Source organism: Anser cygnoides, chromosome 1, assembly GCF_040182565.1.
Source record: "Anser cygnoides isolate HZ-2024a breed goose chromosome 1, Taihu_goose_T2T_genome, whole genome shotgun sequence".
In the NCBI taxonomy this organism is placed as follows: Eukaryota; Metazoa; Chordata; class Aves; order Anseriformes; family Anatidae; genus Anser; species Anser cygnoides.
This window is the reverse complement of record NC_089873.1, coordinates 41,292,915-41,364,803: the sequence shown is the minus strand read 5'-3', so window position 1 is coordinate 41,364,803 and position 71,889 is coordinate 41,292,915. Positions and strand designations below refer to the sequence as shown.

Here is a 71,889-nt window from a genome sequence, read left to right as displayed (position 1 = left end):
CAGAGGGCAAGCACCAGTACCAGGGGGTGCTTTTCCTCGTGAGAGCACATCCCTGCTGAGAGGGAGGGCCACAGTGCTGTAAAACACCAGTCTCTCCTTCCTGCAGCTGGGCTTAAACAAGAGAGAAAGCCTAAGCCTGTGTTTGTCTTTCTGTCTTGGCACCTCCTCGAAGTTTTTTGGTAGCACCCACTGAGTGCTCAGCACTCAAAAAATACACGGTTATAACGTGCAATTGAAGTCAAACCTAGGTTGATAATTTTCTTTGTTTACAGCTGGATCACAGTATTATTAGGTGACTTCGCTCATTCACTCATCTCACTTACAGGTGATGTCCTCATCACCTGCCAAGTTTCCTGTCAGCACTGTTGCTGTGTCTGTATGTAAGAGCATACGTTAATCTTGTATGGGGAAACAACTATGAGGGAAAGAAGAACACTATTTCCATTTCTTGATTCTCAGACAACAGTTGTCTTGTAGCAACTTTCACTATCAGACTTTGTAGGAAAACAAAACAAAACCAAAAAGAACATTTTCCTTTTTTTTTTTTTTCAGATTTCCTTCTTCACAAACTTCCTCACTAGGAAAGAAATAGATTTTAACTATCCTGGGTGAGGTTCTCAGGTGGAGTTTGTAATCAGGACACAGAATCCCTTCTGTGGACAGATGGATGCATTTAGGGAACCCAGACTGTCCTCATGTCAGGACACTGTTAGTACAGGGATGAAATTTCTGAAATTATTGAATTGTCATACGTGTGTAATTCAAGAAACATTTGAACAAAAAATAGTTATGTAGGGATCATTTATAAACCAGTTAATCTTTGGAAGTCTCTCACATCTCACATACTCTGTGCTCAGGATAAAGTCTAATCCAAGTAAATGAAGGTGAAACTACCATAATTTCTTCAAATTAGGCCACAGATATTAACTAATTAGTTAACATGCTGGGTCAAATTCTAGGGTCTTTAAGCCCTATGGAATTTGGAAAGAGCTTTAGCAAAATTTAGTGATGTGCTAACCACACAAAGAACAAGGCTCTCTCCTTGTAAATTTGCCAGTAACATTTTCTCAGATAACTGGGGTTTAGGCAGAAGAAGGAACAGGAACCACCCAAGTATCATTGTAGGATCACCAGCTGAAAACTGCAATCTGGAAAGCTCTTAAAACGCTAACTGGTCTTACTGGTGCCTAAAATTGAAGGGTTCCTGATGGAGTGCCAGCATGGAAGTGTGCCAGTGGAGGCATGTCCCCAGCCAGCTGGACCCAGGACCTGTCCAGCCGTACTGGCAGGATCCTGTCTTAGAGCTGTTGGGGTTTCTCATGGCCTTGTGTAACTCCAGCTGATGTGGTCCCTGGCGGGAACTGTCCTGAGCTGCTGGCTTTACTGACATTCAACCTAGGTACTGCTCCACCTAGGTATTCGTTAAAGATCATGCTTGCTGATTAGGCTTAAGATGTCTGTGAGTCAATCGAACACCTTAAAATTACAGAATATACTGGACTTCTTGTGAAGCTCACTGTGCCAATTTAAAATTGATGCTGCTTCTCTTTATGCCTGGATTTCTCAGCCATGCTCTATTCCATCAGTGAGTGCGTGTGGCATGCATTTACTCCTGACTGGCAAGGTGTAGGCTGCATGGTGCAAACATTTGTGGTGACATATTTGAAACTTGCTTTTTATAAATATTCCCTACAAGTTTCATAAAACATGAGTGTCTAGCGAACATCCCTGTCAGAAAGCAAATTCAGTAAATGTTCAGGGAAGAGGGGAGGAAGAAGACACAATAACAGCAGAAGTGAATTCAGCTGCTAGCATGAGTGAACACTGATAAACATTTAGTGTTTTAATTATTAGCCTGGCTTTTACTCTCTCTTTTGGAGAGGTGACTGGAATTCAATGCATATCAGCAGATGGGGTTAACTAGCTCTGTAGGCAGAAGACAACATCACCTTCTTGCAACTTAGGCTATCATGCTGTGAACAGTCAGGGTCCAATTTCTCAGGCTGGTAGACAAGTCAATATGCACATCTGCTATTGAGTGAGCTTCTAAAATGCCGTGGTAGGCTCAGTGTCTGAATCCTCTTGGATTCAGTGGGAGAAAAATCATAAGTTCATAAGAGGACTTGGGTACCTGTGGCTGTCCTCACGAGAGCACTGTCTTCCTTATGTTCTGTACACAGTGGTTTTGTTTTGTTTTGTTTTTTAGTTTTTGTCCCGTCTCATTAACTTTCCAGCCCAGTCTGCCCAACAGCCTTGCTTCACAGTAAGGGATGGAAGGAGTGTTTTCCCCAGTGCCTCTCTCCACCTACAGCATAGTCTCTAGGGTTGCAATCGGGATCCTTCACATTCAATATGGACTTGGGGGAGGGAGTCAGACTTGTGGAGTGTAGCATCTCACTTCCCTGGTGAGTATTTCAACCTCCAAGGCCAAAAGCTAGGCATTGTCAAATCTTTTGGCAATGTTTCCCAAGTTATCATTTACTAGTTTTATTAGTTATTTTATTGTATATTTACTTATTTCTTTGTTTATAATTAATAGACAAAATATGTTGTAGAAACTCTATTGGGAACATTGCTGTAAATTAGCTAATTGTACTATTAGGTTACCCTCCCCTTTGTCTTTCTAGGATTCTTTTAGCTCACCCTGGGTTCAACAGGCCTGTTGTTGTGGTCTCTGTTTACAGGAGCTGGACCACTTAGCATCCTCTTGGGTAGCTACACAGTGGCTTCTTAGGATCCTGCCTTGAGGTGCTAAACTCTTCTTCTAGGTCATGTGCGAGTATCTGCTCTTAACCTTAGTTTGTGGACTGCCCTCTCAGAGCTCGATGTTTCCTTACCAGGCACAAGAATACAACATTAAGACTCTTTGTGAGTCTGTAAGGAGTCTTACGAACTGAAACTTCATGGAAAATCTCACCAGGCTTTCCCATAAGTCTTTAATTACCTAGCTCCATCTATTCCTTGGGTACAGGAATGGCTTTATTCACCCATATATCTTCTTTAAGCTCTGTGACACAAGTGCTTAACACAATGCAGCTTCCTAAGTCAACAAGACAAAGTATTTCATGCTGCTCTATCATTTGTGGAGGATGGCTCTTGGCAAACAGGATAGCTAGTGTGTGTATATACATAGGGTGTGCTTTGGCAGTCCTCATCCTCCATCTTTCCTTGGTACTTGGAAATAAGGTATTTACACATTTTAAAATTTTTATTTCTGACTCATATTAGTCAGACCATCCAAAGAAAACATATGTACTCTCTACTGTGATTTTTTAAGGCACTGCTTTTTTCTTTCCATTGCCATCATTTTTCCTGTTCAGATGACTGTTTTTATAAAAAATGGATCAGAGGCACAACTGATCAAATGAAAAACTGTTCAAAATGAGACAGTTTGGTTCATTAGTTAGCCATTTCCTAGCAGAGTTTTAGTATCACAAACACTAGTCAGCCAGTGGCGGAACAGCTGGTGGTGTAACTTAATGCATGTAATTACACTCTACATAGATTGTGGTGCCATTTTTTTTTCTTTCAGACAGGTTTCTATTCAAGACTGAAGGCATGTCATAACTGATCAGATTTTAATCCTTCTGCAGTGTGGCCTCATAAGCAGATTGTTAGTATACATTTATTACTACATCCAAGAATGCTTCATAAAATCAGTTCTGGTATTAATTATTTAGGTAACTCGCTAGAAATGAATCTTCAGGGGATGATGAATAATATTAATGCAGTCATTAGTTCTGATTGATTTCTTCTCAGCTGACAAAAATGAACTTTAATTGTTAGAAGCCGCAGGCAATGCCAGGGCACTGCGACTGTTCCCAAAACAGCTAATTTAAAGTGAGTGCTCAGCGATGGGTGTTTAGGTCCGTACCTGGCCTTATTCTGTGCTGCTGTAGCTCTTTCAGAGAGAGTGAAAAGGAAGGGTTTATGGACTTTATTGTACCTGGGTTAGAGTGGTGGTTTGCTTACCTGTGGCCCTCATTTCCCTCACAAAACCGGAGCTGTGTAAATGCCTTGATAGCTGCATGTGCTAATGAGGATGGAGGTAGAGAAATGGCTCCATTTGGGCTTTCCATCTTAAAGGCTTCCCTCAGACAAAGTGCAGAGAGTTACTGAGGTGAGGGAACTGCCACTCTGAAGCCTGGTGATGGGGAAGGAGGAGCACGGTGCCCTTTCTTGGGGGCAAGGTTAGCATTTACATTGCAGGTGCCATTTACGCACGAGCAGAGCGCAGAACAGACCTTTAAGAAAGGTGATGCAGAGGAGGGAGCTCTCGGCGGTGTGGATCTGGCTGGAAGTAGCTTTGCATCTTCCCCAGCTATCTTCAGGGGCAGAAAGCCAGCCTGATGTTTTTCCCTGGGTACCCTGTGTCGAACAGGGGCTCTCCCTGGCTGGACCCAGGCCATGCAGGAGACATGCCTTTCTGTGACACTGCTGGCCTTCAGACATTGCTCCATGGCAGCAAATTCAGCCTTTCCTTGCCTCCTCACCTTGACTTCGTAGCTCTAAGGACAGACGTTGTCCCCTCATCCAGCTGTTGTCTTTGCTGCAAGGTTCGTGTCACCTCTGCTGTCCTGATGAGGATTTACCAGGGGAAACAGCTGAGGGAGTTACAGCAGCTCCTCCCCACCTCCATTAACAAAGCCAGTGTTAATTGGCATCCTGTCTTTGCTGATGAGTGATGGTCACCTAGCTGTGCACCTCGAGGGTTACACCTGCTTCTCCTACAGGCACCAGGCTCTGACAATAGATGGTCACAGTACAGGAGCACACAGTAACAGTTTCTGTGAATACAAGTTTGAAAAAAAAAAATCTTAAAAATCTACAACAGAGTGGATTACCACCCCCCACCCCCCCAATGCTATGTTTTAGGATTTTAGGTCAAAGCTTAATTAAATCCTGTGGCCTGTGTACATAGATGAATTTAGATTATGATATTTTTTCCTTCTGGCCACACTCTCTGTGGGTGAAATGCACAACTCCTTAACTATATAGCGTTTCCAGAAAAGTCCTATTATTTTTTTCTTGTAAACAGAACCAGAGGAAGATGGCTTTTGATTTATACACAAATCAATACTGCCTTCTGATTGAACCCTGCGCTGCGCTGCTGTAATTATATTCATGGATTTTGTGTAGGTGTAAGACAGGAAGCAATTATGGGCCGCAGCCATGAAAGGATATAAAAGAAATCTCACTCTTCCCTAGAACTATAACATCAACGGCACTCTCTGTCTAACGTCAGCCCCTTTCACATGACTTCTGCTAAGTGCACTGTTGTTTAGCTGAGGAAGAAGTAATAACAGATAGCTGTGAGAGCAGTAACTGAATAACATCCGCATGAATTTAGGGCGCTGCAGTGTTTTGAACTTTGTCTTCCTTAAAAAGCCAGTGCTTTTAATTTGTACCGGAGCAGGTCACGGGTTTTAGCTCAAGTATTTTCTTTTCTATTTACCCCGAAGTTAATCAAGGGTGTAATTTATTCCTCAGGGATTCACCATGGGACCTTCGGAGGAGCATCGTTCCCTTTCGGTTCCCAAGTGGAAAACAGGAGAAGAGACACCTGGCATAGGCAGGCGGATGGCACCAGGCACCCAGCTGCAGAGGGTCTGGGCACACTCCGGGGAGTTTTCACCAGTGCCAAAGTCAGGTCCTGGTGTCACAGGACCAGGGCTCACCCCTTACTGTGGCCCTGGCGTGGATCAGCCCTGCTGACTGGTCACAGCCCTGGCCTGAGCTGTGCCAGGGGAGAAAACACCCCAAACATCAGTGAGCGATCCCACCGGGCCTGGGGGCTCTCGGAGTTCACTGAACTGGTTTGCCCCTTCTCTTGCTTAGCAAGTTGCTTTTACAGAGGAATTGTATCACGGGCCTTGTATCACATCACACTTGTTATATCATCGGCTGGAGAGCTTCTATTTATGGCGTCTATTGCTTCCAGCTCTTAGAGGGCCACTTCCAGCCAGCTTTAAAGCCAATGTGCCTGAAGTGGGATTTTTTTTTTTTTTAATGATAGTAATTAACCTTTGAATTGCCAGCTTCACCTTTGCTTATTCCTTTCCGACAGGGAGTTATCTGCACGCGAAATGCCTGTCTTTGTAGGAAATGGGAACCTGCTGATCCGTGTATTTGCACTTACTGCTTAGCTCATTCGGGATGAAAGGCCAGGAATATGATGACACTGTAGGATGTGTTGTCCTTTCCCTTTCCCTTTCCCTTTCCCTTTCCCTTTCCCTTTCCCTTTCCCTTTCCCTTTCCCTTTCCCTTTCCCTTTCCCTTTCCCTTTCCCTTTCCCTTTCCCTTCTTTCCCATTTGGTCTCAGATTGTTCCATTATAAACCCAATTCCACATTTAGGTGCCAAAGCAGATTGTCAACATTTTTATCATAATAATAGCTATGATGTTCACGGACATGACTGAAAGAACACCGTTCAAAAGCTGTTGATATATTTGGGGCTTACATAAGGGTTCAGCAGGTTAACTTTCCCCCCTTTGATAAAGTAATAGCTGGGAGGGGAGGGCTGATCTCTGTAGCAGGCAGCTTCACATCTTCTCCAGAGATCCTATATCCATCGGATGTCCCCAGGGGACAGATTTAACCTATTCTAAAGTCAATGGGTGGCGGCTGGGGCCTCAGGGGTCCTGAGCACTGCAGCTGCTCCCCGCTGGTGTGCCCCATAGTACAAGCACGTCCAGCTCAGATGTGTCCCTGTGATGACACCGCTGTTAAATTTTCGGTGCCCGTGATACGGGACACAGGCTGAGCACGCAGCTGGGTGTGCGGGCTGAACGGACTGCAGCCAACACCTGAGCTGGCACTGGGCTTCCTGAAACAAGTTAACAGGATGGATTTTTTCTGAGGACAGACAGATCGAAATGGGGAGTTGGTACTGAGTTGGTGCTGAGTTGGTGCTCGGCATCGCACAGCTGGTCGAGGTGTGCTGGCAGTGTGCTGCGAGGCCAAGACCCAAGGGGCTGCGGTCTGCAGGTCTTGGAAGCCTCGGAGGAGCTGTGCTGGCCTTGGGGAAGCTCAGCCATGCACAGTGGTAAGGTGCAGGTCCCCTCAGCCTCTCAGCGGATTCACGGCGGCTGGGCTGATTCCCGCTGCTGAGATAAATAAAGGGCAGCTGAATGCAGATCCATCAGGCTGCCCTGTAACAAAACACCCTGAACCTGCGCTGCTCTCGCTTGACTCAGCCGCAGCGCAGGCAGTGGCTGTGAGCAGATGCTGAGGGACACTTCACGTTGCTGTGCTTCCAAAATAGCCAGTCTTGTTTTTACTACAGAGCAGGCAGCAACATATTAAAAAAAAAAAAAAAGTATAAATAAATACACAAGGAGATGGGATGCCGCTCTGTGAGAGCTAATCCGCCCTCTCCCCTCCTTCGGCTAGCTGAGCTGCTTGCCTTTTTTATTTTGGATTTACACCACTGGTGGGAATGCACATTCCTCATGATTTCAAACAGCTGGATTCTGTATCCAAGGGCTCCGGCTCCCAAGACCAATCCAGATTTATGCAAAGTTTACACAAACACGAACACAAATAAATAAGCGGGAAGTCTGGGAATCACACCCCAACCTCCTGATCCCTCCTCATTGGAAGGGGTTTTGTTGCTCTCGTGTTTCAGGGTAACCCTCAATTAACTCATGAAAGGCCGGAGAGGCATGAATACAGCAGTGTTTGCTTTCTGGGAAGGATCCCAGCAGCTGGACTCTCCTTGGCGGGACACCACGCGGCGCTTTGGAAAGAGCCCCCGGCATCAGGATCCAAAGGGGGCCGGGCAGGAGCGCGAGGGTGTAAGATGCACATCAACACAGAGGGACACATCGGCTGGTGAGAGCATGGCCTCCAAACTGGGGCTTTGCTGGTGGGTTTTTCCTTTCTGTCTTTTCTGCTTTTTTTTGGGAGGGGTTAGGGGGAAGAACATATTTCTCCCCCTCACTCTTCATGTTTGCCTTTCGTCATTCATTGCAATCTCAAGCTTCCTGTATTTGGGTAAATAATGTTATCATCTGTTTCCAGAAATGGTTTGGGACAAATTCTTCTTGGAAGTCCTTCCCACGCAGTTATATTTCGGTGTCCTTTATTTCCCAGGCAGGCAGTGAGACCTCATGGCTAGGCTATATCAGTTTCTCTTCCCCACCCATCAGCTGTCTACTGTGTTGAGATAGGACCACCTGATGCAATACGCTGTAACAGAAAAATAATTGTCAGCAGCGTTTTCTGTGCCGCAGTCAGGAGGATGTGCATTTCCACTGACAAAGCAGGCTTTGAAAATTCAAAACAAAAGCTAAAATAAAGATTTCTGAACCGGCAGCAATGACTAGTTCCTGAGGAAAAACAGAGCTTTATTAGCATAAAAGCCCTCCGATGGATTTGTGAGCTGTCTCTCTGAGATATACGGGCAGTCACTCACATGCCAAGAGCCTGACAATTTTGCATTCCGCTGCCTGAGAAACCATAACTCACTTTAGCTGTTTCGCTGTGAGGAGAGGCTGCTGTCTGCAGAGGGCAAGCCTCCTCCCTCCCATCTAAAGCCAAGTGTATTGCAGAAGGCTGGCTTGCCCTCTGGAAGGCCTCGCTGACCAGAGGAAGAGCCTAAAACCCAGCCTGAAAGTCATAAGCGCGGTAAGGAAGATCACCGTGAATCAAACAGATGATTCACCTGGCCTCGGCCTGCTGCGGCAGCCCCGGTAGCGAGGCCGACTGCCTCCCCCGGGCAGACCGTGGCACGAGGGATGGAGCCAGCTCACCCGCTTTTGCAATAAGGAAGATAACCATCTCCTCGGCCGGGGCAAATGCGAAACTGTCTCGTGGCAGAGGCCAAAGAGGAGCTTCTTGTCATGGTCACGAGCAGTGGTCCGCCCGTCCACGGACCTCTCCCACCCCAGCGGTATCCCCACCCTCCCAGACATCACTCTCACTGCTTTATCCTCGCCAGCTCCTCTCCACACAGCTGATCATAACAATGCCTAGGAGGCTGTTTTTGCTGTTCCAGTAGTAGTAATTTTTCCTTGAGGAGACGTTAAATGAGTCACCGGAGGGAAAGAGAGCATGTTGCTCCATGTCTGAGCCAGATGCGTCAGGTTCCTTGAAACTAGGGACTGTGAGCAGTTATTTGGTGAAGCAGAACACCAGGTTTACAGCCCCATCGTTTTTCCATTTGTTCATAGCAGAAAAGCTTTATAATGCAAGCATGAGGTGATTAAATATTTTAGCTTCATTAGCTTAGCTGGGCTGTGAGGGAGGTCCAAGAACAAATAAATGTTAAAAACATTTTTCTCTCACTTTCTTTGTTGGGTGTTGCCTTCTTACAGACAGGAGGAGAATGGCTAAGGGCTTTGGCTTTGCGGTGGTGAATAACAGACACGGGCTGTGGACGAGAAACACTCCCTGGTTGAGAGTGCAGGGGTTTGAGATGGCACGCTTCACACTTTTACTCCTCTGAGGACCGTGAAGAGTTGTGTGTGGAGAGGTGGCCTCAGCTCTTCTGGCTGCAAGCATCCATGGAAGCTCCTGTTAAATGTGAACTCCATAATATGTCGTTAATAACCATAATGATCACAATTACAGATGATCTTAGGTTCTGTGTCTGCACAACTTGCTGGTACCTTGAGGATGGCTAAAATACTTGGACTGCATGAGTGAGGCACACCTTGGAAGGCCAGAGCGTGGGGTGGCATGGCACAGAGAGGGAGGAGAGCCTTCAAGAGGGGTAAAATGTTATTGGAAAAAAAAAAAAACATTTTTGGTTGGTTTTGCTAATAAAATAAACTGAAAGGTGAGTGGAAGAATCATTGAGCTGATGCTCTGAATACAGCATAGGAAGGGCCCTTGACCTTGCTCATGGCAGGGTGTTTTAGCACGGAAAGGCACAGCTGTGCTGTACAGAAGCATGTTTCTCAGCCAGCAAGACAGAGGAGAATGAGGAAGGCCTGAAGAAAGATCTCTGCCAACTCAAATCTACTGCTTATGAGGTTCATACCTTAACTGGCCATGTTTCAGGCCTCCAGTAAAAGTGTCCCACTGGTCCCATCTGGATGGCAGGCTCCGGTTCTGCAGCTACGCCCTCCCAAGGTGCTTCACCCACAAGCTGTGCAAGACACGTGGGAATAAGTGCAAACAAAAGTAACTTGTTCTTTTTTTTCTCTTTCCTGCCTGTTTTCAATTTTGATTGGATGGCAGCACTTAGAGAAAACAACTCTGTCTCTGGGAGGGATGCTAAGCTTCAGAACAGGGCATAAAAACAGCTGATATTTTAAGACAGATGATTAAAATAGACATCTGCGGGACTAGAAGACTACAGCTGCTTAATGCAGCTTTGAGAGTTGAATCAGCAGATTCAGGTACAGACGCTGCCCCAGTGTATTTCAATTCTCCCTGTCATATTGATGCCTACACAGTAACGTACACTGAGATGGTATATTGGGGATCACATTGCAAATTACACTGCTGATCACAGGATACCTGCTGCTGCTTTCAGATATAGTGTGTGGGGTCAGGAGCCTGGTGTCGTGTGCCGGCATCTGTCATGGTTTTCATGTGTCAGAGGAGCCACAGACATCCAGTGCATCTCAGAGTGCCTTCTTTCTGCCCTCTCCGGCCCACCACGAAGGAGGCACCTAATCTGGCGGGGAGGAAGAGTCTAAATCCTCCTAAAAGATATTTTTCAACACAGAAGGAATGCAAAGATTTGAAACCAGTTGGGAAATGTTAAGGGTCAGAAGCACAGGAGGGGGTGTTGCTAGCCAGGATGGATCCTTTCCTGTTTTGAGAAGGGGATTTGTGCACCACGAAAGAAGATCGGACTCCTCGGTAGCACTCAGGACTAACTTCAGCATCCAGAAATGCATCCGCAGAGCACCAGCTCCCATGGATTGCCTCATGTCTCTTGGCAGAACAGAGGATAATTATTTCTCTTTCCTTCAGAAAGCTGTGGTGGATTCATACCGTGGGTTCCCTGGAAACACTTGCACTGGGGAAGAGGCGTTACGCAGCGCAGGAGCACTGTGCTTCAGCCCTTTGAAGCTGGCTCTTTGTTTTGCGCTGGCAGGCTGCAGTGGCAGGTGAAAGGGGTACTTCATGCACTGTAATGTGAATTCCTAGCTCGTTGCTTTGCAGCTTTATCAAAGCTGGCAATACCCCCACCTCCTCAGTCCATCATTGGGGAGGAAGTCTCTCCATTGAGAGCCTCATGCTTTGACCTGCATTGTGCGAGGGTAAATTACGGTCCCATAAAGACCCATCTTGATAAGCTGGCTCAAAGAAGCCATGTCTGTGCTTTGTAAACCATGATGATTAGCTTTCCTTTTAAAGTGGAACCAAGTCCCTGGGGTTTGTCCTGGCCAAAATGGGTTGTTATTCAATACACTGGAAAGTGATTGTCCCGTAATTAAAGTAATTTCAAGGTGTACAGTTACTGACCTCATCCTGGACACTTGAAGGTGGAATTGCCTGCCTGCAGGCTGCCTGAAGCCTGCTGAATTATTGGAGCTGCCTTTCAACTCTGAAGCATGCAAACCCGTCTGCTGTCTACAGCAGCACGAATTTGTGCTGTCCCATTGCATTGTCAGTGCTGGGCAAAACTTCCTACCTGGATCCTGCCAAGCGGGGCTGTTTCAGCCTCTTCCCCCAACCCTTTTGTTTTAGCTGGCTTCAGATTTTCACTAAATAGCAACACATTCATTTAATGAATAAGGAAAGGTGGTAAGAGCTGCAGTTGGTGTGAGTGTACCTGCTTCAGGACTGTTCACTGGGCAGCTAGAGGTGGCTGCATCTCCTATAGGACAGCCGAACCACTTGTAAACCTCCCACTGAAGGTGCCACTTGCAGCTCAGCTGTCTGGTGTTGCACACTGTCTTGGCTGTGGGTTTGAAAAGATGGAAGGGCACAAGGGCATGGGGTACACCAGGAAGGGCACACGAGCATAGGGTTCGCCTGGAAAGGCACGTGAGCATGAGGTAGACCAGGAAGGGCACACAAGAATGGGGTGCACCAGGAAGGACACAAGGGCATGGGGTGCACCAGGAAGAGCACACAAGCATGGGGTGCACCAGGAAGGGCCTGGGCACAGCAGTGGGGTCTCAGCAGAAGCCCTTGCCTGGGGGCTGCGGTGCCTGCCCACTCCCTGCAGGGGTGTTCTCCATAGCATTAACCTGAGAGACGTGTCCCTGCAGACATACTCCATGCGCAGCCTGCCTTTTTTTGCCATGCCCTGGAGTCAGCCTCTTCCCATCTGTCTGTTGCCTTTTAAAGGTTAATATTTGATATTTGGTCTCGAGCATTCACTTTCATTGTTGTATTTTTGAACTCCTGCCCTCAGTGCAGGTTTTCTGTTAGAGCTTCAGCTATGTGGGCTTCAAGGCACCGTTGAACTTTACTGTAACAAATTCCTGCTTTTTTCCTCCCTTTTTACTTAGGAACTCTTGTTTTTAACCCAGTGAGTATTAACTAGGAATCTTAATATAATGTGTCTATTTCTGTAAACAATTTTGAACAAAAGGGAATGCTATCCAATGTTCTAGTTTTGTAAGAGGATAGATTTCTAAATATTTACTAAATTAGCAAACTGGCCAATAAAGAGAAAACTTCTCAAGAGAGACAGACTGGCAGCGATATCAACTAATGTTAAGTGTTTTGCTGGAGTAAATGCTCTCACATGTCTTTGAGGATAGCTAGCAACAGGATCTGAGAAAGGCAACACTGACATCAGATGTACCCCAGTTTATATCACTTACTGCCAAAAACGCCAACTGGTCCAGAGTCAGAGCGAGGATTACACTTCTGCAGAATTGCCTGGTTGGACCTTGCTGCAAAGCACTCGATAGACGCTGGCTGAAGCTAGTTCTTGCCTCTGGAAAGCACTGCCTGAGTCCCCCTGCTCTGCTGGCAGCTGGCTGGCGATGCTGAGCCAGGATGGCAAAGGAAGCCACCGGGCAGTGCGGGAGGTCGCCCAGCCCTGGCTGATGGTGCCCTGCAGTCTCCATCACATCAGTGTCCTTTCTCTGAAATCCTTATGTTTTCTTAGCTTACAACCTTATACACATGAGATTTTGTGTAAAACTGAAAAGGGAGTGAGCTTGTGCTAACCAAGCAGTATAAGAAAAGCCTGGGAGATATGAAAAATGAAATAACGATAAATCAGGCCTGGAACAAAAGCCAGTTTTACAGCGGTCCAAAGGGAAACATGGTTACATGATTTTACCAAGCTGGTGCAATTATTCAGCTTCATGGATGGAAACTCCAGAGGAAAGCTAATACCACCCACATACAGACTATCCACTCCCTTCCTTCCCAGTGATTCCCCAAAGGGAAAATCCAGCCTGCCCTCATCCCAGGGCTGCACAGTGAGAACCAAGACTGCAGGCCGTGGCTCATGACATGAATTAGCTCATAGAATTATAGAATCATAGAACACCCCGAGTTGGAAGGGACCCAAAGGGATCATGGAGTCCAACTCCTGGGTCCCCAGAGGACCCAAAAAATCAGACCTTATTGGCCAAATGCTGCTTGAACTCCAGCAGGCTCAGTGCCGTGACCACTGCCCTGGGCAGCCTGTCCCAGTGCCCGACCACCCTCTGGGTGCAGAACCTTTCCCTAACACCCAGCCTGACCCTCCCCTGTCCCAGCTCCATGCCGTTCCCTCGGGTCCTGTCGCTGTCCCCAGAGAGCAGAGCTCAGCGCCTGCCCCTCCGCTCCCCTCGTGAGGGAGCTGCAGGCCGCCATGAGGCCTCCCCTCAGCCTGCTCTGCTCTGGGCTCAGCAAACCAAGGGACCTCAGCTGCTCCTCATACATCTTCCCCTCTAGACCCTTCTCCATCTTTGTAGCCCTCCTTTGGACACTCTCCAACAGTTTTATGTCCTTCTCATGTTGTGGCACCCAAACCGCACACAGTGCTGGAGGTGAGGCCGCCCAGCGCAGAGCAGAGCGGGACAATCCCTTCCCTCGCCCGGCTGGCAGTGCTGGGCCTGATGCACCCCAGGGTGCGGGTGGCCCTCCTGGCTGCCAGGGCACGCTGCTGGCTCGTGTTCAGCTTGCTGTCGACCAGAACCCCCAGACCCCTTTCTGTGGGGCTGCCCTCCAGCCTCTCACCCCCCAGTCTGTACATGTAGCCAGGGTTGTGCCATCCCAGATGCAGAATCCAGCACTTTCTCTTGTTAAACTTCATGTAGTTGGTGATTGCCCAGACATCTAATTTGTCAAGTTCTATCTGCAAGGCCTCACCACCCTCTATGGAGTCAACAGCTCCACCCCATTTGGTATCATCCACAGACTTAATCAAAAAACCTTCAGGTCCTACATCCAAATCATTCATGAAAACATTGGAGAGGACTGGTCCTAAAATGGAGCCTTGGGTATCCTCATTAGTGACAAGTCCCGACGTAGCCCCATTTACAAGAACACTTTGGACCTGACCTGTCAGCCAGTTGTTCACCCATCTTACTATCCTTTTATCTAACTGTATTCTGGTCATTTTGTCCAGAAGGATACTGTGAGCGACTGTGTGCTGCTCCTGGACATTTCTTGGTTTGTTATACTGCTGCATCATGGCAGGGGAAGAAGGAGCTCACTCCTTCTGACTGATTCAGAAGAGTCCTGACCTTGGGGCTTATTCCTGGAGAAGAAAAAAATTCAGTGGGAACTTCCGAACCCTGAAGTCCGCTCTGTGTCTGCCTACTCCCACCACTGGACATTAGTTTTATGATAAAAATACCAGACAACATTATGACGTATTAGGGAAAATCTGACTATGATATGCCACTTGCAGAACATCCACCATTAGCAGTCATTCTGCTATATTTAATAAAAAAAACAATAAAAATCCATGAGCAAAATCTTGCTTTGCAAAAAGTCCTTAGTGCTGTAAGATTAATTCGTGTTTCCTGAAACTCTTTGCCCAGCTTGGGGAAAATTAATTCGTGCCAGGATCTTGCAATAGATTGAACTGTGAAATTTTGCAAAGCTGCTCAGCACCTCAGATGTAGCACAGCTCCTGTCCCTCCCTGGCGCTAGGCTGCCTGGAGGCCACCACATGGGTTATAAGACCTGGTTCCTTGGCTTGATCGGTAATGGCTGCTGGCTTTGGAGACCCAGATTGCTTGGTTTTGGCCAGTGATGTTGGTGAAGTTATTGCAGTAGCAGAGCTGAAGGGACATGCAGTTTACAGCACAGCTGTTAGCAAACAATCCAATCAAGGTCTGCAATGACCATCTCTACAGGGAGGGGATATTTCATTTCCTTTCTCACCATCTTTTTCCACCTCGTCAGGTGGCTTTGGCCACAGCTGTGCTTGGAAAATATAGGAAAATAGAGCTATGTGGTTAATCTGGATTAATATATTCCCTAGAGAAATCACCAATGAAAAATCTAGCCTCCTCAGCCCAAGCTATGTTAGTTAGCCCTCACCCAGCCCTGGCATATCCTGAGCCTGCAGAGACAACCTCTGTGTTTGCATTTCTGAGGCTCGTTTTGCTTCTGAGCAGTTCCCCCTACCTCAGTGAAGTCAATCCTGAAGTCATAGTCCCAAGCACTTTTGGTATTCCCCCTTTGGTTTTATCACTCCTTTCTCTTCCAGGAGCTCAGTTTAATCAGCAACCTAAAAGGAACTGCACTGGGGATTATCTCACTGACTAATCAACAGCAATCCACATGTCAGAGTCCTGACAGACAGACAGACAGGCAGACAGACAGACTCCCCTTCTGGGAACGGCCCCTGCTCTCGCACAGGCTGAGTGGCAGCTCTTCCCTTCCCAGCGAAGGCAGAGGCTGCCAGCACAACGCAGTCATCAGGCAGCGCTTCCAGCAGATAGGGTGCCGTGGGGAGGAAAATTAAATATTGCTTGCCTCTGCCTTTGCGCAGCTGCTGTTTTCTGGGATGTGTTGACTTAGGAAAGTCTTTCTTTGTGTAGTCCTCTTTCAGATGTTGCTTAAGTGCAAATATGGGCTGTTAGTTCAAATTTAGTAACAATCAGGATTGATGGAAAATCTCATACTAGGATGCGACAAAGAAATTCAATTACATACATACACTTGATTTCTATGCTAATAAGACTTACAGTAGTGCTAAAGAAACTGCATTCTTGACTACAGTGGCAGCTGGGTTTTGTCACTGAATACTGTGTTGGCAGCATACTAATGACTCATTTCTGACTGCCGACAGCTTATCGAGTGACTTTGTACAGTGATTTAAAGCCTGGTGCCAAGCTCGCAGGAGTCATTGCGCCCAGCCTGGGACCCGTTTGAAGTCAGCAGGAATTACACTGGGGTGTGCTATAGGGGCAGGTTTTGCTCTAGCAAACATTCCAGTTACCTTCGGCAAGCCTGGGATCAGGCAGATAGCCTGAATTTGTTTTCTCACTTGAGAAACAGGTGATACAAATTGACTACATTGGTGTTTGCAGTTGCGTTGCAAACGGCACTTCTTCTTTTTTCCTAAGGAGGAAAGGGGAAGTTGAGGGCAGTTAATTGGTTTTGTTAAGTTACAACCAGTCAGGTATGGCTGTAATTCACAGTAAACTTATCTTTCTCCCAAGAAAACATGAGGAAGGTGAGCACAGTGTCCTACCCATCCTAGAATGGCCATTTCATGCAGCATCTGAGGGGCCTGTGGGCGAGGTACAGAGGTGGTGAGCCAGCAGCAGTCCTATTAGTACCTTCCTCCTGCTCACAGGGAGTCAGCAAATGTACCCGAACCCAGGACAAGGCACTCCAGTGCCTGCCATTTAGTGGGGCTCGTCCCTCTGACCCCTCCCTGGGGCAGAAGCCTGGTGACTTCTCTGTGCTCTGACCACGTGCAATTAATAACTGCAGTTATATTCCTTGTGCAGCTCTTCTAAGGGGAAGAAAAATCCAGACATAAATGCCTGTGAGGCGGTGGGCGGTGGGCTACTCATGTTCTCTTGCTGTTTGAAAAGGGATAGATAGATGGCTTGGATTTGGGGCCCCAAAGATTTAGAATCGGATGATAATGTTTTGTTTTGTTTTGTTGCACCATAACATGGATATGCTGTTTCTCAAGGACTCTACAAAAAACTCCAAAGTATGCTTATTTCCCATGGGTATATATGTACACAGAAGTAATTTGTTCAGGACTTGGACTGAGATAATTTTCTTTTCCTTTTTTCTCATGGCACATTGCAGGCTTACTGCTAACTGTGGCATCCAGCTCTCACCTCCTGTAAATACGGCAGCCTGGTGGCTCCTAGACCTGAACTGATTCACAACAGTGGACAGCCCAGTTGGCTGGAGCCTCTGAAGCACACACACTGCCTCGTTATCAGGGTTTGGTCTGCATTAATTAGCTAGTGTGCTGGGTCTGGATCTCGCCTGCGTGTTGCACAGTGAAGGTAAAGAGTGTTTTGCTGCAGGAGGTAGAGGCATGGTGGCACCAGGGATTCCCAAGGTGTCCATGAAATAACACAAGGTTTTGAGGGTACGGGTGTGTTGTGAACGCTTCCTACTCTCTGGTGGGATCCGAGAAAGCTCTCGCTCAGCACCAGGAGCGAAGCCCTCTAGCACGGGGCAATATCACCGGGTCCAGTGCAGATCAAAGCTGTGCCGGGAGCCTGGTCGCCATCTGCTTCCGCCGGGTTGCGGCATCAGCTGCCCCGCAGACAGCGCCGGCACCGGCCCCCGGGCTGCTGGGGGCAAACGGGCCCTTTGTTTCCCAGAGCAAATAGCTTTATCTCGGGGAAACGACGCCTCACACAGCTATTCGAACCGACAGGAAGCCTGTGGTTTTGACTATGGTATTGAAATGAGCATTCTGGCTGTTTTTCCAGATGCTCAATACATTAATGAAATCCCTGAGTTGAATTTTTTTTGAAGAAATTTTCAGATTCATCCTGTTCCACTATATCTACATGCTTGTAATTATAGGCACTTACATTGCTATGTATATATATACACATCCAATTACATTGTTTCATATATGTATATTCATATATGCACTTCTACTTATTCACACTTACAGATGGACGTGCAGTATTTATTCCCATACATTAAAGCTAGTCACATAGTAAATTCGTCAGTGCAGAACAGCCCTGCAGGTTCATAATTCACTACAACAAAGGAAACAAAGGGGAAGGGAGAAGGTAAAAGGAAGACAAAAAAAAAAAAAAAAGGAATGTCTGCGTGAAGTTTATTGTCCTTGAGAGAAGGAGCTGGAGCTGCAAGGGTTACTCAGGCAGGAGCGGGGCTTTGGCTCAGAGGAGATAACCAAGCTGAGACAGGCGGGAGCTGACTGGAGATGTCTGGGGGCGAGATGAGTACTGCGCTACGGCAAGGATAGTGCCGCCCGCGCAGAGGTACTGCACCTACCTACCCAAAGGGCATGTGCATCACAGCCAGGCTGGCACGCCATCACGGACACGTTACCTGCACGTGCTGTGCCCTTGTCACCCTCGCCAAGACAGGCTGCTGCCCCTCGTCTCTGAACACCAGTGTGCCTCCTCAAAGGGCCCCAGGCAAGCAGGAAAAACATCTCGTGTGTTGGAGAGGGGGAATTTCCAAAGCATGTTTTTTTCTCCAAGCCACCCCTGCAGAACGGTGGCTTTGCACCTGCCCCAGCTCCGGGCACAGGCTAAAAGCTGCAGCTGGACCCACCAAAGTCAGGGTGAGGCAGGACAGAGGTATTGGTGATTTGTATAGCTTATAGAGCGCTGAGCACTGTCAAGTAAAACTAAACACAGAAAATGGAAGCAAAATCTCTATTAAAAAAAAAAAAAGCTAACAATTTTCTAGTGCATCATTTTGCATTTTGACTTCATTATATTTAAATCTAATTTTCCTTTAACCTGAGTCAAAATTGTTGTGGGTCAACTACAGCCTCAGAAAGTAAGTTCTGGTGCCCATTTGCAGTATCCTTATATCTCAGTAGACTATGAAATGCCTTCTTTTCTGGTGTTTCTCTGCAGAAAGCCCTGCAGATGATTACAGTCCATCAGCCATTGCTCATCCTTCTCCAAAACCTCTAGAGATCAGTCACGTCACCTACACACCTGTATTCCTAAAAAAAAACACAGTGAAATCACAGCTTGTCAGTCTGACCATCAGTGTTTTAGGATGAGGTTGGTAATATATTTACTCAATACTTCTGTTACGGACCTCTGCTGTAAATTGCTGATGACTGTGCCAAATACCCATCAGACACAAAATTTTTCTTACTGGGTGTCTGTCTGAAGCTGACTTTTTTATTTTTAATTTACTGCCAAAGTAGTGCTACAGTTCTCAAGAGTGGAGCCAGAGATTAATGTGCCTGCATTAAAACCTCCTGGCAGAATTGTGTACCTGTGCATGTGAAGCACACAGAAACCCACCACCGGCCTCACCGACATCCCTGGGGTGCCATGCTGATGTCTGGCACTTTCAGGGTGTTTTTCCTGCTGCCAGACGCCAGCAGAAGTCAGGTTAGGGCTGGCACAGGATGCATTGCCCCAGCTCCATGTCCAAGTGAGAGGACGTCGAGCACAGGCTGCTGCCAGCTCTCCCCTCAGCTGGAGCAGCAGAGCTTCGTGCATTTGATCTCCTGACTGCCCCCGGAAGGTGTCCCTGGAACAAAATACAGCACAATTTGTGGCTTGGGTGGGCTGGATTCCTGGGTTTTGACCCCAGAAAATTGCTTGCAGTTACATTAAAAGAATGTCAGGTTTGCAGAGCCTGGACAGCCTTACTGCAGCCCCCCAGGGCTCTCTGACAGAGCCTTTAATTACACGGTCACGCAGTGCTTCCCCCCACGACTCCTGTCTCTGTCAGGGCTCGGGATGGCTGGTGCTTTTCTAATGAGCAGCTGTTCAATATTTGGTTTTCTCCTCCTTTCCCAGCATGTGGTTCTAGGGACATTATTCAAGCCCTGCTATGAATACAGAATTATTCATTTCTTTGTAAGCTTTTTCTGCATTGCTCTTCGCTTAATACCCCTGTGCTTCGCCAATGTAATTCAGCCAGACTCAGGTGAAGCAGGGAGAGGAGAAACAAAGAGTAAGGCAAACAAAAACCCTTCCTCTAATGCGTGAGGGGGCTTAATTTCAGACGCGTGCCTGCTAAAGTAAACACGCAAACACATCTAGGCTTTTAGTTGTTTACCTGATTCTGGCTCTGTGGGGGACAGCAGGCAGCGGGGTGCAGGTGCTGGTGGCAGGAGAGCTGCACACATCGCTGGGTAAGCAGCGGCTGTGCAGACCCTGCCATTCCCCAGGGGCAGGATGCCTGCTGGTCTGCAAGGGTATGACAAGGGGTTCCCAACCCTTTTACCTGCCCTCTTCCCCCTTGTAAAACTGGCATGTTTTAGCCAATTCCAGAGCTTCACAAAAGCGAGAAGGATGGCAATGTGACAGCTGTAAGGCATTCTGTAATTTGTGGCTGCTCTTGCAGCACATGCTAATAAAGTCAATGGTATTTTAAGTTGTATGCTGGGAGCAGTTGGATTAGGCTGTTCAAAACAAGCTGCTTAACCTAATCTACTCTTTGTCATAGAGCTTTAAATTAACAAGTTCTCGCAGTTAGCAAAACTGAATGGGAAGTGCTTTAATTTTGCTTTGGCCAGGACCCAAGAACAGGAGAACTGTTTGGGGGGTGGAGTTGTGCAGAGCAATACTGACTGATTCCAGGTGGCTGCTGTGCAAATTGAGCTCCTGAAGGTAGACCAAATCAACAGCAGTAGCTGGCAATTGCTTAATGTGATTATGACTTAGGTTGAAGTTTTCAGAGGGTCTTCAAACAAATCAAACCTCTCAGTTCAAGCAAGTTTGCAGCAAGGGGCTGGGAGGCATCCACAGGTCACCCACTTGGTTTTTGTGGGTAAGATTTGCCTTCAAGAATTCCAGGTTCCAGAGGTCAGAGGGAAAGCCTGGAGCAAGGAAGACATACTGTTCATGTAGAGGACCAGGTAGGGAACATTGACACCAGCTGGACACACACACAAGACCATGGGACCTAGTGGGATGCACCCACGGGTGCTGAGGGAGCTGCCAATGTCATTGTGAGGCCACTCTCAATCATCTCTGAAGGACCACAGCAAGTGGGGGCGGTTGCTGAGGACTGGAAGAATGCAAATGCCTGACCTGCCTTCAAGAAGGGCAAGAGGCAAGATCTGGAGAGCTATGTGCCAGTCAGTCCCACCTTGACCCCTGGGAAGGTGGTGGAGCAGGTCGTTCTGGGAATCATCTCCAAATGGGTGGAGGACAAGAAGGTGACTGGGAGCAATGAGCATGGGTTTATGGAGAGAAGATCATGCCCGACCAACCTGGTAGCCTTCAGTGAAATGACAGGATCAGGGGATGGGGGGACAGCAGGGTATCCGTTATCTTAAATTTAGCAAGGCTTTCAATACTGTCTCCCATAATATCCTCACAGACAATTTGATAAAGTACAGGCTGCGTGAAAGGACAGCGATGAGGGGATGGGACTAGACAATCTCCAGAGAACCCTTCCAGCCTCAGCTAATCTGCGGTTCTGAAATGGATGCAAGCTTTGGTAGCCCATCGTAAGAGGAGTCATCATATTTCCTTTTCAATAGGCATCTTATAAAACGTGTTCCAACCTTTCAGAGTGCCTCCAGGGTAGTTGGAGGAGTCGCCACAGAAGTCAGTAAATTTTGCTTTGAGATAAGACTTTCACCCTCCATAGAAATAACGATAACACCTGAAGTGAAAGATAAGGATGGATAACACCTTCAGTTAACAGCGGAGCAGCCTTCTCCCCTGACCAAGCCTAGCAGCTGCCTTCCAGGCGGCAGCACCTGGGGCTGTTATCCCCTCTGACAAGCCACGGGGGTGTCCGCACGACAGCACCCTCCAGCCAGCTCCCGTGGGGGCACACAGCTGCCTGTAGCCCCGTGCTTCTTGATGAACGTGGGAACTGGGTCAGCCCTCACGTCTCTCCACGTGCCGTGCAGCAGTCTAGGTGTGCTCAGGTGAGACGGAGGTGTTTGTCTGGCTCACGGGGGGTCTGTAGGGCTTCTTGATGCTGGGGCAAGAAAGTGGCCAGCGCATGTCCATCCGCAACGTGGGCTGCCTGGCTGGGGAAGCCTCTCACCCAAGGGGTCATCCCCAGGGGTTGAATCTTATGATCCACAAAGCATAGGTGAGATTAGGAAATTGCCGAAGAGGAATGGAAACCCCAGCTGGAGCTGAGAGCCGAAGGTCTGACCGGATATCTGCACCCCAGCAGGCTCTTGGCTTCTCTCCCCAGCTGTGATAGAAAGAGAAATGTGAGCGGGAGCTTCGTGGGATGGTGGTTACTATGGCTACCCCCACACCGTCCATCCAGGCATCCATCTGCTTGGCTCCCGGGGATGGAAAAGATACACTGCTGCTTTTGAAAGCCGATGGTAATCTATCCTCGCCGGCTGGACGGGGATGATATCCTCCTCTGAGATCAATTTTGCCTGGCATTTTTTAAGCTATGAAAACCGTTCTAACAGCAAAGTCACGTTGACAAAGGGAGTGTTGTTTCCCTCCAATAACTGCCTTATTGTTACCGAAGAAGGGGTACGATGATAATGGAGAGGTACCAGCAGGTCCCCAGCACTCTGCAACCCCCACTGTCTTCAGTGGGGATTTAACCCTTCGGGTTTGCTCGGGAGACTGCTGACCCTTGCCAACACGCAGTGGTGCTGGTTTAAGAAATTCATAGAGTGCAGGGAAGGGAAGCTGGACACGCAGAAGCCCCTGTCTCTGGTTGTTCCTGAGCCTCTTGGGTGGCTATGCACAGAAAATCTGGGATAGGCACATACATCTTGTGAAGTAGGATGGGTTTCTTTCTGCCATAAGGTACTTGCTTCTCTAAATAGGTTTGCTAGCAAGTGGGACCCATGTTTAATTAAAAAATAAAAATAAAAAAAATATATTTTTGCTTCAATGATGTTCGGATAGAGTTTACACGCCCTTCTGTTCCAGTTACCCTCTGTGTGAAGGCAGTCTTTCTTTTAGAGACTAGTCTGGGACGAAAAATATTCTGCCAAATGTTCATTTTCTCGCTCTTGGGCAGTTTCTTAGCCCTCAGCATTCATTATGACTGTGACTGTCCAATTAACTCTTTTATATGGATATTCGTCTTTGGAAAAATTATGCAAACGCAGAATTCCTGGAGGATAAAACACAGCTGACATCTCTGGACTCTACGGGGGCTATATTGCCCTAGTCAGGTAAATTTGAGCTGAAATACAATGCAGGTTTACTACATGCATGCTCTATATGTCCTTTTGAATGGTGTGTCTCAAGTGCAGCCCTCAGTTTTGTTTCCCTCACGGAGTGTCACTGACCCGACCTGCCATGAGTTCTCTGTTACCTCTGTTATCTGTGTCACACGGAAGAAGGAATCGTGTGACAAGTCAGTAATTTGTCTTATCATTCTTCTTCCTGGGAGCTCTGTCTAAGCCCTCTGTCCCCCAGAAAGCTGAAGCCTGTTACACCAGCAAGGCAGGCTTTCCAGCCCTGACTGATAAAGGTATAGACTACGGGAATTAAAACTGATTTTCACCAGAAAGGGTTTGTTACAAAGTCAAGTAGAATATAATGTGGTGACAGCAAACAGCGATCTGCGTCCTGGGCATAAATGTGTGTGTTTGCCTATGTAGATTTAAATATACAGATTTATTTATGTTTGTCAGCATAAATCTATTAAAAAAAAACAGCTCCCTTGCCTGACCTTTGGTGTAGCAGATGCTGGGCTGCAGGCAGTATTGCCCTTCTGAGGGAGGGCGGATTTGAGTTCCTGATCCAGCAGCCTTAGTCTGATTGCTTGGGGGTGCTGAAGGGCAAGATGAGTGGTGTGCCCTTCCTGCAGCCTGTTCTTCATTTTCTGACTTGCCTCTTGACTTGCTCAGTTTATATAAGGGGTTAGAATACATGAACAGTATTTTCAGATGTCTGATTTTTGACTCGGAAAATTGTTGGTTTCAGCTTCTCTGCCAGATGGCTGAGGAGAGAGCAGTCTCTGCTTTGTGCTAAATGTTTGTGTGAGGATCTGAGGAAGCAGAGTCCAATTAGCATAAAAAGCCATTGCGGTCTCCCAAAATCTCGTAATGGGAAGTCACTGAAACAGAATGAGCAATCACCTGCCTAAAATAAAATTAATTGCAGCTATAAATCAGAACAACTCAGTGAATGATACCTAGCTCAGTCTGCAAGCCTCAGAAGTGACTGGCCATCAAGGGTGACAGAGATCAAGTGCTAGTCTGGCTCTGATGTTAGGCATCTTGACTCCATCATCCATACGGGAAAGATTATGGTGCACCTTCAAGAAATCGACCACCTACCATGAGTCCGCCTCGTCTTACTCTTTTAGTCTGGAAGATGTAAAATCTGTTCCTCTGTATCTGTTCCAGATTAACTCTCAATAGCACCAGTCCTATAGCTTTGTCTCCTTCCTCCTCCCAAAAAGTGATGACCATTGCCAGTCTTCCTCCGAACACTTGCACTAACACACACACACCGGAGCCTAAAGCTTTACCACGAGCATTTCAATGGAGACACTGTTCTAGGGTTATCCCATGGGGAATATATTTCTGCTGACCTTTAGCATATCTCACAAGCTGTCCTGGGTTTTGCGAAACTATGAAGGGAATGTGCTATGCACAGAGCAATTTGAAACAATGCAGTTGTCTCCTTTTTAAAGACAGGAAGTGAAAATGCAACATCAACTCCCCTGCAATCATCAGTGAAGGTACGGATCGCGTAACGGCATCGGCTGGAATTCAACCACAGTTAAAGAAAACATAGCCACGCACTAGAAAAAAAATGCCGACAAATTTCCAGTGACACCAGTAAGTAACGCTGGGAGCGTCAGACCGGCTGGAAGGAGACATGGAGCGAAACAAGGGAGCAGGGGATGGGCCCTCCTCTGGTGGGAGCGTGCTATCTGCTGCCGGGGAGACAGCCACACAGTCCTTGTGCTCCCTGTTGGGATCACGGCTGGAACATGCACTGGTAAGAAAAATCCCCGGCCTGAGGGACTCTTTTAAAAGCCAGGAGAAACACAGTTGCTGAGAAGGATTACCAACTCTTTGCTTTTAGCTTGGGCCCCCGGGACACGGGCTAAACAACTTGCCCAAGGTAATGCAGGAGTCTGGAGGAAAGCCCAGCAACCCACATCCATAATGCCGTAACCCTTTCCTTCCTGCTGGGACGTGCCTGCTGTGCATCCTTCAGGCCAGGGCTGGCACCCCGGCCGCTGCAGCCAGCTGCTCGGTGAGCACCCTGCCCTGCAAGGTCAATAGGCACAGGACGGTGTGACGATGGAGGGAGTGGTAACGGGACTGAACCGCGTTTGTTTGGTTTTTGTAATTAACACTCATTTATCTGGGAAATTACTCTTGGGATTTACAGTATTCGGTAAATGTGAGCTGTTGGGAAAATGGGCAGTAAACTTAGCTGTAATCCTCAAGAAAAAAAAATAAATCCAAAGAACAGTTAGCAGCCTCTCCACGGCATTGCAGGATATTGTATCCACAGTGTTGCCATCTTCTACTGTGCCAGACAAATTTCTCCATTGTTTCTCTTTCACTTTAGCTGGTGTAATTTGGTGTAATGTATAGAGGTCTGCAACGCTGTAGAGTCACAGCTGCCTGGAAAACTTGAAAAAAGAAAGGGCTATAAATTCTTTAAAGGAGGAAGAATCCATCTCTACCTTCAGAAGCGTAACTTACTGGTTCTCTCTGCGGGAGCCATACTTCACTGCTTTCAGCTCTCATCATGTCAGGTATAGGTCTGGGTCACTCCTTGGCTTTGGTTACCTTTTCTTAAAGAGTGTTGAAACCTTCCGAAACTCAGAAGGGACGTGTTGATGCTTGTATAAAAATCAGATCTAACTTTGCATCTTAGAAATAAATCCAGAAATGTCTACAATTTTTAGTCTGCTAACCTGTCCTCTTTTGAGGGGAGACAAAAAAGAAATTGAATATCCCTTTGCCTTTTGGTATTTGTCTCCGAAAAAACAAAATCGATAAGAAAAACACAAGACAAAACCTTTAGGAGAACAACAACAATAACAACAAACACACGTACACACACATATATATTGCTTCATTTCATAAGATGTTGGAAAGCTCTGGACACCCAAAAGCTGCAGTTTGTAAGAGGAGTCCAAGGTAGCACATTGTATCAAGCACATAGTCTTTGGGTGTGAATTCATCACTTAACTCCCCAGTATTCCCCCTCTAGCATATGATTTATGTCCATCCACATCACTCTGAAATTTGGCATAGTGTTTCCTTTCCTCCTGTGCAAGTTTTACTTTCTTCCTTTATAAATATCGCCTTCTGATTTCCAAAATCAGCTCTAAAATAGACTGTGGCCCCTGTTTTTAAGCACTTCAAGGTCAGATTTTAATCCCCTTGGAAGCGAGACATCTGTTCATGTGTAAGCAGCCACACCTGGCATCTTCAAGCTGCCTCATGCCCAGCCCTCAGTGGGGTTCTCAGATCGTCTTCTCCCTGACCTCTCTCATATTCCAGGCCTGATTTTTTTTTCTTATTAAAAAAAAAAGAAAAAAAAAAAGAAAAAGAAAATGACATTCTCAGAGCATACCTACCATATTGGGCCTCACAGGGAAGACAGCTAGGAATGAGACTGGCTATGTCTTGGCAGCTTTGCCCAATATACCAGTTAGAGCACTGTACTAGAACCTGTGAAGCCTCGGTAGCCCTGGTATTCTGTCCTGTTTGAAGCACAGGTCACCATCCTGTTGGCATTCAGCCCTACACAGGGCTTCAGTGTAATTTTGGGGTGAATTGTCCTGAATATTGCTGATTGGGTCTATTTTATTTTGACTGATTCACTGCATCATTGACTCTACCTTTCTCTTTTAAGTCTCAGCCAAGCCCCCACATCACTGGGGTGAGGGATGCTGCTCTGGGCTTTCTCTGCAAAGAACTGATGAAGCTTAATCACATATTTCCAGAAGTGTCACCTCTTCTCTTAGCCTCTGGCAACCTGCCTGGCTTGACTGGCTTCTACAAATCTCACTCATAGGTATTTCAGCCTTCCTGTGTGTTGTTGAGGAATATCTCACAGCTCAGGGCTTCGAGGATGCCTGCCATGTGGCCAGATGTTTTGAAATTAGGAAGTGCTGAAAGTGGAAACACTTAAAAATCCCCCATTGAGTCCTGCTTCTGGAATTTCATTGCTTTTGATAAATGTCCCTGTTGATCAGTATCGTATTGGCTCCTTTTTCCGTGTCCCACTGGAAGTGGCATCTTGTCTCCAAAACCCCATAGTGTATCAGACCATATGTACAATCTGTAACACGAGGAAACTCTGAATTAGCCTTCTCAGGCGATGAGCTTATGTGCTGAAGTACAATGAACATGGAACGCTGTTTGCTTGAATAGCTGCTAAAGTTATTAATAGTCTCAAAAAACATCCTGGAAATTCTTTTCAGTCCATTCTTAGTACTCGTTGACCTCAAACTGGCAAGCACATGAAAAAATGTTGGGAGGGGAAGCACGGATTAATACAAGAAAATAGAAACCACATGGTGGAGGGAGGGAAGATCAACAAGGCAGTATTACTGAAACAGAGGACTCCTTCTCACTCCTCATCCCACCTCTTGTCCTCCTCAGCATTTTTGATCAGGCATTTCTCTTTTATTAACATTTTTTCTTCTTTCTTATTCCTGTGAAAGGGTGACTCTATCCCCTTAGCTTGTCTTTCTCCAAATAGCAACCCAGAAGAGATGACATTTTTACTATTATCAATTATTGCTGCTTTTACTTAAAAGGAAGGCCTGTGCAGGGGGTTGTGTTAGAGACCTTGAAGAGCTCCAGGAGCTGTAGTTTTACTGTGTTTGTGCAGCCACTGACAGCTTCCTTCAGGTTTCTTTGTAGCCTTACTTAAAAAAAAAAACCAAAAAACTCTTTTCTCAAATACGTAGTACCAAAACATTCAGGAGCTGCAGAGCAGCTTGGCTACACCATGTCTGAGGGACTTCATTTTCTCTGTATCTCTTTGTACTGGACAGCTGCTGATACCTTCTATGTGGTTGTGCTTACATTTTTACAAGCATATTTACAAGCTGTATTTCAGCCCATGGTCCTTAGACTCTTGAGGATCTGCAGACCACTGCCAAAAGGCTCAAGAACAGTTATTCTGGAAGGCAAATCTGTATGTTATACAGCAGTATGCCTGTATAGGTTCTCCTTTGAAAAAGAACACTGAAAAAATTTTGGAGGCCCACACACTGGAAACCATTGGGCTGGATATTCTATATGCTAGAGATACTGTAAATTGCTGAACGCCCTCCCTCAGCTCTCATTGTCATTTTGAGCCACTAGCTATCTGGGGAAGTCTTTAGGGCTGTAGTGCACTTACATACCTGTTCAGGCAGAATGATCTGATCCTTTGTGCTGTTCTTACATCTCTCATCCCCAATATTTTTCTCTACCAGTAGGTTTGGGGGGTACTTAGGGGCATCCTGATATCTTGAAGGACCAGTCCTGAATAGAGAAACATTGCATCTAAATCCATCGGAAGACTTTGCAGTGTTGTTTTACATTATGAAAGCTGCAAATTTTACCATAATTGAATAGCAATAATGATAGCTTAACTAATAAAGATGGGATTTCAAAACACATTTTTCTTTCACAGCTCAGCCTATAATTCTTAAATGGCTTGCTGCCAAATCTTTGAAAGCCAAGGATTATTATTTGTCAGCTATTAGAAATTGTGTGTTAAAAGTCTAATCTCCTGTGTTTTGTGCTGTGTGTACTACAGTGCTAACAGTGCTACAGAAATATTGCTTTGGAGGCTTCTCATATATTGTATAACTGCTGGGAATTTGTTGGCCCTGAACATAAAGCAGCTATGAATAACTATCTCAAAATGCATTTAGAATACATTTTTCTGGCTGTGCAGTGAGAGGCAGGTATAGCCCTTATGGAAGTGGAAGGATGAGCAGCTGAGCTGCTACTATCACGTTATATGAAACCCTAAGGTACAGCCCATACCAGGTAGTGATAAAACTCCCCCTTCCCCTGTGCCATCCTCATTTCCTCTCAACACTGCTGTCTTTTATTAGTGCATGGATCCAACTACTGTTAGTAATTTCCTACTACTACTTTGGAGGTGCATCTTTAAACAAAGGACGGAGCTCTGATACTGACCTCAGTTTATCGCAATAGTTTCCTTGCTTGCTATTAGATTTGCAAGTCAGTTGATACAGCAGCCTTGTAATGGCAGTTTTAATGCTGCTCTTTGTTCTTCACATATTTCAATAATTACTTAGCTGATAGTGTTGCTTAACAGAAGTATGACTCTTACAGTCGAGAGTCACCTTTTATCCTGTGTTATACCCCTTCAGAGAAACACAACAAACACACCCTGCCACCTCTTCCACCTTGTCTTCAGCATATAGTCATGCATCTGTCACTACTATGATCACTTTTGTTACAAATCTATAGCAGTATGTAGTTAGTGTATTTTTACATACTCCTGACTTACAGGGAAGCTTTGTCATCATGGTATTGTTTGTTTCGTCATGTGGCCAAAAGATGAACCTCCTGGGGTGTTAACTGGTCAGTACTGGCAGACTGGTCTTTCTGGAAAAATATTGCTTTGAGCTAACTTAAAACAAAGCAATGAAATAGAATAGTTGAGGGAAAATGTAACCTGTCAGGTTAGTTTCATGATACTTTTCCACAATCCTGCTTACACACAATACTTACACACAATTCCACAATACTGCTTACACTGTCTTAAACATGTGATAATAAGACGTTTTCTTGTCTTCTGGTGACCTCATATTTTAATAGAAAGTCTCAAATATGGTCCTCATAATAGATTCTTGATCGTTCTTATACTTTCTAATATATCAAGCAGTAAAAATAAACTGGTTCAGACTTGAGGCAATCTCAAGAGCACTCAGTGGTTGAATATGAAGAGGATAATATGGTCTCACATCTATCTCCTTTCCCTGAATTTAAAGCAAAGGAATTGTACCCTGTACCCTGTGGTTAGCTTGGTTCCCCAGCTGAAGAACAAATATAATGGGAAAAAAGAACTACCCAGCACTGTTAGATATTGGGACAGACTAGATATTAGCACTTGTTTCATCCTGTGTGAATTACGCACACTTCTGAAGTGAGCACAAGCAACAAGTACACAGGATGTGACAGAAAAACTCACAGATCCTTTTCTAAGGATTGGTTTTATTTTCAAGGAAACTCACATTACTGATCTTAGCTTGTACTAGCAATGCTAGTATAACACATTTTTCTCTTTTTTCCTACTTAGGATAAATCAAACACCTCTACTCAGGATCAATTTTCCTTTTTAAAGAGAATTAGCTGCTCTCCAGTGCCACTGATACAGTCATGGAACTTTTGCTGACATTGTGGGCAGAGATCTTAAGAAAAATCACCCCAAAAGTCACCACTGGAGAAAAGTGGAGATGGAAAGGGAATGTCTGACTGTATGTGGGTTCTGCATTACTGTAGATGGTATGACTTCATTTGTTCTGATCTTCCCCTGAACAATGGTGGTAGGTGTTATGTTTGGCATCACCAGGCAGTTTAATGCAAAAACAGTTGAAGGTAGTGGGTCACCAATCCTTTGCCTTGCTTTACTTTGGATATGGATACTTGTCCTATTTCTAAGTAGGTAGTTAGCAGCTTACAATGCTGAGGTTCTTTTTTAACTTGTAAAAATAAACAGTATTTGTCAATGACTTGTGATCCTGATGGGCTTTCTCATGGTTAGGCTCCCCACAGAAGGACAATAAATGATTGCAGCAGGAGTTTTATACACACAGCAGAATTTTATAAACATGTTAGTTGTCTAGGCATGGCTAAAAGATGCTCTGGATTCCTTCATTATGAAGTTCAAAACTGATGTCTGTAAAGGTCATGGACCTGTTGGCTAATTGAGATCTAGATGTCACAGTGATATAACTAGCCTGGAAAGAAAGCTGTTAAAGAAAGATGTGCTAAAGGGCCCATCCACATCATTTTTTATGCTGTAAAAAGTTGGAAGGATGTATCAGATGCCATCAATTTAATGAAATGTTTACAAGCAATTATCAGTTGCATCCATTTATTTAGACTGCTTGCTTCTACCACAAATAAACTGTTACCCTCATTCCATTCCTTTTCTTGTTACGCATGTAAAACTTTCACTTAGCTGGCAACTCATTTTTATTGAATCTTGAGGTCCCAAGAGACAGATTTGAACATGTTTACTGCAGGGAAAACCAGCAGGACTTTGCTGACTTCACTGGAGTAACTGAGATCACAAATCTTCAAGGAGACCCCTTGCATATAAATGCAGTTTGAAAAAAAAAACACGTACAGATAAATGAGTAGAGAAAGGGTTATTGTAGTAATGACATGCATTCAACTTTCTAAAACTCCTGATGATAGAAAATATTTTAAACTAATGGGCTCCCTTCAATCAATTTCTGTTACAAAAGTCACGTATACATTGTAAGTAAGTGATAAGACCAAGATTCAACAGGACTCCTAAGGATGGCACATTACAGGTATGACTACTGCCACTGGATTTGGGGGTTTTATTCCATGCCTTTGATCCTGCTGTTCTTTGAGCAAAGAGTTTCTACCTACAGCAGGGAGTTCTGCGCATGATGGCTCTGTTAGATTTGGCTCTGTGTTGTTATATGAACTCTGCAGGCAACCAGTACACTTATCCAGCTGCACATCTGCTTTAGAAAATGTCTGAATTAATCGTATTGATCTCTTAGAGACAGCGTGAGGCAGTGCATGCGAATTTTCTTACCTGCTAACTCATGGTGGAGTTGTAAGATTCAATTTTCCTTTCATGTCACCTCTATAAATTCAGCTTCGAATTTCATCTCTTTTTTTTTTTTTTTTTTTTTCCTTTTCTCTTTTAATCTTACCAGTAAGGATTTGGGAGGCCAGATAAATCTCACACTTACATCCCTGTGACTGCATTGCCATTTAGGACATCACAACTCAAGTGAGATAGGCTGTTGAATCAGGCAATTCACTGTAAGTACATGTGCATCTGAGCAATGTGAGGGATGTCTAAAAGTAACAAATATTTGAGACATCAAGTCTATCATGACAGCAATCTGTCAGATGTCCTTGACCTTCAGGCAGATGGGCCCAAGTTGGCTGTGCGACTCTTTGTGGCCTTGTATGATGATCGGAGTGCCAAAAATCATGGACAAGTTTATGCCTGTAAAGTATATTTGGAATTACAGGTTCTTGCTTCTCTTGTTTATTTCAAATACTCTTCACATGCAGTTTAATCTGCTGGTTTCTGTGAACCCCACTCACTTTCATTGAACTGGGCTAGGAGCCCTCACACTAACAATGAGGGAACAGTGACCTTGAACAAGAAAGCAGCAATGACTGTGTGGGCCAGGCTGGGGAAGGCAACTTTTTTCCCTAGTACATCAGGACCTGGAAGAGGACAGCTGTCCTCTAACTGAACTAACACTTATGCTGCGCGCTAATGAGCTAGTGGCAATTAGGATACTGTCAGTAAAAAACTCTTAATTTGAGAGGGGAGCCAGCATGTTTCTGAATGAAGGAGATCAGTGAGGCTTTGACCTAAAATATCTCCCAGTTCCTTGTGTGGTGCATCAAGACCTGCAGGTCATGTCCAGGGCACGCTAAAATCCCCTGTAATTGCTCATACTCTGCTTCAGTTATTCTGATTGCTTATGTGCAGAGCATTTAAAGCTGGTTTCATGCAATGACTGCTCACAGTTTCTGCATAATGCTAACTCACTTTTTCTTCTGGAATCTTTTAATTGTGCAATCAAAGTACTCTTCTGCCTGTAAAATCTATATGAAGCCTTGTGGAAAGAATTGGTATTCACTCTGCAAATGCTGGTGTTCAATTTACACAGGTGTCAGACAAACTCATCTAAAGAAATTATAAAGCTGAATGGTGTCTTCACTCATCATTTGTGATTTATGCCATTTCGCACAATGAAAAGGCATTGCTGACTCTTAACAGTCCTCAGGAACATTCGCCATTTGAAAATGCTTCAGAGATGACTGAATATTATTTAACCAGGAGTTTAAGAGCAATAAATAGTACTTTTAGAGACTGCTGTGAAGATTGATATGAAAAGATCTTGGTCTCTTTCAGACTGTAAACAAGAAGCAATAAATTAGCTGGACTGATTTCAGCAGAATGGAATAGATTACGATCTGTCAATCGGTATGAGACTTGCTCTTGTACGTGACTGGTCTTTGAAAGAACAGATAGTTTTAGAAAAAAAATGCCTAATGCCTATGGTAGAAGTTATCTACTGCCTCTTAAAATAGGCACAGAAAATTGGTAAAGGCTGGAAATGTGCAAGTCAAAAGTTCTGCGGTGAAGTAAATGAAGACAGAGAGGTTCTTAGATTAATTAACACCTTTAAAAACCACTCATTTCTGACCACACTAGTAGTGATATACTGAATAAAAAGCTTGAATTAAAAAATATACAAAGCCAGACAAGTTGTTAACAGTAAATGTAATGGCTCAAATAAATGATTTAAACCAGTCTAGCCAAAGAGACAGTATAATGGGTGCTTTATTCTCACCAATGAAGAGCGCAGAAGAAATGACCAAGTAATTGATAGTTAGTAAACAAGGTTTTCTAAACAAGGAACTGCCAATAAAATAATACACTTCTATTTTTGCTCATCTGAAGCACTGAAAAATGATTAATTGGGTGACTCAAACCCATGAGACCTTATGAAGACAATAAAAACTTTAATTGCTTTCTGGTATTTAAGGTCTTTTGCATAGCCCATGTTTTTGTAGCCAAAGGTCTTGAAGCTTACTTTAGAGAAGAAAGGAAAGAAGCAAAGAGGGTATGTGTGTGTGTGTAAGCAGAGTTTGTCCTGTGATTGTTGGAGCTGAGGCTTCAGGAGAATCATCAAAAGTCATCAAAAATAGGCTTCTGTTTAAAAACTACAAGCACTAGCAACATGTATGGTGCTTGAGACAGCTGAAGGGAGCAGTGATGATGACAAGCCAGCTTACATGAAGGACATATAGGACATCCAAACAGATAAGCAGCGTAGGAGTTGTCATAAACATTGCCGGCTCTGTGGAAGGCAAAAATCTATGTCCTCACCTCTTCTACCCACACATACAAATGCATATAGTTGTGGGCTATACATACAGTATATATAGAGCATATATAGATATGTAGATACACACATATAGGTATGCATGCATTAGATAAAATAGTGTGAGGAACAGCATACTTACACACTGTGAGGAAATGAGGACAAGAACTTCAATAGGAGGAGGAGAAGCAGCTGAGCATATGGCTCACAGGAGAGGGAAGGAATCACCTTTTTTTATAGTATGGATCTGAAAGACCTATTTACATTTGTAATGACTACTATGTTAACAACCTCCAATTTCACAAATTTTGAATGTTCTCCAGTGCTTTGAGTGAATTTTTTTCTTGGGTGTAAATCTTGGTTAAAAAGAGAAACAGTTTAAGTGAACTCCATTGGCTCACTTGTATGACAGGTACGTCTGTGTCTGCTTCTTTGGCTGCCCAGAGCAGCCCAGGTTTTCCCCACATTTACTATGCAGGTACCACATCTGCCCCCAAGACCTCCAGCACCACCTGAGAAGCCTATCTCCTAGGACATCCACACCAACACAGACAATTTCTGTACATGAATCTGCCTCCAGCGACCCACAGTACTTTGGCACTTGTCAGATTGGAGGAGGAGGGCAGAAGAGAGACTAGGAGCAATCTGTTTTGCCTTGTGGGACACAGAGCCCCTTCCCATCTCTTCTTTCCCCTTCCAGGAAGAGCCAGCTCTTCTGTTTGTCACAGTAGGTATGTCAGACAGCCCTCCAAGGACAGTCTGGCAAGGCCACAGCCATTCCCGAGTGGTGACTGCTGTGTCTGGGCTCTGCTAAAAGCTGTAAACATGAAACCCAAGTCGCTGATTGTGCAAAGCAGCCGCGCAGACCCGTGACTCATTGCCGTCACAAAATGGAGGCACTAGGCCTCCCTGCGACAGCAGCGTGGCTCCCTGCTCCCCCATGGAGCGACAGGGGAAACAGCCAAAGGGGCAAGCAGCACGGGACATGGCCCTTCTCTTGTGAGGAAGGTGGCACTGGCTGTCCACAGGGCTCAGCCCGCTGCTGCCAGGGAGTGGGCTCTCAGCAGGATGTATTTGGCTCTCCTGGCACAGCTCAACATGCCTCAGCTCTCTGTTGTGGAGCAGATTCCCCTCCACTGCTCTGGGCACAGGCCTTCACAGGACACCTGGTGGTTCCTCATGCTGCCCACCAGTAGGCACAATAGTTGTTTTTTTGTTTGTTTGTTTGTTTGTTTTATCCTCCTTATTCTTTGTGCTCAGGGGCTGTTTACCCCCCGGACTCCCTCCTTTCTCAGACCCAGGCACACTCCTGCAGGCAGCTACCCTTGCAAGGCCAGCAGGGACCCATGGGGTAAAAACAAGTGCCCTGGCCAGGTCAGGGCCAGAATGTGCCTGGGCAAGAGGAGGGGGAAATTGGGTGACTGAGCTGGCACAGGTGTAGTGCAGTGCACTTCTCCTATTCCCCCCACTCACACACGCTTAAATCACAGGCAGGGTTCACGTTTGTGGCCAAGCTGGAACCAGGTTTCACACCATGGCTGTCGCCTCCCCCGTTTTTCCCCAGCCTCTGGCCAAATTGACTGGGTCTGGAAGCACTACCAGGTCTGGAAGCTGGGCCCAGAAAGTTTCAAATGCTGTAGAGGGAAGGAAGGCTTGTGTTGCTAGCAGACTGCATCCCACTTCTTACGGTTGTTAATAGAGGCTGTGGCATGCCGGAAAGAAAAAAAGAAAAATCAGCAGAGTGCTTAGGGCTGGCAGACAAGTTTAGTCTCTAAGCAGACAAAAATCAGAATTAAGATATGTTGCTAGGAGAAAAAAAAAAAAAAAAAAAAAAAGATAAAAAGATTCAGGTTATGAGGAATACTAGAGGGGAAGGAAATGCTGTCTTAACATGTTTGGCTGTGTTGGTTATAATGTTTGATAGCTCTGGTTTTCCAGAAGATGAGTTGAGCTATGGAGGAAACTTTCTGTGCTCTCTACATGAAAGAGGTACTTACGCCAAGGCAATTCAAAGTTTTCTAAGTCATTCGATATCTCTTGACACTTTACTTAATAACAGCTTCAAATGACCCAAGGGAGAAGTTGCTATCAGCATTGCTACAACAGCTATAATGGTACACTACTGTCACCTTAATGACTTTATGTACTGCTAAGTTTAATGAAAAATGTGCCACTTCAGTGAGGCCAAAGATACCAGAAAATAGGGTTTGGGAAATAACAGTGCTACTGTGGAAATGTCATCTCCTTGGTGGCTGAAGAAATTCATTTAATAAAGTTATAAAAATCCTCATGAATGTTTGACAGTTTTATGTAAATGCAATAAACCAAAGGCATAGGGAGAAGAAGTGAAACTCATTTTGCATTTATGATGCGCAACAAAATTATAATGTAGATGAGGACAAAATGACCTATAAATGTTAAGCACATGGTTTAATATATAATAAGGCAGCAGTAGCCCTGCTGGATGGAAAAGTGCAGTATTGTGACATGAAGGACAGCATGGTGTGGGCAGCACTGGTGAAAGGGCAATGTGCAGTGTTCCTTCCTCCTAAGTAAAAGCTGGACTTTGTGGGTCCAATGGAAAAAAAAAAAAAAAGAGAGAGAGAGAAAAACAAGAAGATTAGCTATATTTGTGAATGCACTTCTTGAAAGCTCAACGTCAGTAAAGTAGGTTTTATGTTGAAAAGTACATTTTTATGTGAAAGCTTTTCTTTCCTTAAGGTGTGAAGTTGACCCTATGATGAAAGCCAGCACAAGGTCTTCTTGGACTGTAGATGTCTTCAGGGTGAAAGCTGCAGACTTCTTGTCTTCAGCCTAACTTGGGTTCAAATGATTGCACAGCTGACATCTCCTCACCCCATAAAGGTGGCAGGTTGGAAAGCAGTGGGGTGTCCCACAGCTGGACAGTGGGGTGGGTGACATTCCCCTTGTTGCCTGGGTGTCATTTCCTGTCCCCTCAGCCGTGCTGCCCCTGGACCTGTGCACACATAGGACCCACCGCAGGATGCCTGGGTCTCCTGCATCAGTACTGAGTGTGGCTAGTGCTGCTCAGGGGATCAGTTTACAGCAGCTTTACTTCTGCCTGTAGTAGATACTTATGTGCAGAGAAGCTCCTGGTGTAGATCCTGCCCTGCCAGCACCACTGATTTTAATGGCAGAATGAGACCTCCATGGGGCTCAGGGGCAGGATATGGGAGCTTGGGGTGTCTGGCAGTGTGGCAGCCCTGCCTGTTCGCCTTGCTGCCAGCATATGGACAGCTGTACCTGTGCCTGAGCTGCCTGCAGGTGGCTGGGTCGTCACTGACTTTGAAGTGCTGCTCTCCAAGCTGTGGCAGGCAGCAGACGCAGGGTGAGCAGCTCCGCTGGCTGTGCTGGGGCTGGGGCAGACAGCCAGTACCAGCAGCCCTGCCGCTGTGGCTGATCGTGGGTCACAGCCTTGCAAACATCCTGCCTGTATTAAAGCTGACCCATCAGTCCAGGACACGTTTGGGCTTTGCCTTGCTTGCTCTCCTACTAGAAATCTAATTTGTTATTTCCATTATTGCAAATCATTTCTGAGCAATAATTCCTGAGTGTAAATCAGAGCAAAATCAGGCCCTGGCAGCACAGGCAAAAGGACGCCGAAGGAACAGAGGAGAAACTGATTTGTTGCTGTAACATCAACAAGCCTGCCAGATTTCCAGGTAGAGAGCTGAAGACTGCATTAAACTGACTCATCAGTATGTTTGTGACTCTGGGGAGGTTTGCAGCTGGTCGGGTACGTATGTTGAGCAGAGAAGAAAATATTGAGCAAAGAAGAAAAGAAATCCATGCCAAAGGCATACTGGCTTTGATAGCTCATTCCCATGCTGAAATTTAGACAAAGGGCTGTTATGGAGTTCTGTTTTCTTAATGTGTAGAGCCTGATTCAGACCATATTCAATTAGATCTGCAGATTGCTGCAAGCTCCAGTGTGCTTGTGCACTGCACAGACACACGTGGGGGGTGCGGGGAGGAAGTCTTATCTTTAAAATATGATGATGGCAAAGCAGATCATTGATGGTGTTCTGGAGCATATGTTAATGTAAGCCTTGTAGCAAATAATCTAAATGCCAGAATCTTCTGTCTTCTTAATGAGATTTCTCATCCTGTTGACTGTTGAACACAGTTTTTTTTTTTTTTTTTTTTTTTGACATATGCATGAGATTTCACCAAAACCCACCTGTGGCCTGATCCCCAGGGTACCCTTTCAGGAAGGAAGAGGTGTAAGGCTGCCCAGCCATCAGTTAGGGTGACCCTAGTCCCCAAGTCTGTTTGACCGTGACATTGCTGCACGCACAGCTGTCATCTCACGTGGAAATACACTTCCCAACAGGAGGCTGAGCCATGCTTGGATCTCAGATACTCTGAGGTGTCCAGACAGCACTGGGCATTGAGGCAGAGCACCATGGTCACTAGGTTTGGCCTCAGGGATATCTTTTCTGGGAAGTTTTAGGTGTGGAAACATCCACGCAGTGAGTAGGAAGCCCAGGGCTGGGTCAGGATGGTATATCAGCAAAGCTTGATTTTCCTCTATTTAATGTTCTTTCTGCTTTAGTGTTGTGCTGCTTAATGGGGTTCAAGCAACATCCTCTGTACTGTGTAGGTGGTAGGGTTATGGATTTGGGCACATGTGTCTGGTCTAACTCCTTTGCCACCAGTCTCATAATGCCCTATGCACTAGCATAAGGCCACATGGACAACATCAGGGAAACAGGCTACAGCTGATGCAGAGAAACGGCATTGTGTTGTGTTCAGCAGGAGGCTGAAACAGATAGGATAACTCACAGTGGTGTGGGCGTGCACAACTCACCACACGTCCCAGATCCAGCCAGTTAGCTGGAGCTCTGGAGCTTGGAGCTCTGGTCAGAGGCTTGAGTCCCACCTACTATATCAACATACCCCCTCCCATTTCCTTGGATTGCTCTCCTCTGATTGAGCACCCAGTCCTTAGCATTGCAAAGCCAGCGCTGGAGGACACTGCATGCTTTTCTGGGGTCTCACCCCTTATGTTTTGTGTGTATCCCACTTAAGCCTGAAAATATGAAATAACTTGGAAAGTTTCCAGTCTATGGAGAACTATATTATAAGGAAGGGGTAATATATGAGTGGCTTTCCTTTCAAGGAGCTCCACTGGTAGAGAAATAAACAGATTCTTTTCTTTTTTTCCAATTCTTGGATTTTATCCACCTGTCAATTAACCAGGAAACTGAATGTAAACATATCAGACTTTCAGACCGTGAAATGATCATGTTTTTTATTGTATTTCCTTACAGTTTGATTTAGCTTCATCTCTGACCTAAAGCAGAAAACACGAGAGGAATTGCTTGAAGTGAATATGGGTTTCTAGGTCAAACAAACCTTAGGGGCTGAAATTACACATATGCATCTTATTTGTCCCAGCTGTTGAAATCTGTTTGTTTTGTAATGACTCTTTGTGTTCTCCTAGTGCCCATTAAGCAAGAAGATACTGAAGTGTAAGAAGTCCTGCAGAACTTACAGTCTACTTGTGACTGAGATGCAATAAGCAAATGACACAAGGAAGGAAGGTGGGAGGAACGGCAGGGATAACAAAAACAGGATTGCGTGGTTATATAGATGATGTATGTGGGTAGACTGTGGTTCTGAATCACATGCAGAAGGGACACCACTGAAATCCAAAGAGCTGACACAGCGTTGCTCATCCTGGTAAAGCAAGGCTCCTGTGGACAGCAGAGGCAGACACCCGGAGCAGGGGCCTGGTAACACATCTCAGGAGAGCTGCAGGAAGCTGGCGGTGATTCCCCTGCCTCATAATGATGCTGTGTGAGACCTGGGAAGAAAGGAAGGCTTCCAAATCAAATAGTAGCTTTCCATGAAGTCTTTTGGGGGCCACTCCTGACATGAAAGGGAAAGGAGGCAGAGTACCAAATGACCTTTAGTTTTTTGGCTTGAGACTTGTGTTCCTGTTGCTGTCTTTATGAGCTGATGGAATAAAGTCAATGTTGCCTTTGATGTGTGCCAAGATACTATCGGTGATGTATGCAGTAATTCATTCAGTGGGGAGTAGATACTAGGCTAGGAACAATTTCGCCCGTCTGCACTGTAACTGTAAAATGGCAGCCACCTCACACTTCTGATATTTTACGTATGGTGTTTTGTCAACATTTGCCTATGCAATGCTTGCATAAAGGTGGACTTATCTTGATGTGTGAAGCCATTTGAAACCCTCATCAGGAAGTTTTATATCCTTACATAATCCCTGGCTTCCATGGCAATCTTCGTTACTGAAACTCATTCACTAAGAGACACAGCTGGTCATGGCCCATTAGGAGGAGCACGCAGGCACCGCATCAGTTCCAAAGCGCTTTGTCACACCAGGTTTGATATGAAACAACGCACAGAGACATGCTGTGAAACAAGGAAGAAGCAGAGGTGGGTCTTTTTTAAAAACTATGTCTTTGGCTTTTTTGCTTTTAGAAAGTGTGCGTCACATTTCCTTGTGAAGTAACTGAAGCAACTTAGGAAGTTTGGGCAGAAATGCCCTAGCTGGGGACCTGCTGGTACTGATACGCCTGAGTTTTCTCTCTCATTGGCAAGGCATCCTTTTGTTTCTTTCTCTTTATTTATTTATCTGAGGGAAACAGTGTTTGTGTAATAACATTTTCTCCTCACTAAACTCTAAAGCCCTTGCATTGCTTTTTTTCCCTCTCAAGGCAGAGAAGGAGGTATGAAGATGGGAGTACAGCACAGGCTGTTCAGATTTAACCTTCTCCAGAGTTTACTTTGCTTCTGGTTTGAGGGCAGGGAGAAGCTGCTGCTCTTTTTCTTGCAGGTGTATTGAGCCTGTTTAAAAGTTGCTTGCATGCGTGACAGATGCTTTCTGTATCTCGTTTGCTTTCATTATTAAAAATAAATAGCAGCAAAACACCAAGGGCCAGAGTGCCTGCTTACATTTCAGAATTCAAATATACAAATGTGATTTCTTCTCACTTTGAAGGAAGTAAGAAATTATGAGGAATTCATATTTTGCGTCTTTTCCGAATATCTTAGATGGGAATTCAGGTGTTATTTCTCCCTCTTTAAAGCCCTGAGGTGAACCCATCAGAATACCCAGTACAGCAGAGTTAAAACAATAATCAGGAAAGTGGGAATCATGCCTTACCGTCAGCTCTGTGCCACCAGGACAGGATGAACAACTCCAGCTGCAGGCCGAGCCCCGTCCCATCACCACGAGGTGCTGCTGCCGGTGCCCACATTTGATTTCCATGCCTGAGTAAACCCACCCACACGCCAGACTACGTCCCGCTGCGCTTGACATTTCTCTTCTGAGCAGACTCCAGCATTCGGGAGCCAGCTGGGAAAATACACCGATATATTTCAACCACGCAGGTCTGCTTCCTCTGAGTCTGTGTTACCAGGAGAGAAAGCCAAAAGGGAATTCAAAGGCAGCCCTGCTGCACTCATGGGGCCATCAAGAGTCACAGCCCCAGAGCTGGACACAGCCAGCCCAAATCATTTTTTTTTTAAATTTTTTTTGAAGGGAATTACACCAGAAAATAAAATGGCTCATTAAGAACAAAACCACGCTAGAACAGAAGCGCTGATCAGGAGGCAGGTATTTCAGAGCTGATGTGCCGTGGCCAGGGTCTTAGAGATATGATTGCTTCAGGGCGTTATTAATTATAAAGGCTAAAATCTCTGGCATAACAGGCAGTCAGAATAAAGTGTTCTCTCAGGAGGGAGCGACAGGGTAATGCAGGCCATTTCAAAGTCTCTCATCAGCCTCAGAGGGATTTAATTTTAAGATTGCCTGAAGTTAAACCACCAGCTGAAGAGGAGGCTGTTTATTATTTAAAAATCCAAACTGTTGCACATATTGTGAGGCTAATTGCAAATGCTGCTTCATTTTCTTGGTTCATTTTTCATAAGGGAAAAAACGTCTGATGCAGTTGTTGCCTCTTTTCTATCATACTATTAACGCACAGGACTGGGGGATGAGCAATCATTTCCTATCTCTTGTTCCATACCTGCAGGCTGTGTTTCTGAGCAAGCCGCTTAACCCTCCAGCCCTCTGTGCATTTAGCCTGTAATATCAAGAGAACAGTTGGTGCAAGGCAAGTGGTTTAAGTCCTCTTTGGGCCTTAGAAATCCTTCCCTGGGGAAAGGGCTACAATGCTCTAGGCAGGGACTGCGTACCAATGTATTTGCAAGGCTGCAACACAGAGAGGAACCGGTTTTCAGAGGGCCTTCAGGTGTTAGTGCAAGGCTACAGGGTCATTACAGCACTCCTTCTTTTCTGCACTGAAGTGGAAAGAATAACAGGGATAGACAATGAAAATGGGAAAAGCAGCAGGGCAAAAAGGGGAGAGGCAGACTGAAAGGAGGGAGAGGCTACAAAAGAATGATGTGGGACAAGAACAGCAGATAGAAATAGAAGGGGGTTGCAAGCAGGACGGAGAGAAAATGAAACAATAGCACAATGTGAAAAAATGAATATAAGAAATAGGAAGACGATAACACGAGTGGAAAATTGCAGATGAAGCAAAAGGACAATGAAACGGTTCATGAGGGAAAGGGGAAGAGAGAGAGTGAAGGGAACAGAGTGTATTGATAGCTGAGCTCTCAGGAAAATGCAAATGATGGTGTTTAAGAAATCTTCCTGTGCTGCTTGGAATTAGGATGCTTCTGGCTCTGCCGCAAAATTAAGAGTGAAAGCCAATCCTCTTTGATCTGCTCCAGTGGTGCAGAATGACTCTAAGGGAATGTATCAATTAAGAAAATATTGAAATTGCTAGTACAGCATTTTACATATCTTAGGTTACACTGAAAGCAGGGTGCATTGTAAAATAAATGAACCATGACACCTGCACTATGACAATCCACTGAATTTTTTGTGGAAAAGGGTAGGAAAAGACACAATTTCGGATGTTCCGTGGATCCTAATTATGATCACTGTGTTAGAAAATCTCTGTGCTTTGGTTGCCAGGGCTTGCTTCCCACAGTAGCTATGTAAAACAGCACTTCATGAATTTGGTAACCTTTTTCCCCGTGAAAATATATGTCAGGCTCTGAACAGTTAATTTTCTTAAGGCATGAGCAAAACCACAGAACCCATGGTGTGAAATGTCAGCTATTGGACAACATTGCTAGTAGCAGGAAAATTGCAGTGTCTGCAGGCTGTCTTGCCATATGATGACTTTAGAGACGACAGAGATGGGAGGTGTAGAAAGGAGTTTTCTCTGTCACTTGTTGGCCCAAATTTTACTAGCACCTTCAGGCATGTAACCTCCCACCACACCTACGGAAGCACTGGTTCTTAACTCTTGCACAAGACATTGTGAGGCACCCTGGCCATGAGTTAAAGTCTTCTGTTCCTGATGTACAGCTGGGAGAAACAGAGCGTGGGCCAAGCTCTGGAAAACACAGATGCCTAGCAGTAGGCTCCTTCCTGCATGCTTGTGCACCTACAGAAGGGCTTCCCACACCATGTTGTTATTTACTTAAACAGAGACACTTCAAAAGGACTTTAAACAAGATTTTAGAAACAGAAACTTTGCTTTCTTTTCCTAAGGCTGTGTAAGTCATGAATTCATCAGATTCATCAGATCCATAGCTACTCTACTACCAGCCTTCACCAAACAAGAAATCATTTCATCTTCCTGCATCTTTGCATCACGAAGTTTCTGATCCCAACTTCTGGCACTTGTATGTGAGGTAATGAGCACCATGTCTAACGCAGAACACCAGTCCTGTCCGGAGCATAGAGGAACATAATGTTATGAGAATTGTACGAACATTACAGCCTGTGAGAGATGTGTTGCTGCATCTAGCAGCTTGGGAAGCTTACTTGCATTTTTCCTGGCAGCAAATAGAAAGGGAATATTTCATCAAATAGTTTGATTAATGTTTCTTTCATCTTTGGTGGAGATAAGGAAAGGAGATGGGAATCCAAGTGTTTTTTCCCTTGTTGCCATAGCCAAGCAGTAATTGTAGATATATCTTTTATTATGTGTTTCTTTGCCTGAAACAAGGATGAATATAAAAAACATCAGGTGCTGTAATATGCAGTAGCATATCCAGATTTATTCTTCTGTGGAAATAACATAGGGAAATGACACTCTTAGGGCAACGCATTATCAGCTCTCAAAATTCCCATGAGGAAATTATATAAATCTCTATTCAGTCAAAGTCAACAGACTTGTAGGAGAGTCAAACAAGGGTAATTCTGGATGAATCAAGCCAGGGTAATATATGAGTATGCTGCATGTAGGAACAGTCTACCTTCCTTCCTGCTTGCGAGCATTGCGCAGTGGAATTACAGAGGCGGTTTAGAGTAAGGGGAGGAAGGGATGTATGGATAACCAGGACAGCTGGGAAGGAGTTCCAAAAAGCTGGAAAAAAATGTAGTTCGTTTTGCTTTTAAGTTCTCCTTTCTTTATTTTTAACTTTTTTTTTTTTTTCATGAAATGCCATTTTAATCCAAGAATGAAAACATCTTCTTTCAAAAACTGTGAAAATAAAAGAAGTTGAGGAGAGTTTAGAGGGGAAATAGTGTTACGGCTTTACTTTTCCAAACCAAAACAATTTGATAAAATCAAAACCATTAAGTGTATGTGTGTACCCAAACTGGTGGGTTTTGTACAGGAAGAAAGTTTCACTCAGAACTTCTCTCCAACCCAACCAACTGCTGGTTTATGGATAGAAGGGGTGTTTGCACGCCTGGCTGGAGCTTATGAAAGGGACTCATTAGTGTACAAAACGGAGACTGCAGAGGGACTTTTCTCAGCAGCCCATTGAGAACGGTGACCCGACATGGGCTGGAGAAAGATGCAAACATACGACAACAATAGAGCAGGGGATTAGGATCTTTTGGCCCATCTGTTTCCAGTAGGTGAATGCAAGAGCTGAGCAGCCTTGCTTGAAGTCAGCCACCTGTTTACTCAGCACCGCAGAGGTCAGCCAGTTTTTCAGCATTGATTAGATAGCCAGGAACGTGCCGAGACCTAACTGCTAAAGGGTATCTCACTGCCGCAGTGCCATGGGGTGGTCCCCTCAAAAAGGGGCTGCCACCATCAGTGGTGTATCACATTCCTGCATGAAATTGCATGCTGTCCCTCCGCACAGACCCTCGCCTCCAGGCTGCAGGTCCCTCCGTATATGTGGATGGTTCCTTCTGCTCCTCGGCTCGTGGTCTCAGACCAACTCTTTCCCCCAAGCCCTGTTCCTAAGGAGCTCCCTTTCTCGAGTCGTTTCTCCTCCTGACAATCGGTGGCCTGCCAGTCAGTGCTTAATTCTAACTGGGGAGAAAGTAGGAGTGCGATCACTTTCTCCTTGGAGATGGTCCCTAAAAATACTGCTCCCTTGTGCTTTCTACTCAGGAGAGATGAAGTCCCCCTCCTAGACTCAAAGCCGTAAGGCAAGGGGCTGCCCTGGTCCTACCCACGCTACCTGGGGTGAAGAAGAAAGAAGCATCATTACACACTGAATAAGTTTTCTGGCTTGTATTTGCACATTCATCCAGAGGGAATTTCATTCCCTTATTGTATTTATAGGTCCCCAGGCTTGGGACTATTGACTTAAATGAGGCTAATGGAAACAGTTGAAGCTAAATCCCCACACCTGCTCTTATAAGCTGTAGCTGTCGTCTCTGTTCAGCTGTTCTCCTTCACAACAGGCCTGTCTGTTGTAATCAACACACACACATTCTCATTGGCTTTACTGGCCAGGTCCAATCTTTTTAGCAAAAGCTTAGGGGTAGGAAACCTGTATCACTGACCACAGGGGTAGGGGAAATCTTTAACGTTTGTCCATGGTGTTGCATGTTGTTGCTCAATGTTTGCTTGTTTACCTTCTCTTTTTTTTCTTTTTTTTTTTTGACTGCAGGTGGAGGTGCAGACAGGATCTCTTGAAGGAAGCGCATGTGCTCCTGTAATATTTTACTCAAGCCTCTTGTATCAATAGGAGGGAATGACCTTTTAACAATGTCTCTCGTCTAGTTTCATTCTCATGGTCAATGAATCACACCACAAGCTTTGATCGACTGAGTGTGAAAATTACACCATAAGGTCGTCTGTCTCTTTGAAAAAGCAGCTGTTCTTTTTTTTTTTTTTTTGTCTGTCTAATTGAGTTTGTCCTGCTGAAAAGGACATGGATTTTCTTTCATATTTCAAAGTGATGAGTTCTTTGCATGATTTCAGTAAACTTAGGGCAGGAAAAAGGCCTGCTTCTGCTTATTGTTTCTTCATTCTCAGAGGAATTTTAGCAGGCTGTTTTCATTATCCATGAGATGCAACTGACACCAGGCTGCTTAATGGCATTCCTGCACCACCACGGTGCGTGACAGGGAGGGTGCTCTGTAGTCAAGCTACTGCTGTCAGGTTGGCACTAGCTTGGACTTCAGCAGAGGCAGCATTTGAATTCCCCCGGTGTACAGAGCACCTGTACAAGAGAGAATTCTCCTGTTCATATTTCACTGACTAAATGACAAACTGCTGACTAGTTTTCACATTTCCCTATGGTAACATTCTGGGGAGAATGGAGGGGAAAGGTAAATAGAATTAAAACCAAAACCAATTAAAACCAAGCCTCCAAAAATTGAAAAGCTGTCCAAAAGCCTCCCCTATGTGTTAAGCACAGCCACAGCCTTAAGTATCTGATTTATACCAGGGGATAGCCAAAGCTAAATCACAGCAGCTTCTGATCACTCCGCCTATACAGAGACAAGCCCATTGACAGAAGTGAAGTCAAGGAAAGGTTAAGGCTGTGACTCAAGCAGTTTTGAGATAGGGAAGCAAAACTGTTTCTCCTAGAATAATAAAAGCAAAACAAGGTCAAACCTAGGAAACATTTATTTAACTCATTAAATGACCACAATAGAGACTACCTGTGAGTGTTGGCTGCAGCTTCTTTACAGAAGTGGAAATAGTTTCTGCTGGATCTAACCATCCTCAGTTCCAGCTATTCATATGCAAAGTGTCAGCCAGGTGAAATGTGTGCAGGCCAGAATGTGAACAGTCCCTGGAGTACAGAATAGAAGAAAAGGTTTATGTCTACAGGCACAATAACGTTGTGCCTGTCTAGAAAAATTCCTATTGTTATTCAGAGCAAGCCTTTTCTCAGTCAATAATGGCCAACTATCCTGAGTAGCACTATGGTTTAGCAGTGAGGGACGTGAGGAAGACAACTGTGGAGCTAGTCCTACCATAAGAAAGGCTGACAGTTCCTTATCATCTACCCCATTCTGCCTTCAATAGAGGCCTAGGAAAGAAGCATAAGCAACTGGACAAATGACCTTTTCCTGTGATACCAGTTTCCTTTTCCTTCCCTTTTTCCTCCTTCCCTTTTTCCTCCTTCCCTTTTTCCTCTTTACCTTTTTCCTCCTTCCCTTTCATTCCCTTTTTCCTTTCCTTCACCAAAAAATGCAATGCGAATAATTTGGACAATCATTTTCTAACAGCCTCACTTGCTCTAGTAATAACTTCATTGTAAAAATAATTTAGCTCATGATCCCTCCCAGCAAATTTCCCAGCTTCAGTGAGGAGGCAGTATGGAGCCTGATATAAATATAGATCTTTGGAGATGAAGAGTGCTAGCTCTTGTTTTACTATTGTCTGTAGCTTAGATACTTCATTGGTGCTCAGGTACAATGGAAGTATAAGGTTGTTTCAGGGAAGTGAATAAGCTACTAATTCCATCTCGATGTCTGTAGCCACACTGTCTTTATTGAATTACTTAGAAATTTCATAGAAGGACTGATTGCTGTTCTTGGATTTTTTTTTGCTAAAATAATCTGAACTCTGTTTCAAGGTCACTGTATTGTTGGATAGCCAATAGCCTCTGGTGCTTATTAATAGCAAAAACTAGCCTGAGTTTTAATGAAAGGTGCATTAAATCACATCCTGTTGTTTGGCTCTATGATTGCAAAACTAAAATGACTGAACACAATGTGGCAACATACATGCTTTAGCAGCACTGCTGCCAACTGTTCTTGGCATAAAATGAGTTGACTCATCTTGAAAATAGGCCTCTGTTACTTAAAACTGGGGCAGAATGCAAATGTTCATCCCGCTGACCATCACTGACATCGTTACCGGTACTATTTATGAAACAGTGATGCGCACTCTCAGAAGGCATCTGCAAAGGGTGTATTGCATTAAGCTGATGCATTACAGTAAGATGAAATCACTCATATCATCTGATAAACCTGCAGGTGAGTTGGTGAGAGTTTGCATTCAGGAAAACATAATGCAGAGTGCGAGTGTTTTGGGAGGTCTGTCTGTGTAAACAATGTCTGGGCTGAGCTCATTCCTCCTGGCAAGAAAAATGCTCTGTACCCATTTTGCTGGTTCCTTGGGGATGTGCAATCCATTATCCTGACCTTGAAAATAGCAGGTGTGAGGAGACAGAAAGCATGTAAGGGAGAAGAAGGGCAGTTTGTGTGGGGAGAAGGATTACTAATAAAAGGTGTTGTCCTGAAAAGGCTCACTGTAGACATTGGATACATTGCTTTTCATTTCTCTGTAATCTTAGCTAAGTTATACTATGTGAGAGAATAGATTTACATTTTCCCACCCGGTTTTATGCAAAGAGGATGGTACCTATTGGGTTTTTTACTGATTTTCCCTCATTATTTCAGGTCACAAAAGCCTACAAGTGTAAGATGATAATGCAGGTCTGTAATGGGACCTGCGCTAAGTGTTGGGGTTGAGCTGGATATGGCACACATTACCTCCCCACACATGGAAGTCATGTGAAACCTATCGCAGAGGCATACAGCATCCCTTTCTTTCATAGCAAACCTATATTTCTTAATATATGTAATTATTCTGGTTAATATAATCCTGTGTGAGAAGCAAAGGAGTCAGAAATGACTCTTCATCATTATTCTGTGGCATCTTTGTTCTGTTCTTCCACCCAAATCGCTCAAACATTGGAAGAGACATGGGCATCATATGACCAAATCTTCCTGTCACTGTCTGAAAGTCTATTATCCTGAATGACAGCAGAAATGGTAGACAAATTCCTGTTTCTAAGATAGATACTTTAAAAAATGAAAAAAAAAAAGAAAAAAAAAGAAAAAAAAAAAGGTCCAGGTAAGGATCCAGGTATAATTTGGGTAAAATGAGAATTCTCTTCCACACCCTAGCTCCCTCCTAGATTCAGGGCAGCCTTTCTCCACAGTCTGGAACTAGGATGACCCTGTAAATCTTTGCTACTCTTCAGCTTCCTCCTTTCCTCCCCTCCCTGCCCTGCTCCATCCTCCCAGTATGAGGAAGCCTTAGTATCAGTGGCATGATGCAAGCTGTTCTTCACATACAAGGTCTGAGATCTGGAAGGGACAAATAGCTGGGCACTCATCCTTCTGGCTGGAGTAATCGTGCTGCAGGAGCTCAGAAAACAAGCAACTGCCTTTAGAGGCACTAGTTTCCTAGGTAGTTTTTGGTTAGTGCTCCTTGTTCAGCTGGCAATACAGGGATGTGGATGAGTCCCTCAGGGGCCTTACTGTCCCCTTGCTCTTTCTGTGAAACTCTAGTGTTTGGGCCTTTTGCATTGATTCTTTGTGCAGTGCAACGTGTTTTTCAAGACACACCTCTGTTGTGAACCTTTTTGAACCATGGCTGGAGGAGACTGGGACTCAGTAACTCGGGAGGATGCTTTCAGTCTCCCCTTTCCATTGAGCATAGATGGACTGAGGCAGTAGACAAAGACAGGGATGGAGAATGGTAAGGAGGACTGTGGTGCCAGAGCGTTGGATAATCACTCTGGGTTATCTGTGCTTTTGTGGTGATTTATAGGAAGAGTCACAGCTAACGAGGCAAAGAATATTGCTTTTTGTAATTGAATGCCAGACTGTGCGTTTATACTTGCGGTATCCCACTGCCTGGAGATTTGGCTGGTACAAGTTCTGCAGCAGTGACCCAGGACGAGCAAACATTGCTTGTTTAATAAAGAGAAAGGTCTTGAGCAAGAACATTTATATCACACACCATCTTACACATGGCTGGGCAGCGTGAGCACGGTTATATAAATTCCTGGAGAAATCTGTCTACTTCAGGACAGGGTCCAGGCAGCTTTTCACCAGAGGTGCAGACCTATCAACCTCAGCCACCTCAGGAAGGAGAGTGCCCCCGTGCCACCCACCAGAAGTGCACACCAAGGCTTGACGTGTTTCTCCTGTGCTGTGTCTAGGTGACCCTGAAAGGGTGCAGAGTGCTCTGTCCTTGGCAGATGTGTGGATAAAGTCATCCTCTTGGTGCCGAAGTGTTTGGGGAGAACAAGTGCAGCTCACTGGGTGACTCAGAGGTGTTGACGCACCACGGCGGCAGGTTAAGATTGATCACTGTAGCTGTTTGTCCATCTTTCTTGAGGGAGCTGTGTCCCCAGAGCAGGGTGACGGGAAGGCTCATGAGTCAGCTCCTAAACCACCAGAGCTGCCAGCCCAGCGTGTTATGGGAAGCTGCCACTGACCTGGGGTCATGCTGTTAAGCCGTACTGTAAACTGCAGCTGCTTAGGAGCTGATTCACATCCCTTTCATCTCTTCCTTCTGAAACAAACCTTCAAGGATACATTCGGTATCCTTGCTTCATCTGCCATTGTTTGTGGGCCAACCTGAAACCGAGAGGGGAGTTCTCCTGCAGAGGCAGAAGAGGGTGCTCCAGTTCACCCACTTCACTGAAGGTCTTCTGTCTCTCTGTCCGATAGTCCTATGACTATCAATCTGACCGCTCAGTTAGGACCTAAAATCTGGGTCTGATGGGTGAGCTTTGAAGCTCTGTGTGCTTCGAAGAGAGCCTTTCCATTACATAGAAATGTAACAGTCCGTTCCTTAAAATTACAGTTCAAGACTTTTGCTTTTGTTGGGCCTTTCTCTAGGCCTGGATGTGTGAGCCTATAGAAAAGAAACTGTTGGCTTGTTTCTCTTCAAACGCTTTAAATTTCAAGTTGTTGTGTAAGCGGGCAGAACAGAACCCAACACTCTTCCTTTATCTTAGTATTACAGTGGTATTCATAGACCTCGGCTGACAAGAGCCACCACACAAACACATAGTGGAAAACTGTCTGTCTTGCAAAAAGCCTCAAGTTGACAGACGGTGAGAGAGGGGACGGTATTACTGAAATTCTGCAGAGGGGAGGAACTGAAGCCCACAGAGGAGGGAATTGCCTTACCTCATGTGAGCTACCGGCTTTGGCTAGGTAATGGGAAAGAAAATGGCATTTTTTTGCTGGCAATTTATTTTTGCTGGTAACTTTAGATCTAAATTGAAGACCAATGTTTGTATCTCTCCATTGGCAAGGGAAGGGAGCCTGCTTGATTGGAATAGACCAAGAGTCAAACTTTTAGGTTAAAAAAAAAAAAAACACTAAACTTTTAGCTAAAATTGAGAGTGAGTCCCACTGTTGTCACCGGAATGCACTGGAAAGGGGAAGTCAGATGGTAGTCACTGATGGTTTACTTATCTAGCTGAAGACTACATTTTGTGAGATCCTGAATCTGTGGAACTTCACTATTTTTTCCAGTAATCTGGGTGATGGAATAGACTGTATATTTACTCCTCACCTTTCAGATGATGAAAGTCTAGAAGGGACTATAACCATGCTGGCGAGATGAGTGTAATTTCAAGGGGTCATGATAAATCAGAGGAGTAGTCTTAAATAACCAATATGTTGTTCAGAGAGGACATAGGTTTAGGAACAATCTGTTGCAAAATGGAAAAAAAAAAGTGCAGGCATAAGTTCTGCTGCAGAAGGTGGGAGGGGTCGGATAATGCACCACAAACTGAGGTAAGTGCTATAATGGTGTGAAAAAAGCAATCATCAGCTGGAGGTGCTTAGATGGGAGAGTGTTTTAATGTAAAACACCTAATATAATTATTCCGCTTCTCCCTGGTAGCTTCTCAGCTGTAGCTCTGTGTTGGGCACCACCCTTGAAGGAGGATGGAAGGACCCTAAATTAAAGCAGCAAAGATATCTTAGGAAATATAAACTATAACAAAATTTGAAAGCCCTGGGAGTGCACAGTCCAGAGAGGGAAAATCTGAAGGAGATGGAGGCTGTAGTCTTCATATGTGCCAAAGATCATCACAAAGAGGGTGGTGGCTGATTTCATTCCCCCGACTTGTATTCTGCCAGAGGTGAACAAGGAGCAAGGAGATTATATTACAGTAGAGGAAATATTGTGTAGATGTTTGGGCTGCAAGGGCGGCAGAGCAGTAAGGTACCTCAAGAAACTGAGGAGCTTTAATCCCTGGAAGTTTTTAATAGCAAGGCATTTTCAACCCTATTTTCTACAAAATTGTGATCTTGCCCACTTTATGGTGAATAGCACATATGGCCAAGCGCCTGGAATAATTGTGAGAATACATCAATTTATTAGCAACAGCAGCTCTCCTTGTTGCTCGCTCAAACCAGATCTTATATTCCTATCCCCTCCACACCCACTTTCTTCCACAGTTGCTGGAAAGAGTGATTTGCCCCAGCTCGCAGCCAGCATTTTAGCTTAAAGTGGCTGAGCAGCTGCTCGTGCCATCCATGCGCGCACACTGGCCTTGGAACAGAGTCTCGCTGGCGATGTGCTCAGCAGTAAGCGCAGCTAGCCCCTCTCCGTCACGGAGCTCTACTTCTCCAAAATAATTCAACTTCTCCAAAATAATTTCATCTCTTCAAACAAAATAAAAGCAGTTCTGGGGGTGGGGGTGGGGGGTTGCTGTAATCTCTCTTTCTTCAATGTAAGCAGCATCTTTATGAGGACATCAAAGTACTACCAGCTGGAGAATTAATATAGAAAATTTCCTTTTATGGAAGAAGTCCTTTTCTAACACAACCAAAGAGGAGCTTTTAAAGAACGGCACTAATTTGAAAAGCTTACTGTTTCCTTTTAGGCCATGGATTCAGTCTAAATAAAGTGCATCTTCTCATTGCACAGCAGACATTTTCAAGTGCAATGACAGCAACAGGGAGATTTTGGTTATCAGCGAATTTGTCTGTATTTCCTTCACGTAACAAAATAATTTTGTTGTTCAACATTAAACATCCGTATCAGACTGGAAGAATCTAATTCTCCTCACCAGAGCCAGATCCAGCTGGGGATGGAAGAAAGGGGGAAGGGAGAAATGGGGTGAGCTGTGTAATGGAGTGACCGCTGCTGCACCGTGCAGCTGAGGAGGGCTGAGCAGGCTGTGGTAGCGATGCCAGTGTGAGCAGGGGAGATTTCAGCTACCGTAGCTTCTTCCCCATCAGTACATGTGTGCCTGGTCCATCCGTGCCAAGCTCTGCACAGCCCTCCTGCTGTTCACACATAGCCACATGGCTCACGCTGTGCACTTCTATGCTGATGTAGCCATCCTGTTTCAAGGCGCTCATTAGATTTTAGTCTGGATTCTTGTTTTGCCAAGCACAGGTGGTTTGCTTTTGTGATTTTTCTAAAAGCTTCTCATGCCGAGCCACTTCAGCCTGCATATTTACTTCATCTATGTTTTTCCTTATATTTGCCATTTAGGCTCGAATTTCCACAAACTATGGATTTGGGACCTAGTGACAATTTTAGGAGGTGTTTAGCACCCAGCACTCCAGCTGAAGTCAGCTGCAGCTGACTGCAGCAGAAATTGGGGCTACTCCATTAAAGAAGCTTATAGACTGTCTCAGGTCAGAGCCTCCCTGCATCCTCAATGTCTTGTGTCTCTTCATCCTTAGGTGCTGCTGTCAGCTCCCTCCTAGTTCATGGACGACCTGCATTGAGGCAGATAAAACATTTCCCTTGGATTGCACTGGAACAATTCCATGAGGGCTGGTAATGTCGTGGTTCTAACTGCTCAGCCTTAGCCTGATGTTTTAGACATTTTCAACTAGAGCAACAACCGGTTTCAGAGGATAACTCGAGTGTTAGGGTTGGACTCATTTAATTACTGCAGAAGATCAGTGCCCAATTTCCATTCTCCGAAGGAAGGCTTTTTGCCCTTTTTGCATTATGTCAGCAAACCATGAACCTGTCATATTCCACTGCTTCACTGCAATTACTACATGGGCATGAAAAATGATCCAGAGAGTCAAAGGCAGAGACGTGGCTCCATAAATGCATTTGTCAAACTGACCTCAAGCTGGCAGGCAGCATCAGTGCCAAAAAATATTTAGCAGGTGCAAGCATGCCAGCCACTTGTGGTATGCCGTATGTTTCTTTAACAAGTAGATGGCTCTATGTGCTGGTTTAATATCTGTGGACAATTCCCATGTGCTTCTATTTAGTTACCACAGTGCTTTGAATGATGCTATGCAGAGCTGCATTTGACAGCCAGGCACCTCACAACCCCTTTTCCTCTTCCGTCTTTCACTTGTGCCCCACTTTCTGTGCTTGTACTTTTTTCCCAGGAGATTGGAGTCCACTTAGACTTCATGGAGTTGAACATTTGACTTGAAGAGGACTGAGTTCATGTTAAAAGGCAGACTACAAATAATGAACAAACAGGCACACCAGGCAAAGCTGGTGGAGCCTGGTCAGAGAGCAGAAAGGCAGTGAAGAGTTAGGATAAGGGATACATGAAGGATAAGTGATTGCAGCAATACATCTTCTACTGTTTAGAAAAATAATTCATGATCATGAAGGGGAAGCTTGATTAATGTCCAGGAGAAAAAAAAAGAAAAGAAATTAATATTAATTAACAAGAAAAAAAAAACACAAACACATGCAAAGTTTGCTTACCAGTATTCTTTACACATCAGCATCTTTATTTATGCAAGTTGTTTATGTTTAACTGTTTTTTGAGCTGGGAAGGTGAAGGACAGAGGGATATTAAAGCACAAGACAGCTGGGGTAGGAAGAGGGGTGTAGAGCCTGCAGAAGACTGGCTTTGAGTATACTCAAACCTCTGAAGGCTTCACATACACCATGAGGTGCATGTAAAAGGTCTTTTTTTTTTCTTTTTTTCTCTTTTTCTTTTTTTTTTTGACGGTGTGGAATGGGAGTAGTTAACACCATTAACTTGCCTGTTTTCATGCAGACCTAAAGGATTTCTGGTAACCTCAAACAAGGTTTGCTGCTATTGTGAATGAGAAAAAGGGCAGGAGACCAAGGAAGCTAGTGTCAAGAGCCAGTCATGGAGCCAAAGCAAAGGAAGAGGCACAAAACCCCATAAAACAGAACACGACTAGACAACAGCAACTCCAACTTGTCTTAGATGTCCACAGGATACTTCCTGGTAGTTTAATGCTTAGGATGACCAAGGCTGAAATTCACTGGGCTCTTAGACCTGGTGTCAGGTGGCATTGAAAGAAACTGGGTTTTTGTTTGTTGGCAGATGCAGTTTCCTTTCTCATGAGAAGCCAGCAAGAATGGAAAAGTGGGAACAGAAAAGGGATAGCTGGAAAACGTGAAAGGTACTTTGTTCAAAATCAATATCTAATTCTGACCAACTTGGGAATGAGAAAATTGCTTCTCCTACACTTTTATCACCCAATAAAAACAGAGCATAAGGGCTTGACAAATTTTGTTTACATTTTCATTATAAAATTGTCTGAAAGAAACTTTCCTCACAGTTTCCTTGTGTAAAAAGAGTACAGGGCTGCTATACAGCCCTGTGCCGCTGTATCTAAAACTGAAGTCAATGATCCTCACAGAAACAAAGATTAAGGCATGATTGCAACAAACTGGCAAACAGTGGAAGAGCAGATCTCTTATTATTACTTAAAGCAGATCTCAGAAGTTCCCCGCTGCCTGCTGCACCCCGCTCTCCTCCTCCCCTCCTCCTGCAGCAACAAAAGCACGTCTCAGGCTGCGAGGACAGCACGCCGCGGTGGGATTTAGCAGCAGCCCACCCAAGCCATCGTGGATAAATGTCAGCTGGATAGCATTGGTCACAGTCAATGAAATGCACAGCAGGTAATTTAATCAGCTCACGGAGAGAAGCACAGAGCAAAGCTTTCCGTCCTGCATGTGAAATGCACAAAAGCCCCTGGAGCCAGGCCTCCTCCTTCTCTCCGCAGCGTGTGGCCATGGGGCTGGGCTCTCCTCCCTCTTCTGCCCCGTCAGACTGCTGGCATTTCTCCCTGCCTGGTGGCTCGGGAAGGGCACATGCCCAGCCATCAGCACCCACAGCAGAACCTAAATTTGGCTTCCCACTGCCTCTCCAAAGTCCCTCGCCAGCAGGATGCTGTGTGACACTGGATCATGAGTCCTCCTGCCCATGGCTTGCTTGGAGGAACACCAGATGTGCTCGTGGTATCTTGGGCACATACACTGGCCGGGAGGTTTTCACACACTGCTGTAACACAAAGATGCCTGAATTCCACCCCAACTGCAAGCAAATGCTCTTTGGATCCTGCCCTTATTATACACATGGTTTTGATAACATCAGGAGCTTATGCCCACCTACCTTAGTCTTCTGTGAACACATAACTAAGATATAGAAGACATTTTTCTACACTATAATTAATGTCATTCATGCCAGCAACTGCAGTGGCATAATTACTGCAATAGAAATCCCATACTGTTTCTGATTTTAATATTGCACAATCTCTAACTCTATATTCACATATTGTGATGGAGCATGAATCGCCATTTTTAGACATGTTCACTATTGGCAGTTATAAAGTGTTTCTACACCCTCCCTGGTTTTCTGCCCCACTTAGAAGGCCGCCTGAGAAATGCATTTTTCCTTGTCAACAGTTCAGGAGCAAATGTGTTCCTCTATCCCTAACCCCCCGGTAATGCCTGCTCCAGAAATTCGGTGTGTGGAATCTGTTGACTGTTTCGCAGATGTGGAGCAGGACCTCCCCACCAGCCATCAGGTCTGACCAGATGAAATTCATAACATCTGCTGCTCCTAGTCAGACACAGCTTTCTGTTATTCCAGCTGTTGCTGAGCATGCATTAAGCAGCATCAATTAGTTAAACCTCCTTCTAACTTTACTGCTGCCTTTTTTTTTTTTTTCTTCTGTGACTGAAGAAATATATTTCAAGCCTTAAAGATTTATTTGTAGCCATGGTGTCAATACACCCTCTAATGGGCTTTCAGTTTTTAGGCCAAAATACCAGAAGCCACTGGCTGCCAATAAGAATAACAGATTGCACAGCACCACTCCTCTCTAGGATTCAAAGTCTGCTAGAAATGAGTTGTGAATTCCCTCTTCTACACTTAGGAAGAATGAATTATGGAAAGGCTAAGACTGTAAACAGGCTGCCGTAAATTAAGACAGAGAAACCCAAATCTTTTGCCCTGGGATCTACTGGATAATGCCGCTTATTCTTGGCTGCTTTTATCTGATGCATCTTTTGCTTCAGCTACATCCAATTCCTACCTTAATTTGTTGTTGCAAGAAAAACACAGGGCTCATTTTAGCTGTGCTGAGGTACTTTAATTCAGAGGGCTGCGTATCAGTGTGGCTTTGGAGCAGGGGTCACTACCAGAGCAGACCTTCCAGCAATGTCCCCCAGCTCTAATTCAACGTGACACCTCTGAGAGCATCTCCCAGAGGTGTTGCTGGCTGGAACTTGTGGCCATAAAAACCATGCTTTTGATTTACAAGAACATGAAGACTTTTAATCAGGTCATTTTTTCTTGTTAGTGTCTCTGTCAAGAGAATGAGGCATCATATTTTAATAGCCAATATATTTTGTTAATTATGGCATTTCATTATTTTGCTTTGACCTTGTCAACAGTCAGCATTCTGATCATATATATACATTAAGTGCATTAACGTCCCTCTTTCTAATGATCCAAGCTGTCACGCAGAGGTTGAATAGTCAGGCAATGGCTCTGTAGAATAATGAAAAGATCAAAGCAGTGCCATGAACTTCCCCGGTTTGTGGAGTATATGAGGCATTCACTCGCTGATATTTCATTCCCGTGACAACAGCTGGAGGAGAGCACCAGCCTCCTCTCTTCACACAGACCTGCACAAATGGCAATGGAGTCAGCTCCAGCGCTTGTCACTGGCATTGTAGCAAACAAAAGCAGCCAGCAATAAATGGCACAGAGGCATAAGGTCGGAGGATACGGCCTTCTGTGCATTGTCAGGGAAAACAGCCATCTGAAATGGGTTTGCTACAGTTGCAACCTTGTGCCACTCTCTCTTGCTGTGCTCTAGATCCTCCCCTCTATTGTCAAGACCCAAAGCAATGAAAATTCCTGAAAAGCCTCAATAACTGTTATCTCTTTTTTTAAATAGTACTTCTGTGAGAGTGCTCTGTTTTGTCCAATATTTGCATGAGAATATTTTCTGCTAATGATTCTTCCTCATCTTTCTCTCTCTCTTTTTTTTTTTTTTTTGTATTTTTTCTTAACTCTGGAAAATTAGTGACACTCTGAGAAAGTGTGAAGTTGTAGTGGTTTGTTAATAATCTGTCTTTTGATCCTTTAGTCAGTGTAGTGCATCTGTGTGGGAGAGACACTATTTTTCTGCCTTGTGTGAGTTATTTAGGGGGAAAAAAAAATCTAGCATCTGCTATGTTTTTGCTTCCTGGTGTTTGTTATTCTAAATATCTATTAACACACATTTTTTCTGCTTTTTTTTTTTTTTTTTTTTTTAAGTACAAACAGGAAAATAAACACATAGACCAGACTGTTGGGCTTATTACTTCAGTCTTATTGAACTAATTAAAAAAAGGGGCAATGCAATGATAACATTAAGGTTATAATTAAGCCAGAATCTATAAATCAGTGGGTTCAGATTATCCAGTCAGTAAATTCATCAACCATGTAATGAAATCAAATGATGAAATTAATCCTAGAAGGAATCAGGTTGTACCAGTTTGTCTCCAGGGTGTTTGTGGCAGAGCTGGCTCCCTTTCCATGTAAGTCCACCAGCAGCGATTGCACATAGGTGCTCTGAGCCAAACCCAGAGAGGGTCTGTTAACATGCCCTGATACATCGACACGAAATGCCCTGAGCAACACAGCACCTGCGAAATTTTCTTTAGACCTTTGGGCAAGGATGGTCCCCAGTTTGTGATGACAGTCTCCATCACGTGTATTTGTCTGTCCTGATCTCCCCCTTTTCATAGAATCATGCAAGTTTACCTCAGCAGTGAGTCATTAAATGTTTGCAGAATCTTTTGAATAATGCTAAATTTTAATCCAGAAGCTAATGACGAGTTTGATGGCACCTTGGTGTTTTTTTCTAGGAATGTATTCTCACATAATGCATATGCACATGCAAACTTAAAGAAAAGGAAGCAGAGGAATCTCTTCAAAGTGAGGCAAAGTGATGAGTCTGTGCTCCTCCAGCATGGAAACTTGGGACCTGTGAACTCTCCTGTAGCAGTCATTTGTTCTCTTGAACAAATAGATAGGGGAGATAGAGGCTTTACAAAGTTTTATTCCTCGGTGAATTGGCTACACCAGAGGACAAAGCCGTTCTTCTGACTAGAAAAGGGATGCGTTGCTCAGCTGTATATGTTTTTGATTGACGGTGCAAGTAATTGGGACCACTGTTTCTCTTCTGCACCACTTTTGCTTTTATAAAGATTGATTCCAATTCAGTTGAGCCCATTTTTAGAGATGCTTCCCATTTTCAGCATCATCCTCTATGAGCGAGTCATGCTTGGTCACAGCTTTCTCTTAGGTGTCACACATCCCAGAAGTTAATCTCTCCCCTCACCTTGCCAGTAGTCAAGAGAACAGATATTTTGGCAAACTACAGTCACCACACCAGGCTGGATGTGATTCCCTGCTGTTAGCAGTGGCCTTTCCATCTAACCGGGCTCTGCCAACTGCCCAGTGTCTGGGAGCAGCATGGAGGAGAGGGGCTGAGACCACACTGGGCAGCGGGCAGTGCAGTGGGGGCTCTGTTGGTATGGCCAGGTAGCAGGTAAAAAGGAGAGAGTTGAGGTTTAATATTGTTGTGTTTCTGGAACCTCTTTGGGATCAGTAGAGAACAGCTTCCAGGGGATGCAAAAATGTTCCTAGGACTGGAAACCTCAGTCCCTCCTAGCTCATGCTGCACCCTGGCATGAAAAACAGGGATGCTTTCCAAGAATTTGGGGAAGAAACTCCTCTGGGGCCTGGAAGAACCCTCACAGCTCCTCTCAGCTCAAGGTAAACAGCCTGTTGTCCGATGTGCTGCACCACCTGTCCCGTTCTTCAGTACGGTCTGACTCACATTTTATATGTGGTGACGATCCCTTTAGCCCTCTCTAATTTTAGCTTGGTTTATTTTGGTTTGAACCATGATGAAGAAGGATATTTGCCTTGGGAGTGTCCTCCTTCCGCCCCATCATTGCCACTCCTCCAGCAGCTGCCTGCTAATCTCCCTGTTTTGTTTTTCTACTCCTTTTGGGGGTATAGTGATACTATTTACCACCCTATCAGCAAGGCAGCTACTGCCGATTCAGGGGGGTGTGCTGTTTGCATTCACAATGAGGATGAGCTACGCAAAGCCAAATGCAGGCTTGGGAGAAGCAAAAATAGTTCCAGCCCAACATATGATTCAGGTTATTGCCAGGGGAAATGACACTTTGCTGATGACAACGGCACATGAAAAATACTCTAGAAATATAACAGAAGTGTATCCCTTGTTCGTATTGGTAAAATTCTGGGGATTTGTATGCAAACGTTACCTCTTGAACACAGGAAAATGCCAAGTCCTACACCTGGGGAGGAACAGCCCCAGGCATTACTACATGGTGAGAGTCATCCAGCTCTGCTGAGAAGGGCATTGGTGTTCTGGTGGACAACAAAGCGACCAGGAGCCAGCAAAGTGCTCTTGTAGGAAAAAAGGCCAAGGGTATGCTGGACTCCATTAGAAGGAGCGCTGCCAGCAGGCCGAGGGAGGTGATCCTGCCCCTCTACTCAGGCCTGGTGAGGCCTCACTGGGAATATTGTGTCCTATTCTGGGCTCCCCGGTACCAGAGGGACATGGGGCTCCTGGCGCGAGTCCAGGAGGGCTACGAAGGGGTGGAGTACCTCTCCTGTGAGGAAAGCCTGAGAGAGGTGATGAAGATGAAGGAGATGGGGTTTTCTCAGCAGTGCCCACTGACGGGACAAGAGGCAGCGGACTCAAATTACACATGAAATCCCATGTGAACACAAGAAAACTCTGCTGTGTGTGTGAACAAGCACTGGCACAGGTTGCCCAGAGAGCTGGTGGAGTCTCCCTCTGTGGAGATTTTCAAAACCCTTCTGGGCAACCTGCCCTCGGTGGCCCTGTTTGGGCTGGAGTTTGGGCCGGACGATCTCCAGAGGGCCCTTCCAGCCTCAGCCATCCTGTGGCTCTGTGCTTCTGCCTGGTGGCCAGAAGCTTCCTGTAGCACAGCCCCTAGAAGGAGGCTTCACCTTTTTATACGAGTGATCTGTTTTCTTCTGTTCTTCTAAACACTCCCTTCTGTTATGGTTTCTCTAATTTTGCAGTCAGCTCAACTAGGAGAAAGGTACTTTAAAAAAAAAATAGTATAGACCAAACACACCTCACTGACAGCCAGCGTTTCTCAGAATGTGTTCAGGTAAAAGCCATGCCAGAACCAGAGGCATTTTGCTGCAATAAGGTCTCTAGGAGCAGGTCCTTCGGTTATTTTTCAGCTGTAGTCTGCTATTAGGCCTCGCTTATGAAACCAGTCAGGGCTGCCATGCCACTAGATAGTTTGAACTAAAGAAGTCACTTTCATGCAATCAAACCTTATTGACTTCAGTGACCTGGAAAGCAAAATTGCTGGTTTCAGGGGCTTTGACTTCTCTTTCAGGCTGGAAGAACATAGGCACTGGGGTTTGCTCCATTTTCAGTGCCTGTTAGAGAACAGGCAGTGGTAGGGTCTGAACTAGAAACGTCATTTCTCCTTACCCAAATGAAGCACACCAAGTGCCAGCAGCAACTGCCTTGTTTAGCTTTGCACTTGTATGTGATGTGGTTCCCTCCACCCTCTACTACAAGCTGGCTGTTGAAAGAAGAAATGTATTTTTCAGAAGAAATTTGTGGAAGAAATTTCCCATAAATAAGTGGGAAAAACAAGGTTTTAACAACAGGCACAGGGGAAGGGAAGGGAAGGGAAGGGAAGGGAAGGGAAGGGAAGGGAAGGGAAGGGAAGGGAAGGGAAGGGAAGGGAAGGGAAGGGAAGGGAAGGGAAGGGAAGGGAAGGGAAGGGAAGGGAAGGGAAGGGAAGGGAAGGGAAGGGAAGGGAAGGGAAGGGAAGGGAAGGGAAGGGAAGGGAAGGGAAGGGAAGGGAAGGGAAGGGAAGGGAAGGGAAGGGAAGGGAAGGGAAGGGAAGGGAAGGGAAGGGAAGGGAAGGGAAGGGAAGGGAAGGGAAGGGAAGGGAAGGGAAGGGAAGGGAAGGGAAGGGAAGGGAAGGGAAGGGAAGGGAAGGGAATCACCTAGTCTGATATTTTTTTAAAGCAAAACACTTTTTAAAGCTTTAACACTCCAATTTAGGGATATGTTTATGCACAGAGTCTGCTGCCACTACAAATGCTGGTGGCATTTTTATAAACTAAAAGAGGGAAGGGCCTGAAAATGAAGAATCTCTTGAATGTCATAAGTTTATGAGAGTAGAAAAAAAAAATGACTAGGAGAATAAGCTAAGAGAGATTCTTGTTCTGAATTTATTTCCAAATGTGTCAAAGTGCCTAGCTTATACAGTTAATAAAGCTTTTAAACTAAAAAGCAATCAATCTCTGTTTTCTCTCAAAGCTAAACAGCTTTCTCTACTGAGAAATAGCAATAAGTATATACATTAAAGAATATTAAAGAATATGTCTGGCATGCCTGAGGTTGGGCAAAAAAATAATATTTTATATGCTGAAGTAATTTGGATGAATATTTCTTTAATATAACTTAGTATTTTATTATTTATTATTCAGTTTTATTCTTTTTCTCTGCCCACTGACATCCTCATTACGTCTTCAAAATAATGAAAAAAATAAAAATGGATGTATGTACATGAAGTTAGCCAATGGCTTTTGTTAGCCAATACAAACATCCAGAAATCTGAATATTTATCAGACTCCTAAATCTGGGAAAAGGGATGAGACTCTCCAGAAGAAGTATCTTCCAGGCTCCTGAGCAGTGGGAGCCTCCTGCCATTGATGTCAAACCTCATGCAGTGTTTGCTCTCCAAAACACAGGATTTGTTCCCAGAAGGGCAGGCACAGTCAAGTGACAAGTCCAAGGTCAACTGTGCTGTGAGCAGTCAGGGCTAGGAACACAGCTCTCGTGCTACGAAGAGCTGAAATCCATCTTTTTCAGTGGGCACAGAGCATTTGCCCTTTTTCTAGCACTTATATCAGTCAGAGCACCTATATTAAAATATCTGAAGGATAACAGTAAGACGTTCTGCACAGTGTTCTGCATTCCACTATCTTCATCTGCTTTAAGACAGCAAACGTTTCCCCCCTTCTCCTCTGTCGCTGGTGATGCACAGCCTTCGCTGCAGCTGTTGCCAATGGTGACTGCTGGAGCCGCAGCAGATCAAGGCACCCATAAGGGTGTTGTTGCTGCTGTGCCCCTGCTCCGTGGCTCACAGTTCAGTAGCTGCTGGCTTTGAGGTCACTGGGAGAAATATTTGCTTTTCTTCCTTTGTTCTATCAAGTTTATTTTCTGGCTCATCCAGAGGATAATTTTGTCTTGTGATGGAGTGGAACAGAATAAACCTGTGACTTCAAGTGACTGCAGAGCTTTCTGTATCCTTCTCTGCATTCTTCCAGGGTGATTTAATAAAGGGTAGGAGCTCAAAATAACATGACAAAAATTCATTTTCAAAACTTGGGAAAAGGCTAACGGTGGTGCTCCGGGGCAGTCTACTTCCAGGAGAAACAAGAGTCTTTTCTCAGCCCTGGCACTGCTTTCCTCTTTGATCATTGCCCTATATCCACAGCTGCTGTCAGACTAATATTTGTAAAATTGCTTTGGGTTCTTAAATGTATTCCAGAAGCATAAAGCAATATTGCCTCTGTGCTATACATGTAGAAAAACATAATGAAAAGGGGAGGTGGGCGATGCATCCCGCAGCCCAAATACCTTTCTTTGTTGGGCTCAGTACACCCTCAGTTCTGTGTTCTTGTTTTTTACAGTGGATGTCTAAATGTTAGTGACAAAAACATGTCTCTCTACCTTTTAACACTTACAGGACAAAATTCAAGGCTTGCTTTTACTCAGCCTTCCTTTCCCTGGCACACATAGCTGCAGCATACAGCACTCCGGGTGTGAGGGAGAAGGCATTTGGTGTTACGAGATGTGTTAAGTTTCACGGCGTTGCCGCAGCCCAAGAAACGATGCAGATGTGCTCTATTGACAGGAGAGATTTTTCTTCCTTTGCATCAAAGACATTTACATTGGGGCTTACAAAAGGATTTAAGAGAGCTAGGTGCCCAAATCCCTGCGCAGCTTAGGTGGATTTAAGGGCATTGCTGCCTCTGGTTCTCTTGCACAAAACAGTACATGCACACAAGTCTTTCTGCTTCGGTGAGTTCTCCTGATGCACCAGCCTGGCACAAATCACCTATTGCCTTTGCACTGGTTCTTTCAACTTATTTTTGTTGGCTTGCATGTGTGTGAGAGGAAGGGAGAGGCAGCAAGACTGAAGAAGTCACAGAGGGTGGCTGTCAGAGCCCAGATGTGAACTCAGAGGGGCACAGCTTGCTGCCTAAGCACTGGCAGGCTCCTCAAAGTGAGAATAACCCCTTTTGCTGCTTCAAGAGACACAGGGAGGTGTATGACAAAGGATGAAGGGTATTTCAGACTGGCACGCTCCTGCAATTACAGTTGTTATAACTGTAGTATGGCCTTGTGACTTCTTCAGCCTTCGTATTCTCCGTCATACGTGCACAGCACATGGGTTTCTGCTGCTTTGCAGGCTGGAGGTCACCTGAAGAGCTGTGAAAGGGGCTCAGAGACACAAATATGGCCCAAAGCTACATTTGCCCCAGTACAAACGTATTCGTAGCTCTGCTTCTGATTGTATCTGTATGTGTGTAAAGCTGAAAGACAAAAATAACTGATTCAGATCACAGTTTAGACCAACTCTGCTAAACCTTTTCCATTTTACACTGCTCTGCCAATAGTCTTCTAACCTAGTACGTGAAACCTCTCTGTTGTGCGAGTCAGGGTCTTTGGAACAAATTTTGTTACCTGTGCCAATCTGCACCCTGGCTGTGGATGTGTTTTCTCTGCCACAAATTGCGTTTGCATTACAAAGCAGACTTTTCATTTGAAAATGTGTCATCTTCCATATCCACAGACTTAGAAGGTACGTTTTCATGAATAATTCAACCCTACAAAGAGGCTGGCAGGAATACACCTTAGTAATGTGCGGAAGCACAGAGCCCTGAAGCACCGTGAACATCACTTTTAGTATTAAAAAAGAAAAGCATCAACTGATTTGACTTTGATTTGATATCAAAAGAACATTTTATTTGTTCAAATACTCAGGAAATCCCAAACTTGTAGAAGCCAAAGCACCTCTCTGCATGCAGCACTTTGAGCATCAGCCTCATCAGCTCCACGGAGCTCACACCACACTGTCGTGACACTGGGAAGGGTTTGTGCAACTCAGACAGCACTGGGAGAAGTGGCTGGGTGCTGAAATACTTGGAAATACCTGACTTGTGCAGAAGTTGTTGGTTGGTCACAAAGCTTCCCTTTGAAGAATACTTTGACCCCTTAAATATGTGCCATGTCCAGTGAGATGAAATTGCACCTTACCTGATGAAAATTTCCAGGACCACATTCTAATTTTTGTTTGCTTTTAAAGCTACAAGTCATCCTTGCAACACCCTTATGTCAAGCTATAAGACAGAAATGTACCTGCATGCTTGTCCCTCCTCAGATAACCACACCAGGTATGTTGGAAACAGTCATGACTGTCACCGTTAAAGGAAAAATAAGGCCATAATCCTCCACTTGGAGGGAGCTTCTTCATTGATTGCAAACACTTTAGATACTTCCTAGTACACTTGCTCTCTGTCATAGTTTTGCCAATTTGTAAATACCGGGGAACAAAGGTCAAGAGATGAAAGCCCTTTATGAGCATGAGTCTAGCAGTTTTTTGTTTTACCTGCTTGCTACACCCTGGAAGTAGGAATTGTAAAACATTTTAGCAATTCAGAAATATTAATTTTCTCTGTAACCAGAACATTCAAAGCAACCAGCAGAACAGCAGCAGTCATGCCTTCGTGAGCACAATAAATCACTAGGCAAGCAGCTATGTGACCAGAAGCTTTGAGAACACATTTAAGTTTTGACATTGAATTTAATCACACATCTTATCCAGAGAGTAATGGGTGGAGGATCGGGCTTAGGTAACATGAAAATCAGTGGTTACTCAAAATCTGTTACTCAAAAATAGGAATGTTTACATCAGAAACCACTTGCTTCTCTAGGCACAGGATATGGCTGAGTATTTACACAGTTAAATCAGATTTGTCACCCTTCTTGTTGAACAGAGGAAATGTGCTATTAAGTATTTATTTAGATACTCATAAACATACGTGAAACTGTGTACACAGCCAGTCTGTTGAAACCACGCCAGCCTCGCTCTGCTTCCTCCTTTACCTCAGCTGTGCTTTCTCATCTGTTATTTCTCATCTTAAGCTAAAATTGTAATCTTGTGGGCAGGTGAATACCTTTAACACCTACTGCCTTTTGTACGGTGCTCCTGGCATTGTTCAGGTCTCTAGAACTATTGTAGCACAATTATTTAAGAAAACAAGCACTCGTTGGAGACTAGGAGTGCTCGGAAATGATTTTCTCCCCACGAAGATAACTATGGGAAGAAACAGAAGGGTTTAGCTCTCTGTAGCTGATCTGCCTGTCAGGGGAGGAGGGTACGTGGTCTGCTCTTCCTGCCACTCTTCTGGTGAAGAAGGTCCTCCAGGTTTTGGAGAAACAGCTGGTCCCTGGAAACAACAAGCTCAGGCCACCAGCTTCACATCGCTGAGCACAATTGTGATTTGTTATGGTGAGGTTCAGTGCAGCTCTTCTGTATTGCTCAAGGAAAAGGACATCTTTGGAGAACTACATTAGGAACCTAAATAATGTGTGATCTTCAAGGCTGCTGGTCACCGGCTGCTCAGAGTAAATGTAGACGGTGTTAGACAGGCCTTGCCATATGTGAAAGTCAAATTTGGGCTCAGAAACGTTGTTTAGGGAACTGGCAGGGTGCTCCGTGCCTTAGAAACGTAGTCTTTTTTTCCTAACTGTTGTTTATTAAGCTGCTTCCTGGGACCAAGCAAAGTGAGAGCTGGCTGGAAATGGAGCACACCGGGAAGCGAGGGGAAGTCCAACTGCTCCATACGTTTCTTGGCTGTAGGCAATGTGGAGCAAGGAGGCATAGCAAGCATTGTTCTCAATCCAGCAGGGAAACGTAACACCTCCAGAAACTTTCCTAGTGCAGCTTATGCAAGACGAGGCTCTGGAGAATACGCATCAAAGTAAAGGTGCTGTTTCTCTGGTTCCTCGGGCTGCAATAGCAATTAGGCCATACTGAGTTACATTACTTATCTCTCAGTTGAGGGAAGGAGCTACAGAAGCCAGATACCAGTTACGTGCAGGGATTAAGGACATGACCCCAAATAGACTCCATTAATTCTCTCAGCAGCTCAAATGTCATCAGTCTTAAAAATCAATAGGTAACACTGAATTATGAATAGTTTCCAGCTGGAAAGTTTGAGAAATGTTGATGTGGCTGCTGAGCAGTTGGTACCACAATATTAATGTGAGCGATGAATCTAATTAGAGGTACACACAGCAGAAAATTGACGAAGACAAGGTTAAAGTACTGCCTGCTGCCTTTCAGAAAAAATTGTGTTATTCGCCTTAAATTTCAGGATTTGTATTCTCTAGGTAGGTTAAAGAATGGAATTACAACATAAACTAATAAACCCCAAACTAAAAAGCTCTGTGCAGAGCAGGAACTCCTTTGTTGTCCACAAGGACAAAACATTTATATGATTAATTTTTATTTATTTATTTTTTCTCCTTGGGTAATGTCTGTGTCCTTCAATCAACTGAAGTTTTAATTTTTCATGCCTCTATTCAGACTTCCTCTTGTTCCCCAGTTATCTTTTCTTTTTCTTTCAGTGCTGAGAGCGTTTATGCTTTCCCAATCTTTTACTGTCTCTATCTTGTAACCGCAAGTACACATAGCTCCTCTGCTAAAGAACACATATCATGCCTCTCCGCCCTGTTTAAGTACAGGAAAGGAGCTTTTTGTTTAAAGCACTTTATAACAGATAAGAGAATGACAAGTGATTGTTGTGCTGGCTCCTTCCAGTGGCTGGTGGGCAGTGGGAGACGCTTTCCTGGGAGGCACAATTACTGGCACGACTTAGCACGAGTCCTACCAGCTGTGGTGTGGTCCTGGTGCCTGCTGAGAACAAAGATGTGAGCGTGCACTGTACTTTCCCCAGCCCATGAATACCTTAGGTTGTTACTGTAAGTGGGATAGGAGGAAATTCAGTTATAAATGGAGGCTTGTATTCTTGCCGTTGCCCACAATAAACATATTTTTCATTCAGCGTTGTAAGAAGTCGTGGATGCTCAAGAAAAGCCTGTCTGTATCTCATGCGTGGCGGACAATGGGTGAAATTCAGCCCCATGTTAAACGCATTGGAGTCAGTGGAGTTTCTTCTTCTTTGGGCTATTATTTCAGGCCAGTTGTCTTCTCTCTACATCCAGATCACTGCTGGAGGGTAGGTGTGATGCTGGCTTGGTGACCACCCTGGTGCTGCCCTGCCTGATGCAGCAGCACCCACTGCAGTAGGGAGGGATGCTCCCGGGACCCCGATGGGCATCTTCCCCACAGTACCCCCACCCCACAAGTGCCCTCATGTCTCTGGGACCAGCCTGACCCAGGAGCTGCTAAATACCACATGGAGGTTCAGTCATATTGAAGGGAAGTCCTGTTTTCTGCAACCACTCTGGACCTTGCATCGTGAAGACCCCCTGCCTCCTTCGTTACCTGCACACTTCCTCGAATGCAGCCTCAGGAGCAGTTGCAGACAAACCAAGATGTTCAATTAGATTTCGCTATTTCCTGTTTCCAACACCAGTCTCGACGTTAATGGAGCTCTCTCTGTCCCTCTCTTTTATTTATTTCCCAGCTACAGCATGTAATAGATGTCAGGAACTGTGTTATCCCCTCTCATGGCCATGGACTCACAAAAGGCTATAACTCTGGGTTTTCTGGTTCACGGACAGTGCAGCTGGTATTTCATAGCTGGCAGCAGCTTGGGAGGTTGGGGAACCGTTGACAGCTACATCGCAAGTCACTACTGAGAATTGTTTTAATGAGGCAGAAATGCAGTGCTTAAAGTCCCGTCACATATACAAATATCACCAGATAGAATACAGGGGATAAAATTAAACAGCAACGCTGTGAGTACAGTTGTGCATCTGCTTTGTTCCCCAGCTCGTGTTTGCCTGAAATGTGATAATATATTTGAAAAATCTTGCCTTTGCAAATGAGAATCCCACATGATTTTGCCTAAGCCAAGCGACGTGAGATGATCTTCACTGCTCAGGCATGCAGCTTTGGTGGGGTTATTACTGAGCTGGCCACGCAGATGGGCAGTCTCGCTACAGACAATAAACGGGAATTGTCTTTGTTGCAGTGTTTAACTGGCCATCCCCAGATAATACAAGTTAGGGCAAGGCATGCTCCTCCATAATAAATGCTGCTGCACAATTATCAAGCTTTCTGAAAGCCTGCCTTTTGTCCGAGGGCTGATTCTTCTCTCTCATCCTCTGCCTCTTCAAAGAGAGCAGCACCCCCTCTTCTCCCTCTTCACACCGCACACTTCAGCGTTCAGCAGGCAGCTGTGCTGCAGGTAAATATCCCTGGATATCATTGGCGAACCTGCACAACGCTGAACACAGGCTGTGCGGAAATCCTGCTGTGTCCTGAGCCCCAGATGACCCCTTCCTTCACCAGCCACACGAATAGGGCTTCAGCTGCACTCTGGCATCACATTTTTGGTTGCTCTCAGACAATTTAGCAGCTAGGGACTGTTCTTTCAGGCATATATATGCTTTGTTGTACGTGTCCTTGACTGAAGGAGTGTGTGTAGAGGCAAGAGGGAGCTGCTATCTCAGGGAGATGCTGCTGCTAATTGCCTGCTACTGCTGAATACTGGAGTGCAGCCTGGGCAGAATTAACCTACGAGATCACAAATTATGCCCATTTCAGCTAGGAGTGTAATTGCACTGCTATTATGCATCTGACTTCTGTAAAATACCATTATTTTACTGTTTAGAAATGTGCCCTTAGCAGTAACTATAAATATGCTTGCATTCCACAGCAGGTTAATTAGACATCAATTAAAATATTTATTGAGTAAGTTATTAATTGGCTATAACCACCATATTATATGACAATTGTTTAAAGGGATGTGAAATTTTATCTTAGACTCTGTGTAGTTACAGCTGATGGCATGGCAATTTTATTAGGTATGTTGAGAAGAAGCACTCATACCCTCTTTTTAAGGTCTCTGATTTTGTCCTTCCTTTTGAAACATGGTTGCTTGTTTGGAGAGTGTTGTAAAATGAAGATGACTAAAATGATGCCTAAACATTTTCTAGTTTACTTTTCAAAGTGGCAGAGGTGAAGTGGAAGATGCTCTATCTTGATCTCTGCAGCATTTTAATTCATCCTTCATCCTTGAGCTTGGGGGAGCGCTTGTTATGCCCAGCACACTAAGGAGCAAATGACAAAGAGTAATCTCTAGCAGAATGAGTTCATAAATTACGTTCCCTGCCCCTCCTCTCGGTGACATCCTCGCAAACAAGCTGCCCTGATTTCCTTGTGGAGGTGGGCAGCATCCTCAGGGCCGCACGGCCTCTGGCTCCCAGCCTCTCCCTCCCCTCCTCTCACCTCAACATCACTCCAACCTGCCCGTCCCTGCTCTCCTTTCTCCTGCCTTTCACCTTCTTTCTTTTTTCCTGACACGCTAGGCTCTCCTAACCAATCTTACCTCCACATGGTGATGACAAAATAAAACTAGTGGCCGGTGTGACCCAACAGCCACCTGAGTACTTTCTCGTGTAGCGTTAGACCTTTCCCTTCCCAGCCCCAAGCACAGAATCACTCTGCTCTCGGTGCCAGTCCAGGTTCCTAGAGTTCATTCTGAAAGTATTACTGTGGGTTATCTCATGCAAAAGCTGCTGCTTATCAGCTGCCACGCTCGTATGGGTGAGGGCTGCCTGCAGGAACTAACACCGTGCGCGCAGGAGGAGCGTGGGCGCTGCGCCTGCAGCCTGCCAAGCTGCAGCAGATCGCACGTGTGCAGTGATGCCCTCCAGAGACATGGGCACACACACCCTCTCTCTGGTAGAAGATGTCAGGACCTCTTCGCAAAACTCAAACCAGAGCATTTTGCTTGCTTCTGGTTTGTGCTTTTATTTTATTATTATTCCCCCCCCCCCCCCCCCCCCCCCAAGTAGAGACACAATCAAATGACCTTTATAATGAGGAAAAAGTGAGGAGGGAAAATACGATGCTTTTACTGTTTCTCTCTTGTTATGCTTAATAGATTAACTATGGCTGTAATTCAGTAAAAGGCTGTCTGCGGAGGGCATGTGGCAGTGAACAGATGCAGTGAATACTGTTTTTAAAATTGATTCTTTATTCAGTTACTGAGACTGAGACTGTGAAAGAGATTTCCCCCCAGACCACCATGCATTTGATTGCTGCATTCTGGTATTTTCACATATTTTAGACAGTAGTCATGCTACCATGCAGCTTTTAGTGAAAATCCCCCTTTTTCCTGGACTTTTCCAGTTACTTAAGATGAAGGCTTCTTTTCCTGTAACGTTGTATCACAAGGAGGGAGAGATTTCCTTATGCTTGGCTTGTACTTCTGTGGGTGCCTTCCTAATATTTAGGAATTGACTTTGGGTATGTACCCATCACAAAAAAAAAAAAAAAAAACAC

The 71,889-nt window shown here is 44.9% G+C and overlaps 2 long non-coding RNA genes across 3 annotated transcripts; one reads left to right on the top strand and one right to left on the bottom strand.

The window, feature by feature from the left end:
* Positions 1–18,506: 18,506 nt before the first annotated feature.
* On the bottom strand, positions 18,507–20,250 carry LOC136790252 (uncharacterized). The gene is made up of 3 exons (XR_010829792.1): positions 20,084–20,250; positions 19,330–19,549; positions 18,507–19,007 (listed from the first exon to the last, which is right to left on the bottom strand). It is a non-coding gene; the product is annotated as an uncharacterized lncRNA (long non-coding RNA).
* A 330-nt stretch (positions 20,251–20,580) lies between these two features.
* Positions 20,581–51,382, top strand: LOC106046635 (uncharacterized). 2 transcript variants are annotated; one of them, XR_010829784.1, is made up of 5 exons: positions 20,581–21,911; positions 24,617–24,927; positions 39,516–40,480; positions 43,620–43,762; positions 45,932–51,382. It is a non-coding gene; the product is annotated as an uncharacterized lncRNA (long non-coding RNA). The 2 variants fall into 2 exon arrangements; XR_007158019.2 differs by lacking the exons at positions 39,516–40,480; positions 43,620–43,762; positions 45,932–51,382 and adding an exon at positions 30,229–35,044 and having other exon boundaries at positions 20,588–21,911.
* The last annotated feature ends 20,507 nt before the right edge of the window (positions 51,383–71,889 follow it).